The sequence below is a fragment of the Dendrobates tinctorius genome, unplaced genomic scaffold, assembly GCF_039654945.1.
Source record: "Dendrobates tinctorius isolate UK_male_01 unplaced genomic scaffold, ASM3965494v1 ptg000293l, whole genome shotgun sequence".
NCBI classification, from domain to species: domain Eukaryota; kingdom Metazoa; phylum Chordata; class Amphibia; order Anura; family Dendrobatidae; genus Dendrobates; species Dendrobates tinctorius.
Genome location: NW_027361960.1, coordinates 18,647,290 through 18,719,378, shown reverse-complemented (window position 1 = coordinate 18,719,378; position 72,089 = coordinate 18,647,290).

Below are 72,089 nucleotides of genomic sequence, written 5' to 3'. Positions count from 1 at the left end.
TAGTGGGAATGTAGACAAAGCGGGAAACATTGCCGGACTCACCTCTGGAGATCAGCTGATGTTACAGGACCATGGTAACACAGGAACAAGTGTTGATTGTGCAGACGGCACTTGAGAGCAGAAACAGGCGGTGTTGGAGGCCTGAGAAAATACTCAAAACAGAGTGGAGACAGAGGGCAAATCAGAGAACATATTAAATCAGAGGTGGTCAGAAGTTGTAGGCAGCAGGAGAGTTTGACGTACACACAGCAGGGGATCAGCTGACTTTACCGAACCCCACTTACACATGAGCGAGTGTTTTTTCTGTGCGTACAGCACTTCTGAGCACCAACTGGCGTTGTCGGAGCCCAGGAAAAATCAGGTAGTAGGTTGAGGCCTACTTGGAGCCAGGTATAAATCTGAGGTACATAGAGTTTGGAGGGAGCAGGACACTTTGCCATACACACAGCAGGGGATCAACTGACGTTACCAAACCCCACTTACACATGAGCGAGTGTTTTGTCTGTGTGGACAGCACTTCTGAGCAACAACGGGCGTTGTTGTAGCCCAGGAATTACAGTTCAGGTCATAGAAACATGAACACAACAGGAGACCTGGATCCTGTTGCCAGCCAATTATTTATTCTGGAAGAGGACTGGCAAATTCAGGTGAGATCCAGGCCTTGTTCATTTTCACAAAAGTAAGCCGGTCAACATTATCGGCGGATAGTCGCGTGCGACGGTCTGTTACCACACCACCTGCAGCACTAAAGACACGTTCCGATAATACACTGGCAGCAGGGCAAGCCAGCACCTCCAGTGCATACTGGCTAAGCTCTGGCCATGTATCCAGCTTAGAGACCCAAAACTTGAACGGGAAAGAGCCGTCTGGGAGTACACTAACAGGGCAAGACAAGTAGTCTGTCACCATCTGACGGAAACGTTGCCTCCTGCTGACTGGAGCCGTCTGTGATGGTGTAGCCGTTTGTGGTGGTCCCACAAAACTTTTCCACATTTGGGCCATACTGGCCTTGCCTTGTCCTGCGGCACTGCCTCTACTACCTCTTTGTGCAGAGCTTCCTCCACTGCCTCTACCCACATGGCTGCTTTGAAAAGCACTACCAGCAACACTCGCGGGGGGAATGGAGAACATGATGGCCTGCACAAGTGTTTCTTGGTACTCCCGCATTTTACGCTCCCGGTTCAACTGTGGTATGAGGCTTTGTAAGTTGTCCCGGTAGCGAGGATCTAGGAGGGTGTACACCCAGTAAACAGCCGTGTGGAGAATGTTGGCGATGCGGCGGTCATTTAACAAGTGCTGCAGCATGAAATCAACCATGTGCTGCAGACTGCCAACTGGACAGGAAACGCTGTCCCCAGCTTGAGGCAGCTTCTCAGCCTGCTCAGCATCAACCCACCCTCGCTGTACACACTGACTACTAGAGCCTTGTGTACCTCCCTCCTCTGGAGAGATGTGTTCCTCCTCCATTGACTCCTCGTCATCCTCCTCACTAAGTGTCCCCTGCCTAGGCCTTTGTGTGGAACCACGTTGCGCAGACTTGCCAGAAGCAGATGGCATTTCTGACTCCTCATCCTCGACCTCTTCAAAAACCTCCTCACCTAGTGCTTGTAAGGTTTTTTGAAGCAGACAGATAAGGGGGACAGTCATGCTGACTAGTGCATCATCTGCACTGGCCATCCGCGTGGAGTCATCGAAGGCACACAAAACTTGGCAAATGTCCTTCATAGAGGCCCACTCAGTGGTGCTGAAGTGTGACCGGCGCACTGTGCGACTTGTTTGCGCCTGATGCAGCTGGTACTCCATTACTGCTGCCTGCTGCTCACACAACCACTCCAACATATGTAACGTTGAATTCCACCTGGTGGGGAGGTCACATATGATGCGATGTTCTGGCAGGCGGAATCGGCGTTGCAGAGATGCAATGCGCGATCTTGCCATGCTGGAACACCGCAAGTGAGCACACTCTAGGCGAACCTTGTGCAGCAGTGCATCAAGATCTGGATAGTCCCTCAGAAAGCTCTGCACGACCAAATTGAGCACGTGTGCCAGACATGGAATGTGAGTGAGGTTGCCTAGGCCCAGAGCTGCCACAAGATTTCGGCCATTGTCACTCACTACCAAACCTGGCTGGAGATTCGCAGGCACAAACCACACATCGCTCTCCTGCATGATGGCATTCCAGAGCTCCTGTGCTGTGTGGCTCCGATTCCCCAAAGAAATTAATTTAAGTACGGCCTGTTGACGTTTGGCCACACCTGTGCTCATATCTGTCCTAACAGGCTCATGCATGATTCCGAGGAACTAGAGTAGGAGGAGGACTCAATATGTACAGACTGCATTCCCGCAATCCTTGGAGTTGGTAGAATACGTACAGAGCCACTCTCCAGATCTGTACCCGGCTCCACAACATTGATCCAATGGGCAGTGAGGGAAAGGTATCGTCCCTGTCCATGGTTACTGGTCCACGCATCGGTGGTCAGGTGGACCTTGCTACTGATGGCGCTGAGTAGCGCATTTTTAATTTTTCACTCCACATGCTTTTGCAGGGCAGGGACGGCTTGCCTGCTGAAATAAAAGCGGCTGGGCACATTGTATTGTGGAACTGCCAATGACATCAAGTTCCGGAAGGTGTCAGTCTCCACCAGCCTGAATGACAGCATCTCAAGGGCCAGTAGTTTGGCAATGCCGGCATTCAGAGCCAGTGCTCGGGGATGGTTTGCCGAGTATGGCCGCTTTTTCTCCCATGCCTGTGCTACCGATTGCTGGTGAGTGGCCTGGGAGTGTGATGATGACTGAGAACGTGGTTCAGTGGGTGGAATTTCACTGGGTCTCTTGACAACAGTGGCAGAGGTTCTTCCATGGCGTTCCAGTGAGGAAGCCGAACCAGCTGTTTGTGAGCTGGAGGAAGAGGCCCCAACACGAGCTGAAGAGATGGTAGGTGCTGCTGAAGGTTGGCCTACATCTTCAGTGTGTCTGTGTAACTCCAGCTCGTGCTTGGTACGCACATGTTTCCACATATTTGTGGTATTGAGGTTGCTCACATTTTTCCCTCGTTTAACTTTCTGATGACACAGCTTGCATTTGACAAAGCAAATGTCATCTGCAACTGTGTCAAAAAAACACCACGCACTGCAAGTCCTGGGAGCGCCCGTTTTGTGTTTAGGAAGAGGATTGCTCCTCACGGGTGCCAAAGTGGAGGCTACAGGCAACCAAGTCTGCCCCCGCCCTCTCCCTCCTGTTTTGGCCATTCGGGGAATCTCTTCCTCAGAGCTGCTCCCACCACCTTCCTGTGGTTGACGCCATGATGGGTCAAGGACCTCATCATCTACACTCCCCTCTTCAAGCACCGGCTGGTCCTGGGCTGTCTCGCCAGCACCGTACGCAACAGAAATTGGCAACTGAGTCTCATCATCATCAGATGAGTACTGAGGTGTGCTGACAATAGGCACTGGCCCACCCGCCTCTTCAGATTCAGAGGGACAAAGCAGTTGCGCATCACTGCATACTCCCTCTTCTTCACATTCTAGAATGCTGCTTGGCTGGCCACCTCTTTCCAAGCCAACAGATTCTGAGAACAGAAGTAAAGATTGAGATGGCTCCTGTCCAGGGCTCTCAGACTGCCTGGGCAATTTGGCAGGTGGTGAAGAGACAGATGGTTGCTCTTCAGTGCTCTGGCCCTGAGAGGATGCGGAAGTCATTGAAGTGGATGCGTTAGCTGCCATCCATCCGACAACGGCTTCAATTTGTTCATCACGCAGCAGTGGGGTACGGCGAGGTCCTACAAAGCTGCACATGAAGGACTGTTGCCTGGTAAAAGTGGGGGATGCCGGGTCACTGGTGGCCGCAGCAGGCACCGAATCCCCACGTCCTCTCCCTGCTGAATCCCCACGTCCTCTCCCTGCTGAAACTCCACGGCCACGACCATGTGCCTTACTCCCTGCCTTCTTCATCTTGGTAGACTGATAAAGATAGGCAGAAAAGTAAAAAAGGGGGGGCTTAGTGTTCTTATTCCTGAACACCTGCTAACCAGTATAAGAAACACTAATTTTGACAAGAGTATGTGTACTACACTTTAATATGATCTAATGTGGCCTACACAACTCTAAAGTGGAGTGTTTGGTGAACTTTACTTCCTTTTTTTTTTTTTTGGGAAAAATATAAGGATGTGACCAAAGTTTGAAAGCTATAGTATCACAAACTTTTTGGAGCGATTACAATGCAGGAAGCTAACCTACAATGCATGAGGCTCCAAAAAATAGGGTGATACTAGTCTGGCTGGCCCTGAAGGGCACAAGCCAGCAAAAAGGCTCCTCTATCTAATCCTATATAGTGTTTGGAACCAACCAATGACAATGGATGCGGATGGAAGCACACTAATATAGGAGCAAAAATCTGGACAAATTTGCTGCTATAAATAAAAAAAAAGGACTGTGTATGAGGCAGTGACGCACGCTGAGCGGACTACAACCAGCGGTGGCTGTAGAACACACTGCAACGTGAGCTGCACTCACACACAGAGAGACCTATCAGACAGCCAAAAACAGTGCAGAGAAATGGACTATAGCACTGAAAGGCTGCTGAAAGGCTCCGCTGTCCACTCCTTTAATGTTTACAACCAACGTATATGGATACATATGGAAGCACACTATACAGGAGAAAAAAAAGCGGCAATAACAGAAAAATGAGTATGAGGCAGAGACACACGCTGGGCGGCCTACAAGCAGACGTGCCTGCAGGACACACTACACAGCGTGGGTCTGCACTCACACAGCCCTTGCAGACAGCTATTAAAACAGCGCTGCTGGGCTACAAAAATGCTACAGTGGTGGATTATGTAGCCTGGGTAGAGCAATAGATATTTTTGATGATCGCTATTTTTAACTGTCCCTCACAGTCTTCAACAGCAGCCTGTCCCTAACTGAATTCACAGCAGAGTGACCAGAAATGGCCGCTGCAGTGGTTTTTATAGTGCATCATGACATCATTTCAGCAGCCAATCACAGCCATGCCAGTAGTTAACATGCCTACATGACTAACAGGATGTGCCCACACTTCTGAGGATCCCCATTGGCTGAATCAAATCGAGCGGGCTCCTAGCATTATGGGAACTTCCGATTCCGGTATTCGATATGAAAAAAGTATCGGAACTAAGTATCGGAATTCCGATACAGCTAATATCGGCTGATACCCAATACTTGCGGTATCGGAATGCTCATCACTAATAGTCACGGATTGTTCCTGGAACATGACAGGGAGTTTTCCTGCTTTCCTTGTTCTCAGTTCCCATATCTTTATCCTATAGAACATATGAATTAAGACATAAAATAACAATATGTGCTATTTGAAAAAACATTTGCAACAGGATGCCATCCAACTTTGATCCTTGGGGCAATTGTCATTTTCATCACTATTGTCTGTGTTTCTGTTCTGGTGCATGCACAATGCCAATGGCCTTTTTATGGGCAGACATACAGCAAATTCAAATATTACTTATTTATGTCCACTTTAAAGGAATGTGTCATAAAATGACCTATTGTTTAAATTACAATTGTAGATGTTTCATGCTTATTGACTATAACCCAAAAATAGTGAATGATGTAAAAAATTCAGAAGTGTACTGCAACAAAATATTAGCTTAAGGGTGTGTATATTTACTCAACCATATAATTTTGGGTCTTTTTCAATTGAATTATGCAGATTATGGGTGACATTAAAGGTGGGAAAAGTTCTGAAATGATCCTTCTTGGTATCTTTTTTTTTTTTTTACATGACAAATACCTTGCATTTAGCAGGGGTGTGTAGACTTTTTATTTCCAATGCAGGGATTATTGACAAAAGTATACAAAGGGCAGATGCCTAAAATGGGTTATCTGAAGACATCAGTCTCTCTCTCTACATGCCCCTGATAAAAAACAACCTTGTATGCTCCTCCTTACTAATTTCAAGCTTGGTATTATTTTTTTACATTACAAAAATCTGGCATTTTAACAGGGGAGTGTAGACTTTTTCCTTCCACTGTATGTAATAAATGCTCCGCTGTGAGGAAAGTGTGCCCCCTAAAGTGAAATTCTTACCTTGCTACATTGATGGTGCACCCCTGCTGTTATCACATGCTGAGTTCTCATCACAGTTTATTGCAATCAAGATGTTGTATTTAGTTATACAAGATCTAAATTCACAATCAACCAATATGAATGGCAAAAAGACAGGCACAGACAGAAATGATTCAAGCTTAAGCCTCATTTAGATGTCCATGTAACTCAAGTCTCCTGATCTCAACATATATTCCTATGGGGCTGAATTGAGGTCAGGAGACCTGTGGCTAGGTCATGCATCACACTCCATACACAGACCATGCTTACACAGACATCTGAATGAGGCCAAAAACTGAGCCTTCATCATACTCAAAAAATTGTACCATGATAGCACCACACCCTTAGTACTGAATTGCAGTAGTATGTCGATATAATTGCATCTCGAACAATTTCCATTGTAGATATAATCTTACACCATGTTTTTAATAGATCTTTAATAGTCTTTAATCGATAAACGTTTTTAGATTGTAAGCAAACAAAAGAACTGATCCGTTGTATAAGTGATGCAACCTGATGATCTTGATGAAATGTCCTGAAGTCAACGTTCCTGATTCATGAAGAGTAGAGATGAGCAATCATGCTTGGTGATACCCGGATAACTGTCGAGTATCCGGGTGCTCAGATGTGCTCAGCACTAGAGATGGGCGATTCCGAACAGTAAATTTTGGCATCCGTACCGAACACCTACTGTTGGGGCATGGGCACTGAACATGGACCTCACCAGGAAGTCCGTGTTACTGTTCGGGTTCGGCTACCCGAACATCGGGAGTTTGTCACTCTGTCATGTGCATGACAGTGTGGCAAACACTGCTTCTGATCGGTGGTGAAATCATCCCCACCAGTCAGAGAGCCGCGGTTCCCACGTTGTCAAAAGACAGTGTGAGCGCTCAGCTGTGATCGTAGGTATAAAGTTTACCTCCGGTCACTGGTGTCAACTGATGGGACTACTGCTCCCATCATTCGACACCTACAGCCGCTAATAACAGTGAGAGCAGGAGCGGCGGATGGGAGTATTCATCAGCTGCTTCTGTGCTGTAAATAAATAATTAAAATAAAAGACGTTGTGGGTTCTCCTGCATTTTTGCTAACTATCCCGGCAAAACTCACAGCTGGGGGTTGCAACCCTCCACTGTCATCTTTAGCAAGGCTAGTTATCAAGAATAGAGTGGTCCCCACGCTGTTTTATAAATTATTTAAATAAATAATTAAAATAACGGCATGGGGTCCCCCCCATTTTTGACAACCAACCTTGCTAAAGCAGACATTTGGGGGCTGGTATTCTTAGGCTGGTAAGGGGCCATGGATATTGGCCCCCCAAGACTAAAAATAGCTGCCTGCAGATGCCCAGAAAAGACACATCTATTAGGTGTGCCAATTCTGGTGCTTTGCCCGACTTTTCCCACTTGCCCTGTAGTAGTGGCAAGTAGGGTGATAGTTGGGTTGATGTCACCTTTGTAATGTCAGGTGACATCAAGCCCCAAGGTTAGTAGTGGAGAGGCGCCAATAAGACACCCCCATTACTAACCCCACAGTCATATTGTAAGATAACACAGACACCCAGAAAAAGTCCTTTAATTGAAAGAATGACACAGACTCCTTTAATAATCTTTATTACACCATACTTTTTATTGTTTGCATCACATACATTGCATTTAGCCTAGGAAGGGAGAAAGAGTTGCAGGAGCAGGGAGATTAGCTGAATACAGTCTCTAGGCATGGATTAGGGCTTTGCAGTTTGTTGCTAAATTTATAGCTATGGCAGATGACCACATTTTTGAGGGTGAAAAATTTGACTGTATTATCATACAAATAGTATTACTATTACGTGCTTTTTGGTATATTTCTGTGTTATAATATCGCACTACAAAAAAGCGTTGGAACATTGTTCTGGTTTCAATAATTCATCCATAGAGTATTCTGTGCTCTGTGGTGCATTTTTGTGTTATATAACAGTCCAAAATAGTGTTGAAATTTTTTTCTGTATTCAATTACTCATCCATAAAATTTTATATGCTCTTTGGTACATTTTGGTGGCATAAAAACACTCTAAAAAAAATTGAAACATTTTTCTGGATTAAACTACTAAACCATAGAATATTATGTGCTTTTTGTTACAGATCAGTGTTATATAACACTCCAAAGCATTGTAACATTTTTCTGGATTGAATTTGTCATCCATGCACTTTTACGTGCTTTGTGCTAGATTACGATGTTATTAACATAGTAACATAGTTATTAAGGTTGAAGGAAGACTTTAAGTCCATCTAGTTCAACCCATATCCTATCCTAACTTGCCCTAACATGTTGATCCAGAGGAAGGCAAAAAAAACCTATGTGGCAAACAGTAAGCTTCACATTGGGTAAAAAAATTCCTTCCCGACTCCACATATGGCAATCAGACTAGCTCCCTGGATCAACGCATTATTAAGGAAACTAGTGTATATACCCTGGAATATTATACTTTTCAAGAAAGGCATCCAGTCCCTTCTTAAATTTTAGTAGGGAATCACTCATTACAACATCATATGGCAGAGAGTTCCATAGTCTCACTGCTCTTACAGTAAAGAATCCGCGTCTGTGAGTATGCTTAAACCTTCTTTCCTCCAGACGTAGAGTATGCCCCCTTGTCCCCGTCACAGGTCTAAGAGTAAAAAGATCATTAGAAAGGTCTTTGTACTGTCCCCGCATATATTTATACATTGTAATAAGATCACCCCTAAGCCTTTGATTTTCCAAACTAAATAACCCCAAGTGTAATAACCTGTCTTGGTATTGCAGACCCCCTAGTTCCCTAATAACCTTGGTCGCTCTTCTCTGCTCCAGTTCAGCTATGTCTTTCTTATACACCGGAGACCAGAACTGTACACAGTATTCTAAGTGTGGTCACACTAGTGACTTATATAGAGGTAAAATGATGTTCTCCTCATGAGCATCCATGCCTCTTTTAATGCATCCCATTATTTTATTTGCCTTTGCAAATAAGGTGTTATTAAATTCCAAAAAATGTTTTGACTGCTGCAGATGACAAAAATTTTTTCTTAAAAATAAACCTGCTTTCCAGAGACCTAGCAGCTATAAAATGCATAACGTATGCAGTAAGATACGGTGAAGATAAATTGCTGATGATGGTGCATTCAGATGCTGAGGACGTGGCCTGTTGCTGGAGCACCCACAAAAAGAAATTCAGCAAATTCTCCGCTCCCAAATCCAAATGCCCCCTCCCTTCTGAAACCCACAGTGTGCCTAAACCACAAGTTGAATGCACGTTTGGCAATTATGAAGTGATGAGAGCCCACATAACTTACGGGTACATGCCTCCAGAGGCACGTGCTGGGCATAATGTACTGGTCACTATAACGTTCTGATCACTATACGTACCCGTCACTACAACAGCAGCTTAAAATGTTCACACGGCAACATGCATTGCTGCTTGTTTTTGGAAAATACCCATGGAGTCAAAATCATTGTGACATCCGTCTGCAAGTCTGGGCTGCAATAAGACAGCACCCCGAGCAACCCCGATACCCTTTACCCCTATACAGGGATCTGGATTTACAGCAGAGCCCAGGAGGTGCTGTCTGCATAAGAGCAGCAGACCAGAGCAGGATGGTCGCCAGAAAGGGGTTAAAAAACGGGACCAAAAGCGTAGTCAGGAATCTAAGTCTAAACCAGGCGGGGAGCAGAGGTACAAAAACGGTAGACAGTAGCAGAGTCAAAATCCAGGCCAAAGGTCAGAGTCTTAAACCAGGAGGGCAATAGAGGTACAAAATCAGCAGGCAGTATCAGAGTCAAAATCCAAGGCTAAGGTCAGAGTCAGCAATAGCAAATAACACACTAGTACACTGGGGAAACCAAGACTATATCTGGCGGCCTGCAAGACAGGCCCCAAGGTATTTGAAGGATCAGGCTATCCCTCACAGGCTCACAGTCTGATGATGTCATTTGGACCACCCCCAGGACCAGGCCAGATGGTGATGCACCAACTCCTTCATGACTGACAGAGGTGCAGTGCCTGCGCCCACCTGATGCCTGCGCAATAGCCCCTTCTCTGTCACCACCACCCATGTGCGAACCACGGCGCCTCCCAGAGGTCGAGGCAGGAACAGCCGTCCCCGAGTCTGACGGTGACGTGACAGTCCGGCGCCTCCCAGTGGCTGAGACCGGAACAGCAGTCCTCGAGTCAGACGGCGATGTGACAGTCCGGCGCCTCCCAATGGCCGAGACCGGAACAGCAGTCCTCGAGTCTGACAGCGACGTGACAATCATCACCACACCTGTAGATAAATTCCCCAATGGGTATAATTTCCCAAATAGCGTCACTTGAGGGGGGATTCAGCTCTTCTATTAATTAGGGGCTCTGTAAATAGAATCCACAAACTGTTCTAGGAACATCTGTGCTCCAGGATGCAAACCGCGCTCCGTTCCACCCAATTCTCTCCGTACTGTACAGCCACATATGAGGTATTGCCACATTCAGTCGAAATTGTGGGACAAATTGTGGTGCCATTTTTACCCACGTATTGTGTGAAAATGTAAAATCTGTGGCTGAAACAAAATTTTGGCAGTAAAAATGTAGTTATTTTGTCTTCACTGCCCAATGGTATAAAATTCTGTGACACACCCATAAAAATTGGCCTGATCATTAACGTGCAGACCACCCTTGGGGGTAGATGGGTTAAATTATATATTTTTTTTAAAATCCATTTTAAATTGTGCCTTATTTAACAGTTATTATACAGGAAAAAATGTTTCTTTTTTTCTTGTGAACTCCCATTTCTTGTTGATTTTGAATGTTTGATTATCAATCCTTAAAGTGGAGTAAAAGGGTGACACCATTGTTATCAGCAGCGATGTGGGAGTCAGAGATGCTTGCAGGAGTCTTCCCCATGCTGTTTCCCTTCCATTCCACACTTTTTCCATCCATTTGAACATTTTTGCAGACCTCTTTGTAGGACCTGCCAGAAAAATGCTTGGATTTCCCATTGACTCCCATTATACTTGTTTCTCAAAACGAGCATCTGAGCATTAGAAATTGCTTGGTTCGAGTAATGAGCATCCGAGCATTTTAGGTCTCACCCAACTCTAATGAAGAGTCTTACATTGGTCACAACCACTTTGTCAGAGATGAGCAAAAACAGCATGATTATGCTAAAAGTCACATAATTTTAGCAAAGCTACCAGTTGCATCAACGTCAAAATGATTAGACTATTCAAAGCTTTTTAAGTCAGATTAATGTCCTAAAATCTTTGATGTATTAGGGCTAGTTTTTCACATTTGTATCACTAGACACCACTATGGTAATCTAAAATTGGTTAGTATGCCTAGTACAGGTGCAAAAAATTGGATAAAAAAAGTTTAAAAATACTTGCTCTTGATTATTGGTCTGTGTAAATGTGACACCAATGAAATAATGAGTGAGCCAAATATTTGTTTGTCAGGTGATCTGATCAATTACTCTAGTGGATTACAGCTGTTAATGTATAATTTGACAGTATCTTCCATTCTAGAAAGAAATATATCGGTCTCTGTGGCATTTTGTCTAAATATACAGCCATTGGATGTACTTTACAAATGAACATCACTAACTAAATATGTTCATGTATTTAATAGAAATATACTGGTGCTTCTCACAAAATTAGAATATCATCAAAAAGGTAATTTATTTCAGTTCTTCAATAAAAAAACATGAAACTCGTATATTAGAGAGAATCATTACAAACAGAGTGATCTATTTCAAGTGTTTATTTCTGTTAATGTTGATGATTATGGCTTACAGCCAATGAAAACCCAAAAGTCATTATCTCAGGAAATTAGAATACTTTATAACACCAGTTTGAAAAAATGATTTTAAAATCCAAAATGTTGACCTACTGAATGTACGTTCAGTAAATGCACTCAATACTTGGTCGGGGCTCCTTTTGCATCAATTACTGCATCAATGCAGCGTGGCATGGAGGCGATCAGCCTGTGGCACTGCTGAGGTGTTATGGAAGCCCAGGTTGCTTTGATAGCAGCATTCAGCTCGCCTGCATTGTGGGGTCTCATGTCTGTCATCTTTCTCTTGATAATACCCACAGATTCTCTATGGTGTTAAGGTCAGGTGAGTTTGCTGGAAAAATCAAGCACAGTGATACTGTTAATTTTAAAACAGGTATTGGTACTTTTGGCAGTGTGGACAGCTGCCAAGTCCTGCTGGAGTATGAAATTTCCATCTCCAAAAAGCTTGTCGGCAAAGGGAAACATAAAGCATCAGCGTGCTGGTAACTAATGTACACATCGGGTTTCTAAGGGACGCACGTCCCTTGGATACCCGATGTGTACGTTAGTTACCAGCTGATCGCTGGTCTCCCGCCTGTCACACGCAGCGATGCATGCTGGACAGCGGGAGACCAGCGACCAAAGAAAAGTCCAGGGCTTTCCTACAGCGATCAGCGATACCGGCAGGGGGGCTGGTCGCTGATCGCTGTCACACACAGCGCTCTCGCTGGTGAGATCGCTGTTGTGTCACAAAACTAGTGACTAGGCAGCGATCTCGCTAGCGAGATCGCTATGTGTGATGGGGCCTTAAGGGACCTTTTTAAATGCTTAGGAAGTCTTTACAGTTGTTTTTGTTAATTATTCTAAGCTACTGATATAATGACTTTTAGTTTTGTATTGGCTGTAAGCCATAATCATCAACATTAACTGAAATAAACACTTGAAATAGATCACTCTGTAATGACTCTCTCTAATATATGAGTTTCACTGTTTGTAATGAGGAACTGAAACAATTTAACTTTTTCATGATATTCTAATTTTGTGAGAAGCACCAGTATATTATAGATTCTGATGAGAATATTTTTCAATGCGGAAATATCATAATACTTCAGTTTTTGACAACTTTTCTATTAGCCTGTAGGATTCATAGTATGAGGAAGGTACTGGTCCAGTGCAAATAACTAACAGATTTACAGCATGACAGTTGACTGTCCACATTTAAGAACGTTTGCTATTAATTAGCCAATGTAGCACTCATTTGCAATCCACGCGCTAATTGGGGGGATACTAATACTAAGGGGGAAACTACCATAATAAAAGGTCTCACCTATGATTATATTATGCTAGCTTATGTAACACCATCATATTCTGTGCTTTACATCACCATTTTCTTTGGGTCTCACAATCTAAATTCTCTATCAGTATGTCTTTGGAGTGTGGGAGGAATCCCACGTCAACATGGGGAGAACATAGAAATTCCTTGGAGATGTTGTCCTTAATAGAAATTGACCCCAAGACTCCAACCCTATAAGGCTACAATGCTAACCACTGAAGTACTATGTTGCTTATCCAATGAAAGAGCCATTTTTATCAACCACCAGAGACTGGTTCTGTATATGATTTATTTTGTTACAAGATGAGCTGGCCACAATGGTCTTTACTGTTAAGAATGATGGTAGATGTGGATTGCAATATTTGTTGGCATTCATGCATTCTAAATTGGTAATTGTCTCAGAGCTGCCTTGGTTCTTTTTGCTTTACTTTTGTTTGCAGTGCTTTCCATTTGTTTCTCCATACCATTAAACTTTGACCACGTATTACTCAGTGAAATTTCTCCTGTTCTTTGTTTTATTTCTTGTTACTAAAATGATCCACTTAATTTTCTGCACTCTGGGAAACATACACGGATAGGCTGCTCCCACTCACTGCTTACTGCTTCAGAGCTGTAATTTTTTTCTTTAAAAGCACTTTACCCTCTTTTGCACCATTGTTTATTAATAGTACAATTATATCATAAGGAAATGGTTCATTAGGCATTGTCTATTCCACATATAAGAGAGATAGCACCAAGCTAAAGTCGCTAGGAACAAGCATATGTCACTGTGCATTATGCTTTGCTTTCTGCTTTATAAATGAAATGCTATTGTCATTAAAATCAGCAACAACTTTTTTACTGTGGGTTTTTTCCAACCAATTCCAATTCTGAGGATAGAGAACATGATAAGGAAACAATGCTGGGAAATTCATTTTCAAATTGTTGATTTTGTACAATCCCATAATTGTTTTTTTTTTTTGTATTTACCATGTTTGTTTTATGGTAAAACTCACCTGGCAATTTGATTTGTCAGTAAGAGTATGCAGATTTGAAACATTTACAGATTTTTTTTTTATTTCAGTGGTGAAAAAAATTTGTAAATTTGCAAGAATTTTTTTTTCGCCTATTTTCCAAGAACTGTAACTTTTTCAATTTTCGGGATATGGGGCTATTTATGGATTGCAATCAACCAAAGAACAAAGGAATCTGCAACCTCAAGACACCTGCAATATCTACACCGGCCAGTCTCTACACCTGAATTCTTCAGGTGCTCATCCAGAGAAAGACAATTTTAATTTGATGTGACCCCTAGAAGCGCATTTGCGTGAAACGGACTTCGTCACTCCTGTACCTCCTCTTTCCTTTCATCTGCATATTTATTACTACTGGTTTTGCACCTCCCTTTATTGATCATCTTATGTATTGCACCTGGTTATGTATTGCATCTGGTTTCATTATATTATATCACTCCTGCACCCCTGTTCCCATTCTCCCGTTGAAGATTTTCCAATAAAGTTTAAAATCCTGACCGGTGAGTGCCATTCATCTTTCTACAAATGCTGGCTATTTATGGATTGGATTAATTTATTTTATATTTTGATAGATCTGATTCTTACGAATGCAGCAATACCAAACATGAGTATTTTTTATTTGTTTTATTTTTAATAGGGCAAAGGTTGGGTGATTTGAACTTTTGTGTTTTTAAATTTTTTTAAAACATTTTTTCTCACTTTTTACTGCAATTAATAGTCCCCTTATGGGACTTGAAGCTGCAATCATCTAATAGCTTGTGCTTCAGCACTGTTATGTAAAGCAGAAATCACAATTTCCTATGAACGCTGGCCACAGGCCAGCATTGACAAGAGGATTGTAATGACAGGCATGTAGGTCATCAGCATAACCCTGGCTGTCATGACAACCCATTGGTCTCATGTGACAGGGACACCGATGGGCAGAATGAATGATGCTATCAGTGATTGACAACAGGATTTATCTGGTTAACAGTCGCTCCACTCACAGCTGTTAAAGGAACATGATGGCTGATTAAATCAATCATCATGTGCAGGGAAAAATATGGGCTTGGGGTGAAAGCCCACATCAATGACAGGGAATCGACCTTTGACAAAAATATATGCCAAAGATCATGAAGAGGTTAAAAAAGTAAAAGATCTGCGAAGACCCATATTGCATGTGCAAACCTATCAGAAGGATTCCATCTAGACAGCCTGTTAAAAAAAGCGTTAAAAGAATGAATGGGACCTATTCTGATGCTTATTAACACCCCTACACCGGTGATCAGCTTGGACATGATTTAACGCTCATGATATGATTTTTCTGTAGAGGTGAGCTGACCAAATAATGGAGGATCAAATTAGGGTAGAATTTCCTGAAATTTGCAGCTTCACTTAAAACATTTTAAGACTGAATTCACGGTTCACAAAACAAACAAAAAAAACTTGCCTAATATCATTTCTCACACTGCTGTAGCTTCAGAGAGCAGACAAGCTTCATTTTTTTATTGCCGTGTGGCCCTCCTCATAAGGCAGTAATATCCTGCAGTTATGGTTATCACACATTGTACAGTCATGGCCAAAAGTTTTGAGAATGACACAAATATTAATTTTTACAAAGTCTACTGCTTCATTTTTTCTAATGGCAATTTGCATATACTCCAGAATGTTATAAAGAGTTATCAGCTTAACAGCAATTACTTGCAAAGTCAATATTTGCCTAGAAAATGAACTTTATCCCCCAAAACACATTTCAACATCATTGCAGCCCTGCCTTAAAAGGACCAGCTAACATCGTTTCAGTGATTGCTCCATTAACACAGGTGTGGGTGTTGATGAGGACAGGGCTGGAGATCAATCTGTCATGATTAAGTAAGAATGACACCACTGGACACTTTAAAAGGAGGCTGGTGCTTGGCATCATTGTTTCTTTTCTGTTAACCATGGTTATCTCTAAAGAAACACGTGCAGTCATCATTGCACTGCACAAAAATGGCCTAACAGGGAAGAGTATCGCAGCTAGAAAGATTGCACCTCAGTCAACAATCTATCGCATTATCAAGAACTTCAAGGAGAGAGGTTCCCTTGTTGCCAAAAAGGCTCCAGGGCACCCAAGAAAGACCAGCAAGCGCCAGGACGTCTCTTAAAAGTGTTTCAGCTGTGGGATTGGGCTACCAGCAGTGCAGAGCTTGCTCAGGAATGGCAGCAGGCAGGTGTGAGGGCATCTGCACGCACTGTGAGGCGGAGACTCTTGGAGCAAGGCCTGGTCTCAAGGAGGGCAGCAAAGAAGCCACTTTTCTCCAGAAAAAACATCATGGACAGATTGATATTCTGCAAGAGGTACAGGGAATGGACTGCTGAGGACTGGGGTAAAGTCATTTTCTCTGATGAATCCCCTTTTCGATTGTTTGGGACATCAGGAAAACGGCTTATTCGGAGAAGACCAGGTGAGCGCTACCACCAGTCTTGTCTCATGCCAACTGTCAAGCATCCTGAAACCATTCATGTGTGGGGTTGCTTCTCAGCCAAGGGAATGGGCTCTCTCTCAGTCTTGCCTAAAAACACAGCCATGAATAAAGAATGGTACCAGAATGTCCTCCAAGAGCAACTTCTCCCAACCGTCCAAGAGCAGTTTGGCGATCAACAATGCCTTTTTCAACATGATGGAGCACCTTGCCATAAAGCAAAGGTGCTAACTAAATGGCTCAGGGAACAAAACATAGAGATTTTGGGACCATGGCCTGGAAACTCCCCAGATCTTAATCCCATTGAGAACTTGTGGTCAATCATCAAGAGATGGGTGGACAAACAAAAACCTTCAAATTCAGACAAAATAAAAGCATTGATTTTGCAAGAATGGACTGCTATCAGTCAGGATTTGATCCAGAAGTTGATTGAGAGCATGCCAGGGAGAATTGCTGAGGTCCTGAAGAAGAAGGGTCAACACTGCAAATATTGACTTGCTGCATTAACTCATTTTAACTGTCAATATAACCTTTTGTTACTCATAATATGATTGCAATTATATTTCTGTATGTGATAAAAACATCTGACAAACACACATAAAAACCAGAGGGCAGCAGATCATGTGAAAATATAATATTTGTGTCATTCTCAAAACTTTTGGCCATGACTGTACAGTGGTGGTCAGTATGTGGGCCATCGCAGATCAGCGGAGCAAAGTTTGCATGGCAGAGTCATATTTCATCTCAAAAGTTACTGAGTAACTATATCTCTTCAGGTATAATGTAAGATTTTTTGGCCATCAGGGTCCTCTCTCTACCGTAGAGTGTAAGCTCTTATGGTCAGCAGAGTTCTGTTTCTCTTTGTCTGCAATATGTCAGCTCTTCTGGGCAGTGGGGTCCTTTCTTTCTCCTTATTGTCAGTGATGTTATCTCTCTCTCCTGTCTCCCACTTGTATTTTATGAGTAACAACAATCTTCCCAGTATTGAAATCTGCAAGAATTTACTCAGCTCAAATTAAATTTTGGGGGAAAATTCTGCAAATTCAGCAAATTTGAACTTCAAAACATCTGCTGACCTCTAGTTTTCTTGCACCGCTCACTTCCGCACAGCCAGCAGCTATCATGCAGATGTCCTAATCTAATGAACAAGATAGGAGCAATATAGCTGAAGATTGTGCATGTGCCCCATCTGTAAGTGTAGACATGGCATTTTCAGCCCTACTCACCATCTGATTTGGAAGTGCTAGGTTAACCATTGTAAGGCCGGGGTCACACTTGCAACTGCAATGCGAGAAACTTGCGCATAAATACCCGGAACTGCCATCAGCACTTGGGACCGGAGCGCTCAGCTGCATAGGTCCCGAGTGCCGGCGGCAGTGCCAGGTATTGATGTGAGAGACTCACAAGAGTTTCTCGCATTGCAGCTGCAAGTGTGACCCTGGCTGAACACTCCAAATTTATTTCATTATCTTTAGGTTGATTTCCTACAACCTTGTTTGCAAAGTTATAGGACTTGTGAAGATAAAATGACTGCAAAGGTCACATAATAACCCATTGAACCTAGGATAAAAATATCCTGTGGCAGGTTTATTTTCGATGGTCCTATTGAAGCCACATGGTCTGGCTCTATGCTGCATATACCCTTGCACTGAAGTGGAGCTTGAAGTGGTATGCTATGTGTGCAATGGTGATGTTTAGTAGTATCTTTATTAGATGATTTAGGAATAAAAAAGAATATATTGAAATAACTTGAAGTTGGGCTTAACACATTTTACATAATATAGTTTATTTGTCAATTTGGTGCATTTTAGTAGTTATGTAACATTTTCACATATCATATCATATCATAATTTTATTTCATTTTTATTTAAAGATGTTATCTTCATTTTTCCAAAGTGTAAAATTGTAAAGTGATTGTAAAACCAAACAACTTTGAAATGTATCTATTATTAAAAATCCTCTCTGTTCTGAAGAATGATGGAGATTTTTACTCATGATTCTGTTCATTATCTCGTTTATCAGGCTGTTTGCTACAAAGATTGCAAGCATAGCTCTCAAGCCGGCCAGATCATTGTGTCCGGACAGTTTCAGTGTTACTATGCTCCTCCGATGCCGCAAAGGTATGACTGCACCTGCCTATAGCATGGGAGAGTGCTCCATTCAGTCCAGTGACGCGACCAAGCCATTAGTGTGAACTGTCAATTTTCAGGAACAGAAGAATATCACACAACGCCTTTAAGTTCAAGCATTATCCATTGAATTCCAGCCGTCAGTTTCAAACACAACATAATACAGTTCTCCTACAATACAATACTTTATAAAGTGGAATCTGAGCTTGCAGAGAAAGTACAGCGTCACGTTAGGTTACATGTTTTCTTAAGCTCATTAAATTGCTTCTTCATTGTGCTGTATCTGCAATATATGATGTACATCTACTGACCTCATTGTTGCAGAGTTAATTAAATAAATGGTCGCATTGGCTATAATGCAAAATTCCTCAGTGACATTACATCTCCTCCCTTCTTTTCACAACACTGACTCTTCGACCTCTTGCCCTTCTGTCCACAATCACAATATGAGTGTTTTAGCAAACCAAGACTAGTTATCATAAAAGGATTGTATGTTCAAGTCACCAACTTGAACAAAAAAAAATAGATAAAACGGAAAAAAATGTTTTAGAAAGATAAAAAATTAATGTAAAAAAACCCTCTAAAAACACATTTGTCATTTAAAAGGTACAAGGCTCCACAGGATTAGCAGAACACATACCGTGTGCACAGATGGAGTAGGTGAAAAATTGAAAAGGCGACAATATCAGGGAAATAAAGTAGGTCATTCAGTAGTAAAAGTCCAATATCTCTTTTCTGAGCAGACACTATAGGTGTAGTGGCGGTTTTATTGGATCTACTTTTTTTCTCTTCTGTCTCATTCTTGCTAGCAGGTCCACCATGATGAAAAGATGCCAGCCATTTCAAAAGCCTGCCAGAAATTCTGAAGACATTCAGTTGTTTCAAAAGAGTAATGGCCTCTTTCACTGTAGCTTTGGGCAGATCAATGGAGACAGAATGAGAAAAGTGCATTTCTTGTTTATAGCAAGGAGTCATTTTTACAACTACTTTTTTCATGTTTTAAAGGCATGCACGCTTCTTTGTGACCAAAACAAGTCTACGTCAATATGAAGAGACGTTTTCTACAGATTGGCTGGCTTGCACGCCTGTGAAGAACACTTCTATTGTTTGCTACTGAGGACTTTATGGCATGATTATATTCTACATAATGTTCATAATTTAAGAATTGTATATATTTTTTACTATATTAATTTTATGAAAACTCAAATGCACAAAACAAATTAGGCAATACATCCCCAGAATCAGGGTCTCTGTCTGTACATTATGCTGCTCTTAGATTAGGTGGCATAAACCTGATGACACATTCCCTTTGAGAACGATGCACAATGTGTCTAGATTGAAGCTGCACAGCATTATCTGTAGGGTGGTCAATTGCTGGAGTTGCAGTGTACGGAGGTGGCAGGGACCCTCGACTGCCTTCTCTCCTATATATATCGGGCACGTGTGTGCCATGTGGCACCCTGATGGCTCACTATTGTTGTATATAGTTATGTCATGTATTGTGTAATGTGTAATGTGTCATGTGCTGTGTTTGTTTTGCCTGTTCTTATACTGTGCATATTGTAATGTGCTGTGTTTGTTATGCACAAGCTTAGGGATAGAAAAGCAACATAAAGATAAGCTGTTGGGTGCAGCTATGAAGGGTGACAGTCCAACAGGCTTACAGGAGAGGGATTTCCTGTCTCTACAACAGAGCCTGGGCTCTCAATGTCCAGGAACAGAGGGTGCCCCGGTCAGGGGGATGTAAGCTGCCAAGGACTATTGGGCAGTATAGACAGGCCCTGGTACTGTGGGAACATCTTCAGAAGGACTGTTGCGATTCTCAAATCTGGATGGGAACCATTGATGCTGAGCAGCCTCCAGAACTTGCAGGGACAGAGCAGTAAGCATCGTGTTGTTTACAGTAAAGTTTTCCAGTTGGGACAGGACTGTAGCCTGTGGTATTTTCCTGTATACTCATCCCCAGTGGTTGAAGTGAGCGTGTGATGAAGGTAACTGACTATACCGCAAGATTGGGACTTCACTTGTCTTTTCATGGGCAAGGGGTCGGGGTGCTCATTGACAGTTGTTTGCTGGACTCAGCCCTGACTACCACCCCCTGCCCCCTTGTTACAGCAGTAACATCTTTGACTGACCTACTCTCACCCATCTGTGAATTGGGCAGGCATTAGTAGTCATGTGTCTACTTACAGGTATCAATGACAGTTGAACAGATTCTCGGACAAATGCAGTCCCATCAGGACTGTTGCTCGCATGTGTATGAGACAGACAGTATGGCCCCCAAATTGTAGCATGGCAGAATGTCTTGGTGGATGGGGAAGCAGCACTTGCAATGTTAGATATGGGATGAACAGAAATGGTTAATTAGAGGTCTGCCTAGTAAATTAACTAAGAATTCCACGCCAAACCTGGCGATTGGGAGATTGAATTCAAACTATTCCACTTCTGTGATCAAATCAGAGTCCAAGCTGTGCTTAGGCTGCAGACTTCTTTTGATTGTAACAGAAGAGAGGCACGGCAGAATTCTGATATACAATTAAAGTAGGACACATCCTCGCTCTGCTTTTGATTTTATTATCAGGGTTGAGGCATGAGGGAAGAATTCTGTTGAACTTTAAAAGAAAAAAATGCACATTGTCCTTTTAAAATGCTGTAAAATGTTGCATGTTAGTCTAACTGCACAAAAAATACAGAGATCATGTATTCTTTCAGGGTACTGTAGTGCAATTACAAAAAGCCTCAGAAAAAATATATTGGGATGAAAAAAATCAAAAAACACACCAAGACAGCACAGAAATTATGACCCCTAAAAATTACCTTTTAATTCAATGATTAAAAACAGTAGACAAACCCAACTCATAGGGTCTAGAACAGTAAATCACAAAATAAATAATCAAAATACCAGGGGAAGCTAAGCTTACTCTACTGGGCCCTAATAAGTCCCTTCCTGCCTATGGAGATTGGCACCCTAGTTGTTGACGATATGGCATCCCTGCTCAACGTCGGTAGCCCTAGAAAACCCTATAACACCCTACACAATACAGAAGGATACACAGAAAAAACACAAACATACATATACACCCAAAAAAGAAAGAAAATCCCCTAGTGAAGAGACTTGAATTAGGGTACCGTTACACCTAGCGATGCACCAGCGATCCCGACCAGCGATATGACGAGGTCAGGATCGCTGGTGCATCGCTAGGTGGTCGCTAGTGAGCTGCCGCACAGGCAGATCTCACCAGCGACATCACTGGGGACGGGGATCGCTACTTGCCTGTCAGACGCGGCGATCCTGCGTCCTCCCGCCTGGCTCCACGCGTCGCTCGTCGGCGCCACAGGAAGCGCCGCAGGAAGTGACCGACGAGGAATGGTCCAGGAGCTTCTCGCACAATCATCGATAGCCAGCGGGGGAGTATCACATGCAGCGATATCGCTAGCAATATCGCTGCAACATCACAAAATCGGTGACTTTACAGCGATATTGCTAGCAATATCGCAGTGTGTAACGGGGGCTTAAGTCTCTTAATGAAAAAGTGCACAATGCTGTAAACTTATCTAGTAAAGATCACTATGGGGTAGACTTATCTCAGAGTGAAAAATTCTTATTCATGCAACTAGCATACCTTATCTCGTATTAAAAAATGCTTATGCTGCAAAAAATAGACATACCATGGTATAAATGTCCACAAAAAATAGCTCAAAAAAGTCTACACAAAAAGTCAAATGTCATGAGACCAAAATACAAAATTCATAGGACCAAAACAATAGTCTCAGAAACTAGCGAAAGCAGCGCACCATAAAGCACTCATAATTGATCAAATGTCAAAAACCCACCAGGTGGAAAAACAATGGCACAGCATTAAATAATAGCCAACCAGGTATACTTCTGGACATTTTAGTCCATCTAGAAACAAATTGCAGCAATAAAGAGGTCTCTAATATGCCCCATAGAGTTTAAGGTTTCACACCTCACCAATAAAAGTACCATAATATGTTGCAATCAATAGTACGTCTGTCGGCCAAAAAAAGGAAAAAATCAATACTTATCAGCCATAAATGTAAGAGAAGCCCGACGCGTTTCCTCCTCCAAGATGTTGAGGGTTCATCAGGGGTCAAAGAGATGGGGTCTCATCACCCCATCACCCGAAAGAACAGTGCAATGTGCGGCGTGTTTTATGTGCCTCAGACGCTCATATTTAACGACTACTGCTGAAAGTTTACGGCGTCATTTCTGGTCATATGTAATGATGTAAAATGACAATGGAATGCAACTTGCGTTCCACAAACCGGAAGTGTGTCAAAAAAGGGGTGGACCGGAAGACACATGCGTTCCACAGTAAGGAAGTGTATCGGCGATGTGAAAATCCAGTCATGTGATACACTGGAACGCAGATTGTGTTCCAAAAGCTGGCAATATATTGGACTATGGATAATAAGGAGGAAATGACCCATAAAACAATAACAAGTAAAAATAGGAAACATGTATTTTACTCGGTAATTAGGAAACAATAGATAATATAATAATCACTATACATTTTCAGATTATAGCCAGGATAATACTTACATAAATCTACATAAATCTCAGTCCCATAAAAAGAGACACATATCCCTGCATTTGATGCGGGTTCTGATGCTGAACCTGCATCTTTCACAGCACATAACAGCTGATCTAAGAGCCTCTGTTAACCAGTTAAATGACCCTGTCAATCACTGACAGTGGCATTTAACATGAGCTGGCCAGAAGCATGTACGGCTCTTCAACACCCCTGTCACATGATCGTGGGGCACCCATGGGTTGTCATGACAGCCAAGTGTCTACGTAATTTCTTCTACACATAACAGTGCTTGAACCCTGTTTTGTATAGCACAGATTGTCAGATTATCGCAGCTTCAAGTCAACGAAGAAGACTATTGAAGCCAGTAAAAAATATATAGAAAAAAAACACAATTTCAGTTATTCCCCTTTGCCCCAGTTCAAAATAAAACAATTTCTAAAAAATACACATATTTGATATAGCTCCTTTCAGAAATGCCTGATCTATCAAAATATAAAGTAAATTAATTAGATTGGTAGACTGCGTAAGGTAGCGAAAAAAAAATATAGAAAAAGAGAATTACTTTTTTTGGCCACTGCAACATTGCAACAAAATGTAACAATGGGCAATCAAAACATCGCATCTCCCCATAATGGTATCAATAAAAACATCAGCTTGGCGCTCAAAAAATAAGCCCCAGATCAAGAAAAATGGAGATGCACAGATCTAGGAAAAATGGTGATGCAAGTTCTTTTTTCTTTCAAGCGTTGCATTTTTTTCACCACCTAAACAAAAAAGAACCTATACATGTTTGGTATCTGCATACTGACCTGAAGATTCATAATGGCAGGTCAGTTTTAGCATTTAGTGAAAATAGTAAATAAAAAAAACCCATAGAGCAATTTTGTAATTGCACTTCATTTGCAATTTCACCACAATTTTTTCCCGTTTTTCAGTACACTATATGGTAAAATCACTGGTGTCGTTCAAAAGTACAACTCGCCCTGCAAAAAAAAAAAAAGCCCTCACATGGCAATATTGACGAAAAAATTAAAAAAACTTATGCCCCTGGGAAGAAAGGGAGCAAAAAAAGCAACCGCAAAAAAGCAAAAACAAAACGGAAAATCACAAGGTGGTGTAGGTGTTAAAGCAACTTGTCTAGTTAATTAAGTCAACCTTGAACTTCTTAAACAGCTCTCATCCTTCCAGGCTTGGTCTCTACAGGACTGTTGAAGCTGTCTTATGGTATCTGGCAATAAGATGTTAATAAATATGTCTTGACGCTTGAACAGTGAAACAGTTACAACTCAAACTTTAATCAGCAAATCCCAGAGTTGCCTAAATTAATGGTAATATGGAAGCCAAGTCAAATCCTTGAACTCTATGTCATGTCCTTCATTTATGGATAATGTTTGCAATAAGTCAAGACTCATTATCCTGCTGATAGAGGCCACAGTCATGTTCCTTATTTGATCAGTAATTTACATTAGTATTTAGAAGCCAAAACCAGGAGTGGGAGATAAATAAAAAAGTGGTGACATGCTTTTATTATACTTTTCCCCGGATTATCCCACTCCTGCTTTCTGCTTATAGATACTGATGTAAAATACTGTCCAAATACTGAACGTGAGAACGTGGCCTAAATGTTGTATGTGTCAAAATAACCTCCACATGAATACCAGGACCCAGAGTTTGTCCTCATGTGGCGGTTACTTTGACACATACAACATTTAGGCCACATTCACATATAATATTGCTCATGTCATATATTTTTTTCCTATAGTATATCTTCCCAGGTATGGAGCACATATTTGTGCAGCCATCCTCAATTTGTGAAATAAAGACAAAGCCACATTCATCCATTGCTCCGTGGATAGATTTGATGTTTGTCCAACCATTTACTTTACAATTGTAGCAAGGTTGGTAATAGGAGAAAGCTTTTTTGAAGTTTTTCAAAATTCCAAGCAACTAGTAGATAATTATTATAGACTGATTCTCTGACACCATAGTCTAAAGTTAAAATCTCCTAATTCCACTAAATTAATATTTAAATTCCAAAGACACCTTAGCCTAAAGTAAAAACCTTTCGTAAACTGTTAATTAGCAGTTTGTAAGCTCAGAAGTCAAAGTTGGTGGAATTCAACCTGTGTATTACTTGTTTGGCAACATACCGAATAGAATATGTGTCTAACTGATCTGGTTTGAGGGAAAAACTTTAGTGCACTATTTCTAAAATTCTGTTTTAGATCCCATGGGTTTACACGCTGAAGACATCCTTCAAAGGTGTATGGTAATATGGAAGAATATGGAAACATTTTCTCAAGTTGAAATGTTTTCTAATGCCCATGGCAATAAAGCTTTGAATGACCTTTTGTTAAAAAGAAAAAAATGCATTTTTTTGTGTACTACCGTATTCAATGGGGTCTTGTTCTCCCACACGGCAGCATTGCAGTGGTTCTGCGTCACCAACGAGGTCGCTCGTTGGCATCAAACACAGCCATGGATGCCGGCCAGCGGGACGCCGACGATGAAAAAATGGCCCAGGACATTCAAGCACGATCAGCGATATCCAGGGGGGCGGGCTGGTTGCTGCTATGTGTCACATGTAGCGAGATCGCTGGCGCGTCACAAAATCAGTGACGCATCAGCGATCTCGCTATGTGAGACGGGGCCTTTAATGATTTAATCTCCATAGGAAAAATGCTTGCAAAGCAGGGAGTAAGATGAACCAGAGTGATCACCTTTTGTTTTTTTAGACAACAGATGGACATATTAATAATCAAGTAATAGAAAAACTGACGGCACATCTAGAACTAGTCTGAATAGGTGCATACCAAAAGGTAACTTACATATTAAATAAAAAATGGTAGCACACCAAATATGAAATATGTGAAATACGAATAGCAAAATGGCTTTAATAACACATTTCATAATGGCTTTTGTAAGGCATATCAAATATGAAATAAGTGAAATACGAACAGCATAATGGCTTTTGCAATCTAGAAAAACATATGAGATACTTAGCACAAAATGTGGCCAAAAGATGTGAGCCCATTCACCAACGACAAGGTGATCTCAGATTGAATGGGTCCCTATACTGACTGCCTGGTGTAAACTGACCTCTGGCTAGTAACAGATTACAAAAGCCATTATGCTATTCATGTTTCACTTATTTCATATTTGATATGCCTTACAAAAGCCATTATGAAATGTATTACTAAAGCCATTTTGCTATTCGTATTTCACATATTTCATATTTGGTGTGCTACCATTTTCTATTTAATATGTAAGTTACCTTTTGGTATGCACCTATTCAGACTAGTTCTAGATGTGCTGTCAGTTTTTCTATTACTTGTATACTGTTTTTCTGACTGAGCACTCTGCCCTTCATCAAGTGGTGATTTTAATCGCATTCAATCACATGTTTTGGTTCCTATCGTCCTATATATACAGGCTTTATCATGTTACTAGCCAGAGGTCAGTTCACACTAGGCAGTCAGTATAGGGACCCATTCAATCTGAGATCACCTTGTCGTTGGTGAATGGGCTCACATCTTTTGGCCAAATTTTGTGCTAAGTATCTCATATGTTTTTCTAGATTACAAAAGCCATTATGCTATTCATGATTCACTTATTTCATATTTGATATGCCTTACAAAAGCCATTATGAAATGTATTACTAAAGCCATTTTGCTATTCGTATTTCACATATTTCATATTTGGTGTGCTACCATTTTCTATTTAACATATTAATAATCAAACATACCTTAAGTAACAGAATAGTTTATGAGGGAGATATGTTATAACATTTTGTATGTACACATAATTATAGTTATTTATATATGGTACCAACTTCTGTGGACCTCAATAACTTTATATAGCTAACAATGTTAGTAATGAAAACAATACAATGTACTTCAAGAAGGCTCACACAATAGTCAAATTAAAAAAAATAGTAATTATATAAAGTGGGGAAAAAAGTATTGAGTCAGCCACCAATTGTGCAAGTTCTCCCACTTAAAAAGGTGAGAGAGGCCTGTAATTGACATCATAGGTAGACCACAACTATGAGAGTCAAAACGAGAAAACAAATCCAGGGTTTTATTTATTTTGCTACATGACTTTTGGATATGGGACGGATCCCAACAACCATAACTACAGTAAACCTAGGCACTAGAATAAATATACAAAACACACTATTTTTGGTTGGCAAACTGGCCACAGCTTTATTTAAATCACAAGACTAAAACAACCACAGTAGGAGTCAGGTGAAGTGCTTGTACATTGGGATTCAGTACTGGGACACCCCCAGCTGTCTGACATACAGCACCAGGACAGACAGCCATAAAAGGGGCGGCACGCCCTGGCTTGCCATTCAAGCATAGCCAGTAAACTTTCAGGGCACCAATGACCATATTATCCTCACTCCTGTGATTAACCACTGTGCCCGCCCCTGATTGATGTTACCATTACAACGTCCTTGAGGCTGGCCACCAAAGCCGAGCCTGTTCACCACCATGAGGTTTTTTACCTGCACACAAAACGTGTTTGTTCTATCTGGGATTAGAGATAATGACTGAAAACCAAAGCTTCAGTGCCTAAGCACTACATTTCACATTTGACTGTGCAGTGTCAGATTAGCATACTGGGACAATGTAAAAAAGTTAAAAAAAAAAATTATAATGTGTAAAAATTTTTATTTTTTTTTTAAATTCCCCAAATAAATAAAATAAAATAAATATTTCACCAATAAATACATTTATTTATGTAAATAACAAAAAACAATAAACGTACACATATTTGGTATCGCTGCATCCATAATGACCCGCTCGATAAAACTGTTCCACTAGTTAACCCCTTCAGTGAACACTGTAAAAAAATCAGTACAAAACTAGGCAAAAAAACAATGCTTTATCATACCGCCGAACAAGAAGTGCAATAAAACACGATAAAAAGACCGATGTAAATAAAAATGGTACCGCCAAAAAAGTAATCTCGCCTCGCAAAAATCAACCTGCCATACAGCTCCATCAGCAGAAAAATAAAAAAAGTTTTAGCTTTCAGAATAAAGCGATGCAAAAATAATACACTGCTCAAAAAAATAAAGGGAACACTAGACACTCTTACTGAGCAGACACATGGATGTTAGTGACCTTCCTATCATTTGTACCTGTTGTTTATTCCATTGGCACAACAGCAGGAGAAATTGAATCACAATCAGTGTTGATTTCACAGAAGTGTGACTGACTTGGAGTTACATTTTGTTGTTTAGGTGTTCCCTTTATTTTTTGACCAGTATAATTTTTTCTATAAAATAGTTTTTATTGTGTAAAAGCACCAAAACATAAAAAAGCTATAAATGAGGTATCGCTGCAATCATACTGACCAGAAGAATAAAGCCGGCTTACCAATTTTACCACATGCGGAATGGTATATAAAAAAGCAATTGAATTGCTGTTTTTTGTTCATTCTGTCTCCCAAAAATTTGAATAGAAGTCATATGCACCCCAATAACCCCAATCCCACCTTGTAAGAAACATGGAGGAGGGCCTCTTAACCAAAAATGTCCCATTAAAAAGGAGCGGGTCTTCTAGACTTGGAATGCCCATACACTAAGCGTGTTGGCTGTCAAACATTTTCCCGTGTGGGGTATACCTCAACCTTTTCCATAACAAGTATTTTACGCCCAGCAAAAACACCCACCCTTGTTAGGAATTCGACACTGGGTGTAGCAGCACGGAACACGTTAACGCTGGTGATCTAGTGGCAGCGGATGATGAGATGTGGGGGAAGGCCTGATTAAAAACTATGCACAATTTAAAGGAGCCGGTCTCCTAGACTTGTAATGCCCATACACTAAGTGTGTTGGCTGTCAAACATTTTCCTGTGTGGGGTACACCTCAACCTTTTCCATAACAAGTATTTTACGCCCAGCAAAAACACGCACCCTTGTTAGGAATTTGACACTGGCTGTAGCAGCATGGAACACGTTAATGCTGGTGATCTAGTGGTGGCATATGATGAGATGTGAAGGAAGGCCTGATTAAAACTATGCCCAATGTAAAGGAGCGGGTCTCCTAAACTTGGAGTGCCCATACACTAAGTTTGTTGGCTGTCAAACATTTTCCCGTGTGGGGAACACCTCAACCTTTTCCATAACAAGTAGTTTACTCCCAGCAAAAACACCCACCCTTGTTAGGAAATCGACACTGGGTGTAGCAGCATGGAACAAGTTAATGCTGGTGATCTAGTGGCGGCAGATGATGAGACGTGGAGGAAGGCCTGATTAAAAAATATGCCCAATTTAAAGGAGCAGGTCTCCCTGACTTGGAATGCCCATGCACTAAGTGTATGGGCTGGCAAACATTTCCCCCTGGGGAAAGATATCAACATAGTGTGGCCTTTTTTTTTGGGGGGGGGGCATCATAAGCACTTTGAAAAACTGTAACGTGGTTTCCTACACAGTTGCTGCTGGGAAGGTGCTGGTTTTTAGTAAAAATAAGGAGGACGAATTGTTGGATGAAGTGATCTGGAAAAGGGGCATGGTGATGACAGGAATGGGAAAATAAATGATTAATAACAGCAGTGGCTATTGGAGGTATGAGATCCAGGATACAGCCAACAATGATTCATAATTTAGCCACCTGTTACGGATCTGCAACTCAGGACTAGGGTAGAAGGGGGGGACTGACCCTGCACTAGGACTAGGCGGAATCCCTATGATGGAGTGGGCAACCTATTCCTTGTGAATAGACACACCGACGTTTCTTAGACTAAACTCAAAGGAAGACCTATAGAAAGGGGGAAGGGTATCCCTGAAGAGTCTAGGGACTGGAAACAAAAACCGGTAACCTCCTAGTAGGAAAATAGATGAAGCTGCAGAAATGATCTGAAAACCAATAACTAAACAGGCAGAACTAGAGATCCCAGAACTGCACAAAATGGACACAGAAAGCAAACCAGGCACCTAGCCAGAACACTAGCGGAGTAACACTGTTGTCCAGCAAGGGCTGGGAGGCAGGTGCTGAGTAATAAAGGATAATACAATCACCTGAAATAAGACAAACCCAGCACCAGAGGAAAAAGACCAGCAGCCTGAAAACCACAACAAGATGGCGGATGGTCAAAACGACATAGATTTGTAGATAGAAGATCAGTGTACCAGATACACGTGTGAGACTCAGCCTAAAAATGCCCATCCCAAATTTGTTCATGTCTGTATAAAGGGCAAAGTGCAAATGTTCGCGAGATGCTGAATTAGTGAAAGCAGATTAGTGTCAGATGAAAACCAAACAAACTGATGGATGCTCGTGAAAAACTAAGTTTAAAGAGGAGTGCACTGTCCATAACTATAAACACACCCATGGCACAAGCTTCATCATCTTCACCCATACATATTACCAATAAAATCCAAATGTCACACTCTAAAATGAATTGTCCTAGTGTAACGAACACTGTTAAAGGAATGCCACAAAACGTGCATAACCACGACCCTTGGAAAAACATGATTTCATCTTTAAAACATATGGACGATGATGGTATTGATGTCGACTTAGAAATTTTCCACATCTACACCAAGAAGATCAAGATCTCAGCTGCAAAAATGTGCAAAAAAGGCTGTGAATGTCTGTAAAATCATTTTCTCTAGGGCAAAGTTTACCTCTTACTAAAGTGGTACCGAATGAGGCATACACAGCTTTCAGGTATCCTCAGGGTGAGATGATTGAAAGATGATGTATTCTGATTTGTCCATGTCCACTTTTTGAAAGCGAGCAGAAAAGAAGGATGATATAGCGAGAAGACGTGTGATTTTGGTCAGTAAGGAGGTGATGTCAGGTACAGATAGGTAGATCTGCGTGTTATCTGTGTAGTGATGATATTGCAAACCGTGCCATTACATCAGCTGTCCCAGGCAGAAGGTGTAGATGAAAAGAGTAGGGGACCTAGAACAGAGCCTTGAAGCACACTGAAAGATAGGTGTCGAGGTGAGGAGGTGGTGTGGGAGAGGGAGACAATGAATGTACCCCTAAAAGTCTTGTTATTTTTTAAAAACTGTGCCGATAACCCCCAAAAGGCCATTTGCACCACCAGACATGGCTGCATCAGCAGAGGTAGTAAAACTACCAACCTTACCACCACCAGCATGATCAGGCACATGGCAGCAAAGCAACAGACTTTGTTGGTTGAACACCAAGCTCCATGAACAGTGTTTGCGGGTGATACCACTGCTTCTTCCGCTGTTGTGCATGTAAGCCAATCCCATGTCCATGGTGCATGCGAAGATGCCTCCTGCCCTGCACCTGCCGTTGACCATAATCAACTAGCACCATCATCAAGCAAGTCCTCGCCCTTGTCCCAGCGCAGCCTTCAATTGTCCATACCCCAGTCATTGGACCGTAAGCGGAAATATGCAGCCAACGCCCCACAGGCCACAGTACTAAGTTCACAAATTTCTAGTCTGTTTGTGCTCAAAATATTGCATTTTGGGCTCGTGGGAGACGGACGCTTTCCGCAACCTGATGGCTGTGACCATAACAAGGTACTCGGTCCCCACCCGCCACTATTTCTCCCAGTCTGTCATCACGACATTGTACAAGCAAGCACGTGTCCCACAATATTACCCGGGCCATCAACAATGCTGGTACAGGGAAAGCGCACCTAACCACAGACACATGGACAAGTGCTTGTGGCCAGGGATGGAACATCTCGCTGACGGCACACTGGGTTTGCGTAGAAGAAGTCATGACCCAGTCGGACATTGGGAGACCATGTCACAGATGTATGGAAGAGACAGGTTGTGGAAGGCTTTTACGTCATATTTAGGGTTTTGAACTGTAGTCTATGGGCAATAGGAAGGCAGTGAAGGGCATGGCAGAGAGGAGAGGCTCGGGAATAACGGAGGGACAGATGGATTACTCTGGCAGCAGAGTTTTGGATAGATTTGAGTGGTGCAGCAGTGCTAGAGGGGGGGCTTGAGAGTATAAGGCTGCAATAGTCGAGGCGGGAGATAGTGAGGGCATGCACAAACATTTTTTAAGTTTCTTGGAATGTAAGGATCCAGGAAATGTTTTTGAGTTGTAATGGGCAGGAGGAGGCAAGGGCTTGGATATGTAGCTTGAAAGGGAGGGCAGAGTCGAGAATCACCCTGAGGCCACGAACATGCGGGAAGGTTTGTCCCGGAGTGCCGACCCGGCATTACACATGCATGCTTCCCATAACATTACTCGTGCCATCCACAATGCTGTTGCTTGGAAAGTCCACCTAACCACAAACACGTTGACAAGTGCTTGTGGTCAGGGATGGTACATCTCACTGAGGGCACACTGGGTTAACATAGTGGAAGCCAGGACCCACTCCGAACTTGGTATGGTGCACATCCTCCCAAATCCCGAGTATTGCGGGCCCTACATCAATCTGGGTTGCCCCCACAGTCTACAGCTCCTGCACCTCCTCCTCTTTTGCCTTTTCTTCAGCCTCCAGCTACAAAAGTAGCACATCAGTCACAAGCTGTAAGCACTGCCTCGTCAAAGCGGAAACAAGCTGTGCTGAAGCTAATATGCTTAGGTGACAAGCCGCACAATGCTGAAGAGTTGTGGACAGCTCTGAAAGAGCAGGCAGATCGGTGGCTGAGACTTCTGAACCCACAGCCAGGCATGGTTGTGTGTGACAATGGCTGGAAGCTGGTGGCTGCTCTGTGGCGAGGTGAGCTCACACACGTGCCATGCCTGGCTCATGCGCTTAACCTAATTTGCAAACATTTTCTGAAAAGTGACACGAAGCTGGCAGATCTGCTAGGAAAAGTACTACGCTCTGCGTACCCATTTTAGAAAGTCAGCTACTGCTTCATCTGCCCTTGCCGTGATTCAGCAGCGCTTGCAGCTTCTGGCTCACCGACTGGGGTGTTATACCCCCAGGCACTGTAACTCTACACTGCAGATGTTGGAAAGGATTTGTGAGCAGAAGAGGGCAGTTGGTGACTAGTCTACCAGCATCAACAAGGTTGTCGGTATTCAGTTCTGACTTCAAACATAAGATCTCAGGAGTGGACATGGATGTCAGACATATGTACCATCCCCCAAAACTTTGAGGAATCCACCAAGAGGGTGAGCGTCACTGATGTCATAATTAACGTCTCTATCCTGCTTATCTGTGTTCTTATTTGAAGATTGATAGTTATTATAGAGCGGAAACATATTAACAGCTTAACAGTTTCAAACACAACAGTCCTAACTAACAGCGATAACAATAATGCAATAATTAAACCAAACTAAAAAGACTCTGATGATGATAGCTTACAACCTACACTAAGTAACAAGGTAGCCTTGCCTGTCATGGTGGCTTATTAATATGATTTTAAAACCTTTCTAATAAATATGAGTTTTATCTTTTTTCACTAATTTTGGTGCTGGAGACCTCTTCTTTTTTTCTTTGGATTTGGATTTATAGCGCCAGTTGAACCGCACTGGACATCTCCTGGCATCAGACCGCTTATGGACTATATGGACACTGATGTACGGTAGGCTGAATATTTTTTCCTCTTTTTCTGCTACTAAGTAACAATGATAACAATAATTAAACCCCCCAAAAAATCGTGTTCGTGACAACTTACAATCTACAATGAGGTGGGGGAGATAAAAACTACAGGGGTGTTTTTACAAGAATGTATTTACAATGATCTTTTTTCAATGATATTACTGAGGTTAGTTGAAAGTCATGGAGGCCTGAGGACAAGGACAAGGAGGAGAGCATGGTCAGTTGTCCTCTTGGTGAGGACACAGAAGTATTGACAGTTAGCAGTCTTGCACGCATGTCTGAGTTTATGCTTTGCTGCCTTTTCTGTCACCCTCGCATTCTCAAAATTTTGGGTGACGGGCAATACTGATTGGTGACACTTCTAGACCCATGCTACAAGAATTTTATATCTCTTATTCCAGAGGCAGACAGGTGTACTAAAATGTTGGAGGACCAGAGGGCCCTTCTTGCAGAATTCTTAAAAAAAAAATTCCCATATGAAAACGCTGGCAGCAGAGGTCACAGTTCGCTGGCCAAGCAGGGAGTACAGGTGAGAGAGACACAACTCCAAGCCAGCAGAGGCAGTGGAACATTGGCAAAGTTTGGGAGTGATTTCTCAGACCCTCCCATTGCCCTGGCCCTGAGGCGCAGAGGACTCTCACAAGAAGTGCAAAGTTTGGAAAAATGCTGAGGGAGTACTTTTCTGACTGTACCAACATCCTCTGTCCTGTCATTCCTCTGTGCCTTAAAAATATTGGTTATCCATGCTGAACACGTGGCATGAACTGTCTCTCTCTACTGCGCACATGTGCTGTACTCACAGTCAAGGAGCACATGGCGCCTCGCTCTTTGGTGGTCACTGAGCACACGGCAGTAGAGTAAATGGCAGTATCGCTTTTAGTGGTGCGAGACAACGGGAACATTCCTTTCCAGCGCCAGTGCTCTAAGGAAGGAGCACGCTGCTCAGCTTCCTATGCGCTGCTTGTCCATGCCACAAATCTCTGCTGTCGTGCTCGCTTTCTCTTAAGCTGGCCCCCTGTCTCTTGGTCACCGGATCTGTCTGTATGCTGCAGTTTACATGCCCTTTCTTCCTGTGTAATGGGGCCTGCCCATTCCCCTATTCCTTCCGCTGGGAAATAGGGGATGCAACATTGACAGTTCCGGACATGGCGCAGCCCAGGTACCTGCATCCCGGTCATCATATCTGGCTAATCAGTTCTTTAATGCAAGCTGCTTAAAAGGCATGTTCTTCCAATTTTCAAGAGAAAATTGCACAGTACATCCAGAACAGTTTCTGTTCTGTCTCCAACATATTAATGACTCCTGAACTGTCTATTTTGATAACATACAATGATTGCTGTATGTATAGAATGTTCAGATTTCCATAGTTTAATGCTTAGTGTTTTTGGCTCCATCTAGTGGCCAATGTCATGATTGCATGTTATTATACATTGTACTTCCTGATTCATTTTCCCTCCAATCCACAATGTATCCTGGGTAAGTTTGCAAAGTACCATGGTCTATTTCAGCCCTTTTTTTCTCTTCAGTCTGCCATTTTCCATCAAGTCTGCATACTGGAAGCACCTCATCCCTCTTTTCCCCCTGCATTAGCATCGCTGGTAGGTGACATGTTCCCTCTATACATCCCTATCTTTCATATTATTCAGCTTAGTTAGTTCTCCCAGTTCAGCTAGTAGTGCAGATTGTGTATGCCTATGTATATTGTGTATTCCTATGGACACAGCACTGATTCTATGTATCTGTCTTGCATTGTAGTTTCACCATCTATATACCTACATTCAATAAACCACAGATTCAACTACAGTCTCCCTTATTGGACCCGTTATAGCAGTTTAGCTGCTTGTGAAGCTATAAGAATCCCGTTCATTTAGCTGAAGACAAGACAGTTTCACCTTGAAGGACTTTGTGGCTCATATCATTCCACAAGATGATACTAGTCTCATACTTCAAATTTTTGGTAGAAAAGAATTTCCCCACTCATAGGTTGTGTATGTTCTGACTTATGTAATATCATTTGTGTAATAAATAATTATTCATACCTATTTGCTTCACAATATATTAATCTTTTTATTCAAGGCTTCGCAATATAAGTTTGTAAGAGTGAAAGCAAGTTGTTGAAGTGTGTTTTAACTCAAATGTGAAACTAATTGTCATCTTAACTATTTCTCCATTCCGTGTGCGGCTAACCACCTCATTGATCTTATTGAGTTTCTTTGGCAAGAAAACAACAGCTCCATCAATACCATGTGCTTTTCCTATTAAATCATCCTGCTGCTAAAGTAGAGGTGAGATTAGGGATCTAGATAACATCTGGGGACTGTAGTCAACATGACACTGTGCCAACACCCACTGGGGTCTAGCTACCAATTTGACATAGTTTGGGCACAGCTGAACAGAGTTGTCAGAAAAACAAGATTTTGCTTCAATAACATGTTGGATGGATTGTCTAGTGGAAACACCCATATAATATTATTATTATTAATATCTATTTATTTATATAGTGCCATTAATTCCATGGTGCTGTACATGAGAAGGGTTTACATACAAAGTAATATATATCATTTACAGTGAACAAAATTACAATGACAGACTGGTACAGAGGGGAGAGGAGACCTTGTCCTTGTGGACTTTCATTCTGCAGGATAGTGGGGAAGAGACGGAAGGTCGGGGGTATGGCACCTCGAGTGGTGGAGAGGTGGCAGCTCAGGTGGTGGTGTAGAAGTCACATCTACGACCACCATGCTCTCCAATTGACATCTCTTGAAATGCAGCCGAAATGTTCAAATCTCTAGCTTCTCCTATAGAAAATGCAAGGACTCCTTTTTGATGTCATTGTATAAACAGTTCAGTATTAGTAGGCGAGGGCTTGTCAGAATTCTGCCCAGGAACACCAGGCTTCAGTAGTTGCAAGTCCTGTCCCCGTGCTCTTCCATGTGCTCTTGCTCTTCCAGGCATGATTTCATCAAGAAGATTTAGCCTTTGTAATACAGAGACAGAGTTCAACACTGCCGAAGTATTCACACTCTGCTCCTCAGACTTTCTATCTGCGCAGTGACTACCTCTAGGCTGAAGATGATGATGGTGGTAGTAGTTGGAGCATTTAAGACAGTCATGAAGCAGCCATAACAACTTGAAACAGAATTATTTTTACCGAGATATCACACTGTTCAATATGTGACTTCTATTTCTACCCAAAAATAGTGTAGAGAACTAAGGTAACAGACGGAAAGTACAGTGGAATGTATTCATGAATTACCACAATTTGTAGGCCACAAACACATCAGACATCTGACAGCAATACCAGACTGTTCAATATGTGGGCTGTATTTTAGATTTGTAAAAAAGTCTTTACAAAATAACCAGGCTCGGGAAGACCTAACAGTTGGACTGGCAACTTTCATCATGTTGGTGTTACGGGGAACGGTTGCCCGCCTTCTGTCTGCAACCACCACACGGCTTCTTCCTGCCTGAAGGGGTGCTACACCTACCTCACCCTGCATACTGCTGTCCTCACTCTGCATGTCCTCCTGCCAGGTTGGGTCAGTTACTATATCATCCACCACCTCATCTACCACTTCCGCACCATGGTCCTCCTCCGGACTTTCATCGTCCACCTCTTGTGATTGTGGCTGCTCAAATATTTGTGCATCACATCATGGAATCTCCTCTTGCCCCATTTCAAGTGCACCAGGCGAGAGGCACAAATCTATAAGTGGAGAAGTGAACAGCTCTTGAGAGAGTCAGAGTGTGGGATCAGTTGTCTCAGGGCACTCAGCATAGTATGAGGAAAGAGGATAAGGGTGAGGAATCTGCGGTCCAGATTCACGGCTACTCAGACTTGACCGTATGTAAGACAGGGTGCTGATGGGGTGGCCATGTAACTGGAAGTATTATCCGCTATCCAACCAACAACCTTTTCACATGGCTATGGTTTCAATAGTGCTGTCTGGGTGCAGTCCCCTAGGACTTCGGACACTAAGGTCCAGCGAGAAGATGTGGGTGTTTTCTGTGGCCCAATTTCAGTTTGCCCGCGCCTCGGCCTCGGTAGGCACCATCACCATTACGTCCACTTCCCCGTCCCTTGCCATGTTCACTACAAATAGCTGAATTTAGAGCGAAATTGTATGTGATACGTGTGTGGGAAAACCACACTTTAACCTATCTGGACTGTAGTTAAAAATATGATTTTGGTTATCAAATTGGTGTCAATAAGTACGGTAACAGACTGCAAAAACACTAGAATATGTAGGCCTAAAATGACAAAATTTTTAGCACACAGCTGTATGAGGCGTGTCACAGATATACCACACTGTTAAAAATATGTGGCCTGTGTTTTTTAAAAGTGCTACATAGTGCTGTATATAACTTGACAGGAAAGCACAGGAATAATGGCCTAAAATTTTTATCACACAGACATATGAGGCATGTCACAGATATGCCACACTGTAAAATATGTGGCATGTTTTTTTAAAAAAATGCTACATAGTGCTGTATATAATGTGAGTAAATGACAGGAAAACACTGGAATACCCGCTTAAAAACCCCAAATTTTTGTCACACGGATGTATGAGGCGTGTCACACATATACCCCACTGTAAAATATGTGGCCTGTTTTTTTATGCAAAAGAGTCCTGTAAATAACAAGAGTGACAGACTGCCCAAAAATGGAATTTAGGCCTAAAATGCCACAATTTTTGGCACATGGATGTATGAGGCATGTCACAGATATACCCCACTGTAAAATGTGGCCTGATTTTTTAAAAAAATGCAACATAGTGCTGTATATAACTTGAGTAACAGACAGGAAAACGCTAGAATACCGTCCTAAAATCCCCAAATTTTAATTACACGGATGTATGAGGCGTGTCACAGATATACCCCGCTGTAAAATATGTGGCCTGGTTTTTTTATGCAAAAGAGTGCTGGATGTAACAAGAGTGACCAACTGCAAAATAAAGTGAATTTAGGCCTAAAATGCCAAAAATTTTTACAAACGGATATATGAGGTGTGTCACAGATATACCCCACTGTAAAATATGTGGTATGTTTTTTTTAAAAAAATGCAACATAGTGCTGTATATAACTTGAGTAACAGACAGGAAAACACTGGAATACCGGCCTAAAACCCCCAAATTTTTATCACATGGATGTATGAGGAGTGTCACAGATATAACCCACTGTAAAATATGTGGCCAGTTTTTTTTTTTTTTTGCAAAAGAGTGCTGGATATAACTAGAGTGACAGACTGGGAACAAAAAGTGAATTTAGGCCTACAATGCAAAAAATTTTGCACACGGATGTATGAGGCGTGTCACAGATATACCACACTGTAAAATAAATAAAATGCTTTTTTTAAAATGCTACATAGTGCTGTATATAACTACAGTGACACACAGGTCAAAAATGGAAAACTGGCCTAAAGTTGCCAAACTTCGAGCCCGCACAGATATGAGCTGACACGGAGACACCACACTGACAAATATGTGGTCTGTATTTTTTGCTTTTTTAGGCTAGTTTCACACTAGCGTATCTGCTAAGCCCAGCCCCTGCCTGCCCCCTCCGGTCATCTCCCTACTATCGCAGAGCGCTGCATGCGATCTGCGCACCCTATGTTTAGCATAGGGTGCGCAGACCGTGCGCTGGCCATGCGCTAGCAGGGATCTTTGCGTGCGCTGCGCACTTTTGAAGGTGCACCGAGCGCACCAAAATGCAACATGGTGCATTCAGCGCACATCGGCGCACCTTCAAAAGGGTGCAGCGCACGCAAAAATCCTACTAGCGCACGGCCAGCGCACGGTCTGCACACCCTATGCTAAAGATAGGGCAGAGCTGTGCGATAGTAGGGAGGAGATGACCGGAGGGGGTGCGGCAGGGGGCGGGGCTTAGCGGCGCCGTGCGCTGCTCGAAGATACGCCAGTGTGAAACTAGCCTTAGGCTAAATATTGCTGTATATAACTACAGTGACAGACAGCAAAAAAAATTGATTTTAGGGCTCAAATTACCAAAGTTTTTAGCAGATGGATGGATGAGGCATGTCACAGATATATCTGGCCTTTTTTTGGGGGGGGGTTCAGCAAAATAGTGTCAAGAAATTGTGTAAGTCACTCAAAAGAAAATCTACTCTACCGTACCACATAAAAATTAAAAATTTCTCTGTGCACTCAAAAGTGATTTTTGTGACCCCTTTAAAATTGCAGGATTTTCACGTTGTGCTAGGAAAAAGATCTGACTGTATTGTGCACTGTCATAAAGCAAATGGAGAAAAAAAAGGGCTCTGGATTGCTTTGCAATAAAAAAAGCCCTGGCCAAAAATTTTTTCCAAGCCAATTACACCTGGGGCTAGGTATATACGGTCAATATATCCTACAGGTAGCAGCAGCAGCAGACAGGAAGGGAATGGACCCTCTTGATGTATGCAATGATACACACACAGTGCCTGCAGGCCTTGCATTGGTATGTATAGAGTGATGTACACTACCCTGCCTACCTAGCACTGCAACCTATATACTCTGGAATTAGTCAGAAGGACTGTTGGTTTAGTTGGATTTGAGTAGTTTATGATGGTAGACTCCACACTGACTAAAAAAATCCCCAAATCTGACCCTATCTCGGCAGCTTCTCTCCCTACACTATCTAAATCTGGAGCTGAATGCACCGAGCAGGGAGGCGTTCGGTCTCTTATACCCCTGATGATGCTGTGCGGCCAGCCAATCACTGCATGACCACAATAAAGATGGCTGCGGTGTTTCATTGCCTGGCAGACAATCCCTGCATCGTGATTGGGTCTCTAAAGTCCGCCAAAAATGCTGGGTGGAGATCCGAGTTCCCGCCGAGTAATCCCGGAAATGCTCGGTGCTCGCCGAGTACACTGAGTACCGTGATACTCAGGCAAGTACCGAGTAGTGGCGAACATGCTCACTCATCAGTATTCCCTATAATGAGGCAGATGGAGGCACTGTGGATGCCATAGCACTTGTGATCTGGGGGTGTCTGTCTTCTTAGGATTGCATAAAAGTGCCATCGGCCCCAGTTTTGTGTGCTTCTGAAAAGAAGGGAACCGTGGAACAGAGGCCATACAGAGTCCAGAGTAACTCTGATGTCTCACTATAGTGAATGGTCCATCGGGGGTTTCATCTGAATCACACAAAGATGTAAAAATTGTCGCACTAAACCATTGTTATTTGATGGTACGCACAAAAAAGAATAACTCCTTTAACACAATCGTAAATATCAACTGGTGCTTCCACAAAATCAACCAGCTCCAATATGTTGGCTCTAGTAACAACTTGCTATGTACAGTATAGTAATCCATCTCAATAGGAATTAATGTGAGTACAATTTAACCTTATATTGAAAAATCATATGTCCAATTAGACCCTCACAAATAATAGATGAATATATATACAAATAATGATGTTACCATATAATAGAAACTGCTGTAGTTTTTAGAAAACCAACTTGCATGGGAAAGACAATGAATGCTGCTCAATTGAATAATCCACTACCCTGCTGTGGCTCAGTCTGGGCATATATAATCTCTCTTTCTGTGCTGTACTAATAAGAGATCCAATGTGGTATGAAGCGGTAAGAGGAAGTCTGGTACAGACTGACTGTGGAGTAGATCGGGAGCGCTCGCGTAGATCCAGGCCTGAATCGGCCTGTGGCATCCCTGGTTATTTGGCGGTAAAAGAAAAAATGGCCGACAAAGCTGAATAGCATGTGACGTCACTGAGCTATGGTGTGCCCGTAGAGCCAAAAAGTGTTCTGACGCGTATCAGGGAACACACGGTCCCCTTCCTCAGGATGTCTGTGCAGACACGCACAGGACACTGCTTTATAGGCTTGCCTTTATTCAACTATTGATTGTCGTACTATGTTCTCTCCCTATCCACCAATGTTTAATCCGGTGCCACAATAAAATAAATAGTGCCTAATGTAATTGCTAATTAAAATATTTTGAGAATTATCCCCTTCCTGACATATGACGTACTATCCCATCCAGATGCACTGGGCCCGCATGACCGTGGACAGGATAGTACATCATAGCGATCAGCTGCGCTCATGGGGGGAGCACAGCTGATCGTGGCTGGGTGCAAGCTGATTCTTACAGCTGACATGCGGCATTATTTGCCAGAAGCAGTCATGGACCGCTCCCGGTGCATTAACCCCAGGCACACTGCGATCAAACATGATCGCAGCGTTCTGGGGGCATAGGGAAGAATCACGCTGGGAGGGGGCTCCCTGTGTGCTTCCCTGAGACCCTCGGAGCAAAGTGATGTGCTCGCGTTGTTCTGAGGGCCTCCTCTCTACAGTCCCCCGGATCCAAGATGGCCCCGGGGGGTTTTCCGGGTCCTGCAGGGAGGTGGCTTTCTCAGTGCCCGCTGACAGCTGTCCGGCAAGCCTTTTACACTGCCTGTCAGATCGCTGCTCTGAGACAGTGCAGTGCAAAGTGTCAGATCAGCGATCTTACACTATACAGTAATGTTCTCCCTCTGGGACAATGTAATAAAGTTAAAAAAAATGTGTAAAAATATTTTTTTAAAAATTCCTTAATAAATAAAACAAAAATATTCCCTAATAATTTTTTTTTCTAAATAAAAAACAATAAAGGTGCACATATTTAGTATCGCCGCGTCAGTAACGACCCACCCTATAAAACTGTCCCACTAGATAACACCTTTAGTGAACCCCTTCAAAAAAAAAAATAAGGCAAAAAACAATACGTTATCATCATAAGTGCAATAACACGCGATCAAAAAGACCAATATACAGTGCCTTGTGAAAGCATTCGGCCCCCTGGAACTTTTCAACCTTTTCCCACTTTCCCACGTATCATGCTTCAAACATAAAGATACCAAATGTAAATATTTGGTGAAGAATCAACAACAAGTGGGACACAATTGTGAAGTTGAATGAAATTTATTGGTTATTTAAAATTTTTATGGATATTCAAAAACTGAAAAGTGGGGCGTGCAATATTATTCAGCCCCTTTAACTTAATACTGTAGTGAAACCTCCACCAGGGGGAACTGGTGAGGGAAGAGAGGTTACACACTAAGAGTAGCAACACTGAGCAATAGCACAGGTGTGACAGGTAACGAGAGAGAATGGTCAGACGAACTGAGTCAGAAACTAGCAGGAGCAGACGTAGCAGAAGGAGCAGCAATACACGTAGTCAAAATACCAAGCCGAGGGTCAGAAAGCCAAAACATCAGCACGGGGTCCAAAAACGTGAGGTGAAATACGTGGTCGGGATACAAGCCAGGAAGTCAAATGCCAGAGAGGGAACGTAGCAGCAGAGATGAATGCCAAAAGGTGGGGTCAGAGATCAGTCCGGGTCATACAAGTATCCACTAGTCCAAGACAGGAGGATCACCAAGGTACAAGCGTCAGAGACTCTAAACTGGAAGCTTGATCTATCACTAACACTGGTCAGCAGGCTGTGAGAGACTGAAATAGCTCAGCTAGCTCCAGAACGAGGCTGAGGAGATTAACCCCCGCATGACCAGTCCAGAGTGAAGACAGCAGAAAATAAACTCTGGACAGGACCATGACAGTACCCCCCTCTCAAAGGTTTCCCTGGCTGACAAGCGTGAAAGGTCCGTACCAACTGATCCGCATGGACCGATCGTGCCGGCACCCATGACCGATCCTCAGGACCTTACCCTTTCCAATGGACTAAGTACTGAATTGAACGGCGGAGCATACGAGAATCTACCACCTGTTCTACCTCGTACTCAGTCTGGCCATCTACCATAACAGGCGGCGGGTGTGAGGGAGACTCATCAGAGGAAGGCACCGACGGCTTCAGAAACACCTTATGGAACACATTAGGGATCCGCAATGACGGAGGCAAACGCAGGCGAAAGGCTAAAGGATTAATCACCTCTAAAATTTCATATGGACCAATAAACTTGGGACCCAACTTAGTCGAGGGAATTCTCGGCCTTATATTTTTGGTGGATGACCATACCTTATCCCCCACCTGATAAGCTGGCCCCACAGAGCGTTGTTTATCCGCAAAAATAATATATTTGCCTTGAGCCACCCCAATGTTCCTCTGAACCTCCCTCCAAACCTCCCCCAACCGCAAAAAGGCCGAATCAGCCCCTGGACACTCCGAATCCAGTCGGGAAAATTCACCAAAATGAGGGTGAAACCCGTAGTTGCAGAAGAAAGAAGTACCAGTAGACTGATTGACATGATTATTGAAAGTGACAAGACACCGTAGAATCTGCTCCAAAGACTGATTGGTCCTTTCAGTCTGACCATTGGTCTCTGGATGGTAGGCTGATGAAAAGGTCAGACTGATGCCCAGCTTTTTACAAAAAGCCCTCCATAATTTTGCCACGAATTGTACCCCTCTATCAGACACCACACTGACAGGCACACAATGCAACCGGATCACATGCTCAATGAATAGTTTAGATAGGAAGGCCCGTTAATGGTATAAAATGGGCTTGTTTACTGAACCTATCCACCACTACCCAGATCACGGTTTTGCCATTAGAGGGTGGGAGATTGGTGATAAAATCCATGGACAGATGAGTCCAAGGTCTATCCAGAATTGGTAGTGGCACCAATTCCCTGGCCGGCCGGTTGTGGGAGGCTTTAGCGCGGGCACAAGTTTCACAGGAGGACACAAAGCCAGTGATGTCAGAAGTCAACAAGGGCCACCAGAACAGCCTAGTGATGGCTTTACAAGTGGCTGAGATTCCAGGATGCCCACTCCAGAGCCGAGTTATGGAACTCCCGAAGCACCCTTAATCGATACTGAACAGGCACAAAAGCTTATTTTCAGGTATGGATGGAGGAGCAAGAAATTGGGCCTCAGGAATCTCCTGCTCCAATCTCGGGGACACCACAGTCACCACCACCCCGCGCTGAAGAATGGAGGAAGGAGGCTCAGGAGGCGATACTGGATCTAGGCTGCGAGACAAGGAATCCGCCTTGACATTCTTGGAACCTGGTCTGAAAGTGATGGAAAACTGAAATCGGGAAAAAAAGTGACCACCTTGCCTGTCTTGAAGTCAGACGTTTGGCGGACTCGATGTAAGACAGGTTCTTGTGATCTGTAATGACAGTGATACGATGGACAGCGCCCTCCAAAAAATGCCTCCATTCTTCAAAAGCTAATTTAATGGCCAACAAATCTTTGTTACCCACATCATAATTCCTCTCCGCATAGGAAAATTTTGTATCCAAATCCGGATTTAAACTTCTCCACAACAATATCACGGACCTGCCTGTTGTGTTCTTTGGTCTTCATGATGCTCTCTGTGCTTCAAACAGAACCCTGAGACTATCACAGAGCAGGTGCATTTATACGGAGACTTGATTACACACAGGTGGATTATATTTATCATCATTTGGCATTTAGGACAACATTGGATCATTCAGAGATACATAATGAACTTCTGGAATGAGTTTGCTGCATTGAAAGTAAAGGGCCGAATAATATTGCACGCCCCACTTTTCAGTTTTTAACTTTCCACAAAAATTTAAAATAACCAATAAATTTTGTTCAACTTTACAATTGTGTTCCACTTGTTGTTGATTATTCACCAAAAATGTACATTTGGTATCTTTATGTTTGAAGCATGATATGTGAGAAAAGGTTGAAAAGTTCCAGGGCCTGAATACTTTCGCAAGGCACTGTAATTAAACATGGTACCATTGACATAGCGTCTGATCTCAATTCCAGCCAATTCTGCATTGAAAAAGTCAAAGGCCCTCCTTCCCTTACAAGCACTGCCATGCACCCAAACAGTGGTTAACCCCCACATATGGTGTATCAGCCTACTCAGGACAAATTGCACAGCAATGTTTGGACCAATTTCTCCTGTTACCCTTGGTAAAATAAAAATTGGGGGCAAAAAGATCATTTTTGTGGAAAAAATATGATTTTTTTATTTTTATGACTCTACGTTATAAACTTTTGTGAAGCACTTTGGGGTTCAAAGTGCTCACCACACATCTAGATAAGTTCCTTGGGGGATCTAGTTTCCAAAATGGGGTCAATTGTAGGTGGTTTCCACTGTTTAGACACATCAGGGGCTCTTCAAATGCGACATGACACCCGCAAACCATTCCATCAAAGTCTGCATTCCAAAACGTCACTACTTCCCTTCCGAGACCCAATATGTGCCCATACAGTAGTTTACTCCCACATATGGGGTATCAGCGAACTCAGGACAAATTGGACAACAACATTTGGGGTTCAATTTCTCCTGTTACCTTGGGAAAATAAAAAAATTGGGGACTAAAAGATCATGTTTGTGGAAAAAATATGATTTTTAAATTTTACGGCTGTACATTATAAACTTCTGTGAAGCCCTTTGGGGTTCAAAGTTCTCACCACACATCTACATAAGTTCCTTTGGAGGTATAGTTTCCAATATGGGGTCACTTGTGGGTGGTTTTCACTGTTTAGGCACATCAGGGGCTCTCCAAATGCGACATGGCATCTGATCTCAATTCCAGCCAATTTTGCGTTGAAAAAGTCAAACGGCGCTCCTTCCCTTCCGAGCTCTGCCATGCGCCGAAACAGTGGTTCCCCCCACATATCAGGTATCAGCGTACTCATGACAAATTGCACAATAACCTTTGTGGTCCAATTTCTCCTTTTACCATTGGTAAAATAAAAAAAAATTGGACCTGAAGTAAATTTTTTGTGAAAAAAAATGTTCATTTTTTTTAAACATTCAAAAAATTCCTGTGAAGCACCTGAAGGGTTAATAAACTTCTTGAATGTGGTTTTGAGCACCTTGAGCAGTTTTTAGAATGTATTTTCTATCATATAGACCCCTCAAAGTGACTTCAAATGTGATGTGATCCCTAAAAAAAATGGTGTTGTAAAGAAAATGGATTTTAAAAGAATATTGGAAATCTCAAAATGCTGAAACAGTTAGAGCAAATTTGGTTGAAACATTTGGTACTCAAGCCCCAAAGAGACAAACCATTTACCGCGTTCGTGACAAATTCGATGCCACTGGCTCAATCCTTAATGCTCCCAAAGCTGGTCGACCCAAAACAGCCTGTACAGAAAATAATAAACAACTTGTTGCTGAAACATTTGTTCAGAGTCCAAAAAAAATCCACCAGAAGAGTATCTTTAGAATTGGGAATTTTATGAGCTTCCATCATGCGAATCCTGAAATCTATTGGGTGGAAAGCTTATCGTCCACGTCTAATTCATGGTTTAATGGAGGATGATCCTGACTGGCGGCTGCAATTTAGTGAGATTATGCTTAACGAAATTGAAGAAAATCCAGTAATTTTAGATAATATTATGTGAAGTGATGAAGCTTCTTTCAAATTATCTGGCCGTATTAACAGACATAATTGTATTTACTGGTATAATGAGAACATGCATTTAACACTAGAGCAACAACTAAATGAGCCTGGTGTCAATGTTTGGGGTGGTATTTCAAGTTTTGGTGTTTTTGGACCATTTTTTTTATGGAACAGTCACAGGAGATAAGTATCTCGAAATTCTAATGAATCAAGTTGCTCCCCAGTTACAGCAACAGCCTAATTCAAATGACCTTTATTTCCAACAAGATGGGGCCCCTCCACATTAAAGAGTAGTCTGTGAGTATCTTGATGAAACATTTCCTAATAAATGGATTGGCCGAAGAGGCCCACTTGATTGGTCGGCACGTTCACCAGACTTGACCCCAATGGATTTTTTCTTTTGGGGAGTACTCACGGACAAAATTTATAGTTGAAAACCAAAAAGTGTCAGTGATTTGAAAAATTACATAAGAGATGCATTTCAAGAAATTAATACCCAAAGAGACTTGTGCAAAAATGTTTGTCGAAGCGTAAGAGGCAGACTTCAAAGCTGTGCAAATTGTGATGGAAAACAGTTTGAGCACCTGCGTTGATAAAATTTAAGGGCTTTTGTATTAATGTTCAGAATAAAATTTAATTGTCAATGTTATGCTTGTGTTAGTAAATATAATTTTATATATAAATCAAAATAAATGTTATTATTTTCTGTCCACCTACTTTTGGACCACCCTGTATATTTCATTTTGACCAAAATACTTCTGGTATGATATTCCTTTCCCTTTCCTTTTTCTTTTAAATTAATATTTGCTTGGATTTAACAATAAAATATGAGAATATCCTTAATATGTATATATACACATTATGTGAGGATATTAAGGGGAAATTGCTGCTAGCAGTCTCTATATTTATATTTTCATTTTTATTTATATTCCCATCATAGAACTAATCCATTTATTTTTTATATTTTTTATGTGTTGAACATATTTTTATCTGATATTTTATTTTATTTGATAACTTTGCTTTTAACCCCTTCATGACCAAGCCTATTTTGACCTTAATGACCCAGGCCATTTTTTGCAATTCTGACCAGTGTCCCTTTATGAGGTAATAACTCAGGAACGCTTCAACGGATCCTAGTGATTCTGAGAACATTTTTTTCGTGACATATTGGGCTTCCTGTTAGTGGTAAACTTATGTCGATAATTTTTGCATTTATTTGTGAAAAAATCAGAAATTTGGCGAAAATTTACAAAACTTCGCAATTTTCAAATTTTGTATTTTTATTCTGTTAAACCAGAGAGTTATGTTACACAAAATAGTTACTAAATAACATTTTCCAAATGTCTACTTTACATGAGCACAATTTTGGAAACAAAATATTTTTTGTTAGGAAGTTATAAGGGTTAAAAGTTGACCAGCGATTTCTCATTTTTACAACAAAATTTACAAAACCATTTTTTTAGGGACCACCTCACATTTGAAGTCACTTTGAGGGGTCCATATGGCAGAAACTACCCAAAAGTGACACAATTTTAAAAACTGCACCCCTCAAGCTACTCAAAACTACATTCAAGAAGATTATTAACCCTTCAGGTGTTTCACAGGAACTAAAGCAACGTGGAAAGAAAAAATGGACATATTAATTTTTCCAACAAAAATTTTCTTTTAGCATCAATTTTTTCATTTTCACATGGGCAACAGGATAAAATGGATCCTAAAATTTGTTGGACAATTTCTCCTGAGTACACTGATACCTCATATGTGGTCATAAACCACTGTTTGGGCGCACGGCAGGGCTCAGAAGGGAAGGAGCGCCATTTGACTTCTTGAATGGAAAATATGCTGGAATATTTAGCGGTTGCCATGTCGCGTTTGGAGAGCCCCTGTGTGCCTAAACATTGGAGCTCCCCCACAAAGTGACCCCATTTTGGAAACTAGATCCCCCAAGGAACTTATCTAGATGCATAATGATCACTTTGAACCCCCAGGTGCTTCACAAATTGATCTGTAAAAAAAAAGTACTTTTTTTTCACAAAAATATTCTTTTAGCCTCAGTTTTTTCATTTTCACATGGGCAACAGGATAAAATGGATCCTAAAATTAATTGAGCAATTTTTCCTGAGTACACCGATACCTCATATGTGCTCATAAACCACTGTTTGGTCGTACGGCAGGGTCCGGAAGGGAAGGAGCACCATTTGACTTTTTGAATGGAAAATTAGCTCCAATCGTTATCGGACACCATGTCGCGTTTGGAGAGCCCCTTTGCACCTAAACATTGGAGCTCCCCCACAAGTGACCCCATTTTGGAAACTAGACCCCTTATGGAACTTATCTAGATGTGAAGTGAGCACTTTGAAACCCCAAGTGCTTCACAAAAGTTTATAACACAGAGCAGTGAAAATAAAAAATAATTTTTTTTCCTCAAAAATGATTTTTTAGCACGCTATTTTTAATTTTCACAAGGCTAACAGGAGAAACTGGACCACAAAAGTTGTTGTCCAGTTTGTCCTGAGTATGCTGGCACCCCATATGTGGGGGGGTACCACTGTTTGGGCGCACGGCAGGGCTCAGAAGGGAAGGAGTGCCATTTGACTTTTCGAAATGCAAATTACTTCTAATCGCTAGCGGACACCATGTCGTGTTTGGAGAGCCCCTGTGTACCTAAACATTAGAGCTCCACCACAAATGACCCCATTTTGGAAACTAGACCCCCAAAGGAAATTATCTAGATGCATAGTGAGCACTTTGAACCCCCAAGTGCTTCACAAAAGTTTATAAAGCAGAGCCGTGAAAATAAAAAATATTTTTTTTTCTGAAAAAATTATTTTTTAGTGCGCAATTTTTTATTTTCACAAGGGTACCAGGATAAATTGGACCCCAAAAGTTGTTGTCCAGTTTATCCTGAGTACGCTGGTACCCCATATGTTGGTGGGGACCACTGTTTGGGTACACATCGGGGATCGGAAGGGAAGTAGTGATATTATGAAATGCTGATTTTGATGGAATGGTTTGCGGGCATCATGTTACATTTGCAGAGCCCCTGATGTACCTAAACTGTGGAACCCCCACTATTGACCCCATTTTGGAACTAGACCCCGCAAGGAACTTATCTAGATGTGTGGTGAGCACCTTGAACCCCCAAGCGCTTCACAGAAGTTTATAACGCAGAGCCGTGAAAATAAAAAAAAATTTTTTTCCTCAAAAAAAAAATGATTTTTAGCCAGCAATTTTTTTTTCACAAGGGTAGCAGGATAAATTGGACCCCAAAAGTTGTTGTCCAGTTTGTCCTGAGTACGCTGGTACCCCATATGTTGGTGGGGACCACTGTTTGGGTACACGTCGGGGCTCGGAAGGGAAGTAGTGACATTATGAAATGCTGACTTTGATGGAATGGTCTGCGGGCATCATGTTACATTTGCAGAGCCCCTGATGTACCTAAACTGTGGAACCCCCCACTAGTGACCCCATTTTGGAACTAGACCCCGCAAGGAACTTATCTAGATGTGTGGTGAGCACCTTGAACCCCCAAGCACTTCACAGAAGTTTATAACGCAGTGCCGTGAAAATAAAAAAAATTTTTTTTACCTAAAAAAAAATAATTTTTAGCCAGCAATTGTTTTTTTCACAAGGGTAGCAGGATAAATTGGACCCCAAAAGTTGTTGACCAGTTTGTCCTGAGTATGCTGGTACCCCATATGTGGGTGGGGACCACTGTTTGAGTACACGTCGGGGCTCGGAAGGGAAGTAGGGACATTATGAAATGCTAACTTTGATGGAATGATCTGCGGGCATCATGTTACATTTGCAGAGCCCCTGATGTACCTAAACTGTGGAACCCCCCACAAGTGACCCCATTTTGGAAACTAGACCCCCCAAGGAACTTATCTAGATGTGTGGTGAGGACCTTGAACCCCCAAGTGCTTCACAGAAGTTTATAATGCAGAGCCGTGAAAATAAAAAATAATTTTTTTTCCTAAAAAAAAAATGATTTTTAGCCAGCAATTTTTTTTTTCACAAGGGTACCAGGATAAATTGGACCCCAAAAGTTGTCCAGTTTGTCCTGAGTACGCTGGTACCCCATATATGGGGGGAACCATTGTTTGGGCACACGTAAGGGCTCGGAATGGAAGTAGTGACGTTTTGAAATGCAGACTTTGATGGAATGGTCTGCAGTCGTCGTTATGTTTGCAGAGCCCCTGATGTGCCTAAACAATAGAAACCCCCAACAAGTGACCCCATTTTGGAAACTAGACCCCCCAAAGAACTTATCTAGATGCCTGGTGAGCACTTTGAACCCCTCAGTGCTTCACAGAAGTTTATAACGCAGAGATGTGAAAATAAAAAAAAAAAATTTTTCCACAAAAATAATATTTTAGCCCCCAATTTTTTATTTTCCCAAGGGTACCAGGATTAGACAATTAGACGCCCAAAATTGTTGTGCAATTTTTCCTGAGTACACTGATACCCCATATGTTGGGGTAAACCACTGTTTGGGCACACGTCGGGGCTTGGAAGGGAGGGAGCACCGTTTGACTTTTTGAATGCAAAATTGACTGGAATCAATGGTTGCACCATGTCTCGTTTGGAGACCCCTGTGATGTGCCTAAGCAGGGGAAACCCCTCAATTCTAACTTCAACCCTAACCCCAACACACCCCTAACCACAGCCCTAACCCCAACACATCCCTAATCCCAAACCTAACCATAACCCTAACCCCAACACACCCCTAACCCTAATCCCAACCCTAACCATAACCCTAACCACAAGCCTAACCCTAATTCCAACCCTAACCCTAATTCCAGCCCTAACCCTAATTCTAATTCTAATTCCAACCCTAACCCTAATTCCAACCCTAACTCTAATTCCACCCTAACCCTAACCCTAATTCCAACCCTAACCCTATTTCCAACCCTAACCCTATTTCCAATCCTAACCCTAACCCACTTTCCAACCCTAACCCTCTTTTCAACCCTAACCCTCATTCCAACCCTAACCCTCTTTCCAACCCTAACCCTAATGGAAAAATAAAAATAATTTCTTTATTTTGTTAGTTGTTCCTGCATATGGGGTGATAATCGGGGAGTTTATTTACTTTTCATTCCATTTTGATCACTGTGAGAGTTTATCACAGTGATCAAAATGAATGAAAGGAAATTGCAGCCGGCGGGCGCACTGCGCATGTGCCCGCCATTTTCCAATATGGCGGTGCCCATGGTCCGGGACCGCGGGACACCGGGAGCCATAGTGGCACTCGGTGAGTACCGGGGGTGGGTGGGGGGGCGATCAGAAGATGGGGGAGTGGAAGGAAGGCGGGGGGCAGATGATGACAGCGGCGGCACATCGCCACTGTCATTCAGTGGCGGGGGGCAGATCGCCCCCGTTAACCGGTGGGGGGGTCGGATCGGTGTCACCAGCCATGTCCGATGCTACAGCAGCATGGCTGGATTGTAATATTTCATCAATTTTCATAGATGAAATATTACTATCGCTCTGATTGGCTGTTTCATTTTTAACAGCCAATCAGAGCGATCGTAGCCACGTGGGGGCGAAGCCACGTCCCCCGTGGTGAAGTACAAAGCCCCCTGTATCTGCGGGTCGGGTGACCTTTCAGTGACCTAGGTCACCCGACCCGCAGGGGGGCTTTGAAATCATGACACAGGGTATGCGTCATTGGTCGGAATGGCACCGACTTTCATGACGCATACGCTGTGTCACTGGTCATGAAGGAGTTAACACCATTTATTACTAAAATAATAATTTATTTTAATTCTCAAAATATTTTAATTAGCTATTACATTAGGCACTATTTATTTTATTGTGGCACCGGATTAAACATTGGTGGATCGGGTGAGAACATAGTACGACAATCAATAGTAGAATGGAGTGCAAGCCTATAAAGCAGTGTCCTGTGCATGTGCGCACAGACACCCTGAGGAAGGGGAACTTGTACTCCCCAAAATGTGTCGGAACGCTTTTGGCCCTACGGGCACACTATAGCTCAGTGACGTCACATGCTATTCAGCTTTGTCGGCCATATTTTCTTTTACCGCCTAATAACCAGAGATGCCACTGGCCAGGACATGCCTGGCTCTACACGAGTGCTCCTGATCTATTCTACAGTCACTCTGTACCTGACTTCCTCTTATCACTCCGTACCACATTGAATCTCATATTAGTGCCGCACAGTCCACCGCTGCAGAAAGAGAGGTTATATATGCCCAGACTAAGCCACAGCAGGGTAGGAGATTATTCAATTGAGCAGCATTCATTGTCTATCTCATGCAAGTTGGTTTTCTAAAAACTGCAGCAGTTTCTATTATATGGTAACTAGTGTTGAGCGATACCTTCCGATATCGGGAAATATCGGATTGGATTGGATCGGACCAATACCCCAAAAATATCGGGTATCGCCGATTCCGATACCGGAAACCCATGCAAGTCAATGGGGCACAAATATCGGAATGAAAATAAGCCCTTTCTTTCTTTGCACATGCAGTTCGGGAGGGGGGAAGAGTGTGGGCGGTGCGTGGGCGGAGACTGTGCGTGTGTGTGTGTGCGGGCGGGGTATGTACGGGCCTCTCGGGGTCTGTGCGGGCCTGCCGGGGGTCTGTGCGGGCTGCCGGGGGTCTGTGCGGGCCTGCCGGGGGTCTGTGCGGGCCTGTCGGGGGTCTGTGCGGGCCTGCCGGGGGTCTGTGCGGGCTGCCAGTGGTCTGTGCGGGCCTGCCGGGGGTTGTGTGTGTGTGCAGATATCATCCGATGGGACTACAAGTTCCATCGGGCTATGCCTGCTACAATGAAAGTGATTGACACATTAGCCAATGATGAGACAGTAGTAGTCCCATCATCCGGCTAATGTGTTGAATGTAAAAAAAAAACATGCATACTACATACATACTACATATATACAACATTCATACAACATACATACATACTACATAATACATACATACTACATATATACTACATTCATACAACATACATACTACATACATACTACATATATACTACATTCATACAACATACATACATACTACATACTGTATATACTACATTCATGCAGCATACATACATACTTCATATATACTACATTCATACAACATACATACATACTACATACATACTACATATATACTACATGCATACAACATACATACATACTACATATATACTGCATTCATACAACATAAATACATACTACAGAATACATACATACTTCATATATACTTCATTCATACAACATACATACTACATATATACTACATTCATGCAACATGCATACATATATACTACATTCATACAACATACATACTACATACATACTTCATATATACTACATTCATACAACATACATACATACTACATACATACTACATATATACTACATTCATACAACATACATACATACTACATTCATACAACATACATACATACTACATACATACTACATATATACTACATTCATACAGCATACATACATACTGCATAATACATACATACTACATATATACTACATTCATACAACATACATTCTACATACTACATACATACTACAAATAAACTACATTCATGCAACATACATACATACATACTACATACATACTACATATATACTACATTCATACAACATGCATCCATACTACATAATACATACATACTACATATATACTACATTCATACAACATACATACATACATACTACATACTGCATACATACTACACATATACTACATTCATACAACATACATACATACTACATACTACATACTTACTACATACATACAACATGCTACATACATACAACATACATACAACATACACTACATACAATAGATTCATACATTCATACAATACACACATATAGACATACAGTACATATAACATAGAGTACATACTCACCATCACTTGTCACTTTGATCCCCGAAGCCAGTGTCATCTGTAAAAAATATTAAAATAACAAACAACCAATATACTCCCTGATCCGCAGAAATCCACGAGTGTCCCACGACGATCTCCCGTGGAGAACAGCAGCATCAGCTGATGCGACCGCTCTCTAGGGGCTCCAGGAATACAATAACGGGAGATAGGTATCCTTCCGCACTGTATTCCTCCGCCACTGTAAAAAAATAGTCCCTAGTCTCACTTTTGGCATTGCTGTGTGAGAAAGTTCCCATGCAGCTTTTGCCATAAAGTGAGACCAGTGAACTACAGTAACCTCTCAGTGATGCACTGCAGGAGATCGTCATGGGACACTTGTGGATTTCTGCGGATCAGGGAGTATATTGGTTGTTTGTTATTTTAAGATTTTTTACAGTGAGATGATGCTGGCTTCGGGGATCAAAGTGACAAGTGATGGTGAGTATGTACTCTATGCTATATGTACTGTATGTCTATATGTATGTATTGTATGAATGTATGAATGTATTGTAGAATGTATGTAGTATGTATGTTGTATGTATCTAGCATGTTGTATGTATGTTGTATGTTTGTAGTAAGTATATAGTATGCATGTATGTATGTTGTATGAATGTAGTATAAATGTAGTATGTATGTAGTATGTATGTATGTTGTATGAATGTAGTATATATGTAGTATGTATGTATTATGTAGTATATATGTATGTTGTATGAATGTAGTATATATGTAGTATGTATGTAGTATGTAGTATGTATGTATGTATGTTGTATGAATGTAGTATATATGTAGTATGTAGTATGTATGTTGTATGAATGTAGTATATATGTAGTATGTATGTATTATGTAGTATGTATGTTGTAACAATGTATTATATATGTAGTATGTATGTAGTATGTTGTATGAATGTAGTATATATGAAGTATGTATGTAGTAGTATGTTGTATGAATGTTGTATATATGTAGTATGTATGTAGTATGTATGTTTTTTTTTTTTACATTCAACACATTAGCCGGATTATGGGACTACTACTGTCCCATCACTGGCTAATGTGTCAATCACTGTCATTGTAGCAGGCATAGTCCCATCGGATGATGCCTGCACACACACAAAACCCCCGGCAGGCCCGCACAGACGCCCGGCAGGCCCGCACAGACCCCCGGCAGCCCGCACAGACCCCCAGCAGGCCCGTACAGACCCCCGGCAGGCCCACACAGACCGCGCATCATGATGACATCATTTCAGCAGCCAATCACAGCCATGCCATTAGCTAACATGGCTAACACAACTGGCTCATTGCATTATGGGAACTTCCGATTCCGGTATTCGATATTGTAAAAATATCGGAACTCGGTATCGGAACTCCGATACAGCGAATATCGGCCAATACCCGATATTTGCAGTATTGGAATGCTCAACAATAATGGTAACAGCATTAATTCTATATATATCATCTAATATTTGTGAGGGTCTAATTGGACATACAGTGCTGTGCAAATTAATTGGGACAAAGCATTTTTTTAAGTAAAATCATAAGTTGGTTACCATTCAGTGATTCAAACCAGTTTTAACTGCTTTGAATAGGTGTGAGTGCCTGTTCAAAGCAGTTAAAATTGGTATGAACCACTGACTGGTAATCAACTTACAATTTTACTTAAAAAAATGCTTTGTCCCAATTAATTTGCACAGCACTGTATGATTTTTATATATAATGTTAAGTTTAACTCACATTAATTCCTTTTGAGGTGGATTACTATCCATAGCAAGCTGTTACTAGAGCCAACATATTAGAGCAGTTTGATGTTGTGGAAGCACCAGTTGATATTTACGATTGTGTTAAAGGAGTTATTATTATTATTATTTATTATTATAGCTCCATTTATTCCATGGCGCTTTACATGTGAGGAGGAATGTACATAATAAATACAAGTACAGTAATCTTAAACAATACAAGTCACGACTGGTACAGGAGGAGAGCGGACCCTGCCCGCGAGGGCTCACAATCTACAAGGGATAAAGAGAAGGCTGGTAGTGCAATAAGAGACTGCGCTGCTGTGGTAGAATTCAAGGTATCTTTATTGCCAACGCGTTTCCTGAGCCAAACCCAGCTCACTTCATCAGGGCATGGTACAGAAGTTCATTGCAGGGGTATTTATACACATAAAAAAAAAAAAAAGGGGGAGGCCCCAAGAATAGTGAGGTGACACGTCAGCATGGATACATATACATGAATCATACAAAACAATAAAACTTTATTACAACCATATTAAAACCGATGTTTAAAATGCCATAAAAAGAGTGTTGGTATAAAAAACGTGATTAAAAAATAAAAAGACACAAGGGGGATCACGAGGTAAAAGATTAAAAAAAGGCTCTTGAGTCCTGGGGTGGATTAGAACTTGCCTCAGAGGATATAACTCATGGTATTAGTCCACTATGCTACATGTGAAACTGGAAAATAAGGAGAAAATGGTTAAAATCATGTGTAAATAGCTAAAACTAGTCTCAAATATCTTTTTTCTAGGTGGAGAAAAGAGAATAACAACAATAAGAAACTCTCTGGAATGGGTGATATAAAAATGGTTAAAAATTGAGTGTTAAGACATAATACAAATAAAATAAAAAAAAAATTAAAAAAAATTCATGGGGGAAAAAAAAATGCATAAAAATATTTTTCTTTAAAAAACGAAGATAATGATATAAAGGAATTGAAAGGATAAGATATTAAAACACAGGGTCAAAATAAAATCAATAAAAAACATCATTGATGATATTAAGACCATTGGGCTCAATAGATTTGAGTTTGTAGATCCAAAAAACTTCCTTTCTGCATAGTGATTGAAACTTATTGGGGATGTGGTCTGGTCTGTGATCAATGGGATAAATGGTGGCTTTACTGAAATCTCTGGAATGTGTGGTGTCAAAGTGTCGTGAAAGTCCATGTTTTTGGAAGCCTTTTTTGAGATTGTGACGGTGTGAATTCATGCGACAATGTAGTGCTTGTGTAGTGCGACCTACATACAATCTGGGACAAGGACAGGAAATGACATATATAACATGAGAGGAATGACAAGTGAGGTGGAATTTTAGGGGAAATTTTTCAAGTGTAATGGGGTGGACAAACACAGACGTGCAGTGTGAAATGGTATGACAGCAAGAACAATTAGGACAGTGACACTTATAAATCCCTGGTGATGAAATGGTATGGGTAGTAGGCTTCTGGGGTAGAAGTCTACTTGGAGCCAGAATATTCTTTAATGACCTGGCCTTTCGGAAGGTGATAGCAGGTTTGTCTGGAAGGACCCTATTAAGTATCGGGTCCTTCTTAATGATGGGCCATAAATTATTTAGAACATCTCTTATCCTGTTCTGTTGTGAACTGAATGTTGTAATAAAATTTGTTCTAAAGAGTTCAGCATCATCTTTCTTTTGTTTAGCCAGAGATTTGCTGAGGAGAATATTCTGGTTAAAATTTTTAAAAACATTATCACATGTAGAACTAATGAGTTTTTTGGGATACCTCTGAGCAAGGAACCTTTCCCTCAGGACCTCGGATTGTGTGTTAAAATCCTCATCATTAGTGCAGTTCTTTCTTATCCTTTGGAACTGATTGTGAGGAATATTAAAAAGCCATTTTTTGTAGCCTCCACTCTTAAAATGTACATAACTATTAGAATCCACCTCTTTAAAAAACGTTTTGCTGCAAATCTTGGAATCCCTGATGAAAAATGTGATGTCTAAAAAAATCCATGGACTGATTATTAACATGTGGGGTAAAAGTCAAGCCCCATGGATTATTCTGGATGGAACAAATAAGAGCACCCACATCTAAAACGTCATTGTCCCAGATTAAGAACATGTCATCAATGTATCTTCTGTATAAAATGATGCCTTTATTAAAAGTCTCATTGGTGATAAAATTTTGTTCAAAGACCCCCATAAAAAGATTTGCATACGTAGGTGCTACTCGTGATCCCATAGCGGTCCCACGTGTCTGGTGATAAAATTCCCCCAGAAAAGTAAAAAAGTTATTATGCAAAATAAAATCCATCCCTTTGTAGATAAAAGCTTTTTGTGCAACAGATAAACGAATGTCTGATAAAAGGAACCTGTTAAAACATTCAAGACCCAACTCATGTTCAATGTTTGTATATAAAGCAGATACATCAAATGAAATAAAATAATAAGAGTCTTTCCATAACACATCATGAACCAGATTAATCAATTCAGTGGAGTCCTTCAGGTGGCTGGGTAACAAGAGAACATGATGTTGCATTATTCGGTCAATAAAAAAGGACGAGTTACTTCTAAGGGACCCTATGCCAGAAATTATGGGTCTACCTGGGGGGTTGGTTGTAGATTTATGTATTTTAGGAAGATGATAAATGAAGGGAGTGGATGGATTTTTATTGACCAGAAATTTCTTCTCTTGATCATTGATGGTTCCTTCAGTAAAAGCTTAATTGATTAAAAGGTTATAAGCAATGGTGGCAGAAGGGATGGGATTGTGGGGGAGTTTTTCATAAAAATTGGTGTCAGATAAAATCCTGTAGGATTCCTGTACATAGTCTTTCCTGTCCTGTATAAGGCTAAGTGCACACGTACCGGAACTCTCGCGGAAATTACCGCGAGAATTCCGGAATTCCAGTCCGCGGGAAAATCGCATTTTAAATTCCCGCGATTTTCCCGCGGAAAAACTAGCATTTTGCAAGCGTATTTAGCTTGCAAAATGCTAGCGTTCTCCAAGCGATCTGGAGCATCGCTTGGAGAACTGATTGACAGGTTGGTCACACTCGTCAAACATAGTGTTTGACAAGTGTGACCAACTTTTTACTACTGAGGCCGCCTATGCAGCATCAGTAGTAAAAGATAAAATGTAAAAAAAAAATAAAAAATGGTGTTATTCTTACCCTCCGACGTCCCGCGCATCCGTTCCCAGTAATCCTTTGCGAAAATGCCCGCGATGACGTCAGTTCTCACGGGATCGCGACGTCTCGCGGTCATTCGCGATGACGTCGCGCGAATGACCGCGAGACTTCGCGATCCCGCGAGAGTGGATGCCATCGCGGGCATTTTCGCAAAGGATTACTGGGAACGGGAGCGTGAAGAGAAGCGGGAAGACTGCGCGGGACGCCGGAAGGTAAGAATAACAATATTTTTTATTTTATAATTCTATTTTTTACAGGGATATGGTACCCAAAGCCCGGAGGACAGTCTCCTCTCCTCCGGACCGTGGGTACCATCCGCAATTGTTCTGCTTACTTTCCGCATGGTGTGCACAGCCACATGCGGAAAGTAAGCGGAACAATGCATTCCTATGGGTGCGGGATCGCCGCGATTCCGCAAATTAATGAGCATGCTGCGGTTTTTACCGCGAAGCGATTCCGCCGCGGTAATAACCGCAGCATTAGTACAGCATTGCGGAATCCCATAGAAATGCATGGGATGCTTATTTTTTGCGTTTTCGCAGCAAAATCGCGCGGTTAAAACCGCCGCGGAAACGCGAAAAAAACGCCACGTGTGAACTCAGCCTTACAATACCACCGCCTTTATCAGCAGATTTGATGATAATATTGCAGTTTTTCTCAAGCTTAGTCAATGCTGCCTGCTTCCTATTAGTAAGAATTTTGTTGATAGAGGTATGCTCCTTATCTAGATCTTTGAGCTGGTCTAGAAGTAGATCAGAGAAAGTTTCTAGATGGTGGCCTTTACTTTCCACAGGGTAAAAGGTGGATTTGCCTTTCACATCCAAGTGGAAGGAGGAATCAGTAGAATTATCCCCATTAGTGGGAGGAAGAGATTTTTTTTATCTCAAAGTGTCTGAGGAGTGTGATTTTCCTGATAAATCTTTGGGTGTCCAAAAACAAATCAAATCCATCACTCCTGGATGTGGGGCAAAAATACAAACCTTTATTCAGTAGACTGATTTCTTCAGAGGAAAGAACATGGGAGGAAAGGTTGAAGATATTAGATTTAGATTGTGTTAATGATCGTTTTTGCCTTTTTTTTTCAATTCCCTTTCCTCTGCATCCTCTAAAGGATTTTTTCATTTTTGTTGGACCTTTTGAAAAAAATGGGTTATGTTGTTCTTTTTGGGTGTTTTCTGTGCAGGATTCAGTGCTGCAGGTAAAAAAGAGACAGCAACTGAAGATCCTGCAGTGGAGTTGTCTATTACAATTTTTTCAGGAATGGTAGAAGGTAAGGTCTCATCAGTGGGATGGATAGAGAGATCCAAGAGGTCTGGAGTGTCAGGAAAAACTTCAGATTCCTGACAATCATAATTTCTGGTAGACCCATAATTTCTGGCATAGGGTCCCTTACAAGTAACTTGTCCTTTTTTATTGACCGAATAATGCAACATCATGTTCTCTTGTTACTCAGCCACCTGAAGGACTCCACTGAATTGATTAATCAGGTTCATGATGTGTTATGGAAAGACTCTTATTATTTTATTTCATTTGATGTATCTGCTTTATATACAAACATTGAACATGAGTTGGGTCTTGAATGTTTTAACAGGTTTCTTTTATCAGACATTCGTTTATCTGTTGCACAAAAAGCTTTTATCTACAAAGGGATGGATTTTATTTTGCATAATAACTTTTTTACTTTTCTGGGGGAATTTTATCACCAGACACGTGGGACCGCTATGGGATCACGAGTAGCACCTACGTATGCAAATCTTTTTATGGGGGTCTTTGAACAAAATTTTATCACCAATGAGACTTTTAATAAAGGCATCATTTTATACAAAAGATACATTGATGACCTGTTCTTAATCTGGGACAATGACGTTTTAGATGTGGGTGCTCTTATTTGTTCCATCCAGAATAATCCATGGGGCTTGACTTTTACCCCACATGTTAATAATCAGTCCATGGATTTTTTAGACATCACATTTTTCATCAGGGATTCCAAGATTTGCAGTAAAATGTTTTTTAAAGAGGTGGATTCTAATAGTTATGTACATTTTAAGAGTGGACACTACAAAAAATGGCTTTTTAATATTCCTCACAATCATTTCCAAAGGATAAGAAAGAACTGCACTAATGATGAGGATTTTAACACACAATCCGCGGTCCTGAGGGAAAGGTTCCTTGCTCAGAGGTATCCCAAAAAACTCATTAGTTCTACATGTGATAATGTTTTTAAAAATTTTAACCAGAATATTCTCCTCAGCAAATCTCTGGCTAAGCAAAAGAAAGATGATGCTGAACTCTTTAGAACAAATTTTATTACAACATTCAGTTCACAACAGAACAGGATAAGAGATGTTCTAAATAATTTATGGCCTATCATTAAGAAGGACCCGATACTTAATGGGGTCCTTCCAGACAAACCTGCTATCACCTTCCGAAAGGCCAGGTCATTAAAGAATATTCTGGCTCCAAGTAGACTTCTACCCCAGAAGCCTACTGCCCATACCATTTCATCACCAGGGATTTATAAGTGTCACCGTCCTAATTGTGCTTGCTGTCATACCATTTCACACTGCACGTCTGTGTTTGTCCACCCCATTACACTTGAAAAATTTCCCCTCAAATTCCACCTCACTTGTCATTCCTCTCATGTTATATATGTCATTTCCTGTCCTTGTCCCAGATTGTATGTAGGTCGCACTACACAAGCACTACATTGTCGCATGAATTCACACCGTCACAATATCAAAATAGGCTTCCAAAAACATAGACTTTCACGACACTTTGACACCACACATTCCAGAGATTTCAGTAAAGCCACCATTTATCCCATTGATCACATGCCAGACCACATCCCCAATAGGTTTCAATCACTATGCAGAAAGGAAGTTTTTTGGATCTACAAACTCAAATCTATTGAGCCCAATGGTCTTAATATCATCAATGATGTTTTTTATTGATTTTATTTTGACCCTGTGTTTTAATATCTTATCCTTTCAACTCCTTTATATCATAATCTTCATTTTTTAAAGAAAAAAAATTTAATGCGTTTTTTTTTTTCACCCATTAATTTTTTTTTTAATTTTTTTAATTTTTTTTTTTAATTTTATTTTTATTATGTCTTAACACTCAATTATTAACCATTTTTATATCACCTATTCCAGAGAGCTTCTTCTTGCTGTTCTTCTCTTTTCTCCACCTAGAAAAAAGATATTTGAGACTAGTGTTACCTATTTACACATGATTTTAACCATTTTCTCCTTACTTTCCAGTTTCACATGTAGCATAGTGGACTAATACCATGAGTTATATCCTCTGAGGCAAGTTCTAATCCACCCCAGGACTTGAGAGCCATTTTTTAATCTTTTACCTTGTTATCCCCCCGTGTCTTTTCATTTTTTAATCACGTTTTTTATACCAACACTCTTTTTATGGCATTTTAAACATCGGTTTTAATATGGTTGTAATAAAGTTTTATTGTTTTGTATGATTCATGTATATGTATCCATGCTGACATGTCACCTCACTATTCTTGGCGCCTCCCCCTTTTTTTTTTTTTTTTTTTTTTTATGTGTATATATACCCCTGCAATGAACTTCTGTAACATGCCCTGATGAAGTGAGCTGGGACTGGCTCAGGAAACGCGTTGGAAATAAAGATACCTTGAATTCTACCACAGCAGCGCAGTCTCTTATTCCACTACCAGCCTTCTCTTTGTACCAAGTCCTTGGACCTCGTGCAGACTGCTGCAGCTGTTTTATGCGATTATAGATGTTGTGACTCTCACAACCCTATCAGGTGAGCCTAACACTTGCTGTGCACTCATCTACTTTCCATACAGACCTACGCATTGGAAGCGCCCTGTCTCCCCCTTTTCTAATCTACAAGGGATGGGTGAAGAGGATACAGTAGGTGAGGGTGTAGCTGGTCGTGCAGCGGTTTGGTGGATCGGTGGTTACTGCAGGTTATAGTCTTGTCAGATTAAGTAGGTCTTCAGGTTATTTTTGAAGGTTTCCATGGTAGGCGAGTGTCTGATATGTTGTGGTAGAGAGTTCCAGAGTAGGGGGGATGCGTGGGAGAAATCTTGTACGCGATTGTGGGAAGAGGAGATAAGAGGGGAGTAGAGAAGGAGATCTTGTGCCTGTTTTTGGAAAACACCCATGAAGTCAAAATCATCACTACATCTGTAGATAAAATCCCAAAGGGTTATAATTTCCAAAATAGGGTCAGCTGAGAGGGGATTCTGCTTTTCTAGCACTTAGGGTCTCTTTATATGGAGTCCGCAAACTTGTCTAGGAAAATCTGCATTCCAGAAGACAAATAGCGCTCTGTCCCTCCCGAGTCACTCCGTATGGCAAAGTAGTACCGTACAGCCACATATTGCTAGGGTTGGAGAATCACACTAAGTAAAATAAATAATAAAGTGCGATCGCAACCTTGGCTCCACCATGCAGAGATGTAAAACTGCTGCTATTGTGACCAATGACGAACTAAAGACAGCGAGCAAACTCCTTAATAGGACTGCATTAACTCCACGCAGTATGAACAGAATGCACAATACTCAGCTCTGTTAGCTTCACAGAGAGGTAGATCTAAAGGGTTGCGCTCGCTCTGTAGCTGACTTGTGCCAATCGCACACGTGGCCGAAACAGATGCTGACTCACAAGAAAAATGCAAAAACTGACACTAACTACAAACCCTGTTGACTTCACAGGGGAGAACAGCTCTTGGTTGGAACTTGCTCTTTACGTCCACTGTGCTATTCGCACACATGTAGGAAACAGATGCTAAGCCAAGCGGGTACAAAAAGCCCTAACTGGCTAAACTCAGGAGGTAAATAAACACACACATGTGCATACAGAGTGGTAGCATATCCACTCACACACACCAACCATAAATGATACTAGGGCACCGGCATTCGCCTCTGAGAGCCTTTTGTACATTAGGCTCATGTCCAGTTGGACAGGACCTTGCCCGTGAACCAATCCAGAGCTGCCACATCACCAGAGCAGCTGATGTCTGACCTCCAATAGAAAGATGCCACATCACGGACATGCTCAGTACGGTGATCTCTGGACTTAGACTCGAGGATGTGGAATGCCACTGGTTACTAAAGGCTTAGCTGGAGAGTCAGCAGTAACCAAAAGCATGGCATGAACCTAAGCAAGACACCGGGACCAACGCCTGCACTGAGCAGCAGTCTGAGCGTTTGGACCCAAATAGGAGACCTCAGGGCCAGACAAGGCTTGGGATTCATCCTGTGCAGCAGGAAAATCCTTGCACCTAACACAAATAGGGTATTTTGACATTCAGCAAAAATTGTGGGACAAATTCTGTTGACATTTTTACCCATTTTCCTGTATGAAATTGTAAAACTTGGGGCTAACACACAATCGGTGGTAAAATTGTAAATTATTTTTTCTTTACTGCCCAATGGTATAAAAGTTTGTGACACACCTGTGATGTCAATATAATCACTGCACCCCTAGATGAACTCATGTAAGATTTAATTGGTAAAATGGGATCACTTATGGGGTTTCTGCTGTTCTGGCACCTCAGGGGCTCTGTGAATGTAATAAGGCACCCTCATACAAGTGCAGCATTGCAATATGTCGCTATTTCCCTTCTGAGCTTTGCACTGTGCCTCAAAAGTAGTTTTTGATTACATATGTGGTATCAGTGAACTCAGAAGAAATTGCACAACAAACTTTGGGGTCCATTTTCTCCTTTTGCCCTTGTGAAAATACAGAATTTGTAGCTAAAAAAGATTTTTGTGGGAAAAATTTGATTTTGTTAATTTTCACGGCTTAACGTTATTAACTTCTGTGAAGCATCTGCGGGTTCATGGTGCTCAATACACATCTAGATAAGTTCCCTAAGGGGTCTAGTTTCAAAAATGGTGTCACTTGTTGGGGGTTTCCACTGTTTAGGCACATCAGGGGCTCTCCATGGCAATCGCTAATTATTCCAGCATACAGTTGGTACAGAAAGTATTCAGACCTCTTTTAATTTTTCACTCTTTGTTTCATTCCAGCCATTTGATAAATTCAAAAAAACTTCATTTTTTTCTCATTAATGTACACTCTACACCCCATCTTGGCTGAAAAACAACAGAAATGTAGAAATTTTCTCAAATTTATGAAAAACATACAAACTGAAATATAACATGGTCTTAGGCTACTTTCACACATCAGGTTTTCGGCGTCAGGTGCGATCCGGCGTCGTGCCGGAATGCCGGATCCGGCAAATGTTTTGTAAAACCTGATGTGCCGGATCCGGTTTTCTGCCGGATCCGTCTTGTTCTTGACAGACAAAACCGGATCCGTCTCATCCGGTTCATCCGTTTTTCTATCCGTTTTTTCGACGGATTACGCCGGATCCGGTTTTTAAAATTGACCCTTGTAGCCCCTCAAGGCAGAGTACACTGGCAGGATGACAGAGTGTGAAAGATTTGTGCCCTAACCAAACTTGTGTACCTTCTGGACCAACAGTATATACCTTTGCCAACCAAAGTTGGCTATCTTGTCATGGTCTTACTATTTTTAGCTTTAGGCCACAGGTGTGTACCTGGTTGTGTTTTATGCAAAGTATTTCACCTTTTAACAAAAGTTGTGTACATTGTTAGGAAATCACCAACAATAAACACAACTTTTTAGGTGAAATACTTTGCTTCAAACACAACCAGGAACACAACTGTGGCAAAAAGCTAAAATTTACCCACAGTTATATACCTGGTTTTGAATACCTTTTTACCTTTGAAATACCCTGTATTTAACCTTTTTTTTAAACATAGTTCGCCGCAGAAAGAAAAGACAGACAACCATTGTGAAACAATAATTTAACTTTTATTTAAAATTTTTTTTTTTTTTTTTAAATTTTTTAAAGTGCAAAAAACTTTTTTAATAAAGGTTTTAAACCCAATGGGCATTTTTATTAAAAAACACACATTACAATTCTGTGTATTGTGGGGTGGAAATACTGCTGGAGGGGCTGCGGGACACTTCGACACTGGGTGTGTGGAGAGAGGACTGGGATCGTGGTGGGGAAGGAACAGTTAGAGGTGAAGGTGTGGAAAAAACTACAGAATGGGTGGACATGTGGGAAGCAGAAGAGGTGGTGGGTGGTGGAGTGGAGGGTTGGGCAGGGACTGTAGGAGCAGATGATGTTGATGGAAAGTTGTATGGGGAAGGAGTTTGGTACGGGGAAGGAGTTTGGTACGGGGAAGGAGTTTGGTACGGGGCAGGTTGCTGGAAGTGGGGAGATGACTGGTACTGGGGAGGTTGCTGGTACTGGGGAGGTTGCTGGTACTGGGCAGGTTGCTGTTATGTAGTAGGAGGGGGAGGATGAAAAGTGGCTGGAGGGGGTGCAGATGTAATAGGAGGGGGAGGATGGAAAGTGGCTGGAGGGGGTGCAGGTGGAGGAACTACAGTGGTGGGAGGTGGAGGTTGGGAGGTAACCTGCTGTAGAGCACCGTGGCACGAATGCATTACATGCATCTGCTGGGCAGGAGAGAGCGTTTCCATGCGCTCCACAACAGACCTGAAAAAGGTGTGGTTTGGCGAAGATCTTGCTTCTGAATGCATGGTTTGCAGAAGTGTCTTCACCTCCAGAATGCTGGAGTTGATCTGCTGAAAGCCTGCGGAGATTTGCTCTGACAAGACTTTGAGACAGTTCTGGAAAGATGCATTCAGATGCAATAACTCTTGCGCATAACTCTTTTCCTGACCCCTCTGCCGCTGCCGCCCAGTACCCGCAGGTGTACTAGAGGCGGCAGGGGCAGAAGGGTGGGGTAAAGGGAAAGCGATCTCCTCACCAGCAGCTTCATGTAATGTAGGCGGCAACGATGCTCCTGTGCTGGTGGATGGGACAGATGGGTCGAATGTGTGGGAAGGCAGGGAAGGTGCAGATGTACCGGGGCGGTCGAAGTGTCCCTCGGTGCCGGTCTCCTCAGGGATCGCCTCAGAAGGGTCCAATCGTGCAGGCTCCCGAGTGCTGCTCACCGTGCTGTGGAATAAAGAGAAAAAAAACAATTAAAATACTGACATGGTATGGCCCTGACTGAAAAAAAAAAGTTACATCTTTTTCACATGTGGTGTGTAATATTTACCTTCTGGTGAGCATTGTTTCCCGGAGGAACGACAGGGCTTGTGCGTACTTGTACTTGCTCCTGCGTCCTCCAGATCCACTCGGGGCCCGCATCTCTTTATTGAACTCCTTCTTGAAACGATCCCTCACAGACCGCCACCGATTCACAATTCTGTTCCCTGAAACGAGAAAGGAGTGGTTAGTATACAACATCAGTGTTTCACAAACTCCAGTCCTCATGGTCCCCAGGGGTCATGTTTTCAGGATTTCAATAGTAAATAGAAATCCTGAACACATGATCCGTGGGGACCACGAGGACTGGAGTTCGGGAAACACTGGTTTACATCAAGCAACCGTTACTGTATATACTTACGCTCTTTAATCTGGTCCCGAACTTCGAGGTCCTCCCAGCGGCCCACAAGGAGAGAACAGATTTCCTCCCAGAGTCGTCGGGTAATGATCAGGTCAGCGTGGCGGCGGTCAGCCATATTCCAGAGCGGCTCCCTTTCTCTGACGAGATCGATGAGGCGGTCCACATCAATCCCTCCATCCTCACCGTCAGAGTCGGGAGCACGCTGTGAAGGCTGTTAAAGAAAAAGACAAAAATAACATAATTAGCCTCCACAAAAGAAATGAAATAAAAAGTGCAAAAAAACAAAGCAAAAATATTTATACTTACACGCTGGTGACCGCCGCGTTGCTGTCGCCGACGACCCTGGGAGGCACTGCGAGGACCTCTTGGCCGAGCACCAGATTGGGAAGACTAGAGAAGAAAACAAAAAATGTTATGAGTTTGGATGTAGGCATTTGTTTGCTGTGTGTGGTCTGCAGAACATTGTTTTCTATGTGTTGTGTGTAGTGTGATGTTGTGTTTCTGCGTTTGATGCAAAAAACTTACGAATTGTGAGCCCACTCCAAGCGTCTGTCCACCCCTTCCTTCTTCTTCTGGGAGCTCCTCTTCATCTTGTGATTCCTGTTTTGAAATAAAAGGCAATGAATAGACATATATTACAGAGATGATGGATTTTGGAAATAAAAACTTACCGTCAAACGCTGACGATGCGAGGGAGGGCTCCCAGAAGAAGATGTGCTGTCCTGTTGATGGCCAGACTCCATGGCTGTGGGTATTGCTGCTGCCAGTGATGCCATTTCTGCTGCTGCTGCTGCTGCATCTCTTTGGCGGCTGTTGAATAAAGAGAAACAAAGGGCCAATGAATATCTTGATATTCCATGGCCCTAGTTTGGAGGAATGGGGGATTTGATAATTACCGTCTCTCATCTGCTTCTGGACTCCCCTCCCGTTCAGCATGCTGCTCCATTTGGGGTGGTGCTGATGGTGCTGCTGCTGCATCTCTTTGGCGGCTGTTGAATAAAGAGAAACAAAGGGCCAATGAATATCTTGATATTCCATGGCCCTAGTTTGGAGGAATGGGGGATTTGATAATTACCGTCTCTCATCTGCTTCTGGACTCCCCTCCCGTTCAGCATGCTGCTCCATTTGGGGTGTTGCTGATGGTGCTGCTGCTGCAGATGTCTGCTGCCTTCTCCTGCGCCTGGTTGCTGTCTTGGGTGGCATGTTGGGTGTGGCTGAGGGTCCCATTGTCTTGCTTATATATCTCCTGTGGGCAGAGCTACTGAGCATGCTCAGACCAAAAAAAACGGATCCGGCCACCGGATCCGGCTTTCGCCGGATCCGGCGCATTGCGGCGCTCATAGGCTTTCATTGTGTGAAAAAGCCGGACGCGCCGGATCCGGCGTGTCCGGCTTTTTCGCCGGAGACAAAAAACGTTACAGTAGACGTTTTTTCCAGACGCCGGATCGCGACACATTGCAACACATTGCCGGATCCGGCGAAAACCGGATGAAACGCATGGCCATCCGGCGCAAATGCAAGTCAATGGGGGGGAAACCGGATCCGGCATTGCATTTCGCCGGATCCGGTTTCTGTCAAAAGCGCCGGATCGCGCCTGACGGCGAAAACCTGATGTGTGAAAGAGGCCTTAAGTATTCAGACCCTTTGCTCAGTATTGAGTAGAAAGACCCTTTTGAGTTAGTACAGTCAAGAGTCTACTTGGGAATGATGCAACAAGATATTCACACCAGAATATTTTTTCCCCATTTTCATCTAATTCATCTTTGAGTACCTCACTTAAATTGCACTAAAGCTGAATGTGTGAGCAGTGTGTGTGCATGGCCTGTCTACTGTTTTCTGAACACACGTGATGAAGCATTTGTGAAACACATGTTGGGTTTGTTTGGTGGGTGAGATGCTCTTATTCTTTTACAATATTTTGAAAGTTAAGTGTAAATTTTTATATGTAATTTTTCAAAATTATGTTTGCATTTAGCCACTGTTGATATTATTTAAAAACAATGTCACTAACATATGTGATCTTGAATAGCCAATCTAACATATCTTGCACTGAAGAAATCATGAAACTGTTGAAGCTGTTTACACTACCATTTCTGCAGCAACTGATCCATCAAATGTTTTAGTTCCTTCTTGCACTTCAAAAAGTGAAAAGGGGCCACTACTACTGAAGCTTCTTGATTATTTAAGTCACACCTTAATAATGGTGGCTTGGAGTCATTTTGCCACAACTTGACACCTTATCATGACGTCTGCTAGAAATGTCTGGCTTCAGTCACAGACTGATCATCCTTTGGTTTCTACCATTATGCCCCTTGTCATCATTCACCTGCTTCTGACCCTTCTCATATGCCTTATTATTAGAGATGGGCGGACACCTGCCTGTTTGGGTCTGGTGGGTTCAGCCGAATAGTTACAAAATATTCTGAACCTGGACCCCAAGTGACTGGGGAGCCTGAACATCCAGTGTTTGTAATGATGTCATGTCGGCGGTGAAATCATCCCTGCCGGTCAGAGAGCCGCGGTTCCCATGCTGTCAAAAAACAGCGTGAGTTCTCAGCTATGATCTGAGGTATAAAGTTTACCTACAGTCACTGGTGTCAGCTGATGAGACTATAGCTCCCATCATCCGACAACTGCTGCCGCTAATAACAGCGAGAGCAGTAGCAGCTGATCCGTGTATTCATTAGCTGGCTCCTGCACTGTAATTAAATAATTAAAAAAATGGTGTGGGTTGTCCTGCATTTTTGATAACTAGCCAGGCAAAACTCACAGCTAGGGGCTGCAACCCTCAGCTGTCAGCTTCAACAAGGCTGGTTATCAAGAATAGAGGGGTCCCCACACAATAAATAATTTAAACAACCAGCTTGGGGCCCAGCGAGACAAACACCCGTGTTCGGGCAGCCAAACCCAAACAGTAGCACGGACTTCCTGGTGAAGTTCGTGTTCGGTGTCTGTGCCCGAACAGTTGGTGTTTGGTATGGATGCTGTATTGGCTGAACTCCCATGAGCACCAATTGAGGTCCCGCTGACATTTTTGTCTGTTTTATTTCTGTCTTGTGCTATGGGGGGGCCTGTTCGGGTTCAGGGTCATACTGGCCCACCGGAGAGCCGGAGGATTCTCTGATAGGCCCAGGTACTGACACCTGCTGGCATATTGGCCTGCAGCTGCCTAGAGCCCCCACTGCTCCAGGGGCCCCCAGCCAGTGGCATGACTCTAATAGCGGCACTCCCAGCTGCTATGGGGCCTTTGAGTCAAGGGGGCCCTCCCAGTGCCAGCGGAGCAGCAGCTGGAGACAGTAGCCTGTCCCCGCTGCTAAAGAGAAATGAATATTCATGCTTCCCCACACCCATGGGGATGGAGAGGAGTGAATACCATTTCACTTTAATAGCGGGCAGTGTTAGCCACAGGCTGAGGCTAACATTGCCCAGATGTAAAGCCGGTGCTGCTGAATCAGGGACTCAGAGGTGGGCCCCTAAAGGTCAGCGAACCCTGATTTCGATCCCTGCAGCTTAGGACCGGAAAGGAGCTGCAGGGATCCGATGACGTCCTCCTTCAAGACCGCCAACCCGGCACTTCCTGTCTGACACAGCTTTGTGGGATGTCGACATCATTCAAGGCAGCTGTTTCAGAGAGGAAGCTGCCGGGATGTGATGTGGCTGC